The 69,497-nt window shown below is 44.0% G+C and overlaps 5 protein-coding genes and 1 non-coding gene across 10 annotated transcripts; 5 read left to right on the top strand and 1 right to left on the bottom strand.

Annotated features, from left to right (window-relative positions):
* Nucleotides 1-16,733: 16,733 nt before the first annotated feature.
* Nucleotides 16,734-28,023, bottom strand: glt8d2 (glycosyltransferase 8 domain containing 2). Its single transcript, XM_063460154.1, has 9 exons — nucleotides 27,982-28,023; nucleotides 26,315-26,407; nucleotides 25,973-26,174; nucleotides 25,750-25,867; nucleotides 25,585-25,669; nucleotides 25,075-25,187; nucleotides 24,770-24,936; nucleotides 17,318-17,430; nucleotides 16,734-17,237 (listed from the first exon to the last, which is right to left on the bottom strand). Exons 1-9 carry the CDS (start codon nucleotides 27,998-28,000, stop codon nucleotides 17,059-17,061), a joined length of 1,089 nt encoding a protein of 362 aa, XP_063316224.1. The 5' UTR covers nucleotides 28,001-28,023; the 3' UTR covers nucleotides 16,734-17,058.
* Nucleotides 28,024-30,920: 2,897 nt separating this feature from the next.
* Nucleotides 30,921-39,001, top strand: ankrd16 (ankyrin repeat domain 16). Its single transcript, XM_063500746.1, has 7 exons — nucleotides 30,921-31,406; nucleotides 34,272-34,492; nucleotides 34,568-34,610; nucleotides 34,969-35,077; nucleotides 35,191-35,352; nucleotides 37,350-37,428; nucleotides 38,780-39,001. The coding sequence occupies exons 1-7, from the start codon at nucleotides 31,069-31,071 to the stop codon at nucleotides 38,941-38,943; spliced, it is 1,116 nt and encodes a 371-aa protein (XP_063356816.1). The 5' UTR covers nucleotides 30,921-31,068; the 3' UTR covers nucleotides 38,944-39,001.
* Nucleotides 31,535-31,622, top strand: trnay-gua (transfer RNA tyrosine (anticodon GUA)). Its single transcript is given in 2 exon segments — nucleotides 31,535-31,571; nucleotides 31,587-31,622. It is a non-coding gene; the product is annotated as a tRNA-Tyr (tRNA).
* Nucleotides 39,002-40,073: 1,072 nt separating the features above from the next.
* On the top strand, nucleotides 40,074-51,816 carry gdi2 (GDP dissociation inhibitor 2). The gene is made up of 10 exons (XM_063500744.1): nucleotides 40,074-40,247; nucleotides 46,253-46,360; nucleotides 46,645-46,744; nucleotides 46,871-47,005; nucleotides 47,112-47,310; nucleotides 47,427-47,558; nucleotides 48,394-48,493; nucleotides 48,763-48,934; nucleotides 49,253-49,452; nucleotides 50,686-51,816. The coding sequence occupies exons 1-10, from the start codon at nucleotides 40,203-40,205 to the stop codon at nucleotides 50,836-50,838; spliced, it is 1,344 nt and encodes a 447-aa protein (XP_063356814.1). The 5' UTR covers nucleotides 40,074-40,202; the 3' UTR covers nucleotides 50,839-51,816.
* Nucleotides 51,817-52,333: 517 nt separating this feature from the next.
* asb13a.1 (ankyrin repeat and SOCS box containing 13a, tandem duplicate 1) lies at nucleotides 52,334-54,657 on the top strand. Of its 3 annotated transcripts, none has more exons than XM_063501009.1 (6): nucleotides 52,334-52,488; nucleotides 53,010-53,197; nucleotides 53,439-53,595; nucleotides 53,681-53,803; nucleotides 54,034-54,225; nucleotides 54,339-54,657. In XM_063501009.1, exons 1-6 carry the CDS (start codon nucleotides 52,446-52,448, stop codon nucleotides 54,494-54,496), a joined length of 861 nt encoding a protein of 286 aa, XP_063357079.1. In that variant the 5' UTR covers nucleotides 52,334-52,445; the 3' UTR covers nucleotides 54,497-54,657. The 3 variants fall into 3 exon arrangements, with proteins under 3 accessions (XP_063357079.1, XP_063357080.1, XP_063357078.1); XM_063501008.1 differs by having other exon boundaries at nucleotides 52,337-52,488; nucleotides 53,669-53,803; nucleotides 54,339-54,656; XM_063501010.1 differs by lacking the exon at nucleotides 53,681-53,803.
* Nucleotides 54,658-57,806: 3,149 nt separating this feature from the next.
* asb13a.2 (ankyrin repeat and SOCS box containing 13a, tandem duplicate 2) lies at nucleotides 57,807-65,954 on the top strand. 3 transcript variants are annotated; one of them, XM_063500517.1, is made up of 8 exons: nucleotides 57,807-57,959; nucleotides 58,098-58,209; nucleotides 60,395-60,420; nucleotides 60,508-60,695; nucleotides 60,804-60,960; nucleotides 61,038-61,172; nucleotides 61,715-61,906; nucleotides 62,169-65,954. In XM_063500517.1, exons 1-8 carry the CDS (start codon nucleotides 57,917-57,919, stop codon nucleotides 62,294-62,296), a joined length of 981 nt encoding a protein of 326 aa, XP_063356587.1. In that variant the 5' UTR covers nucleotides 57,807-57,916; the 3' UTR covers nucleotides 62,297-65,954. The 3 variants fall into 3 exon arrangements, with proteins under 3 accessions (XP_063356587.1, XP_063356589.1, XP_063356588.1); XM_063500518.1 differs by lacking the exon at nucleotides 57,807-57,959 and having other exon boundaries at nucleotides 57,973-59,744; nucleotides 59,825-60,420; XM_063500519.1 differs by lacking the exons at nucleotides 58,098-58,209; nucleotides 60,395-60,420 and having other exon boundaries at nucleotides 57,809-57,959.
* The last annotated feature ends 3,543 nt before the right edge of the window (nucleotides 65,955-69,497 follow it).

Genomic DNA, 69,497 nt, shown 5'->3' with positions numbered 1-69,497 from the left:
CTACAATGTGGGCAACTTGAGATAACCAGCCAATGATGGTGAGTAGACTGTATTATCTGATGAGGGACGAAGGCCAATGATGAAATCCAGTGCGATTTGGGACCATGGCCAACTAGGAGTTGAAAATGGTCTGAACAGCCCAGTGACTAGCAAGCTGGATAACTTATCCTGGGTCCATACTGGACAAGCAAGGTCATACTCACAAACGTCTTTGGCCAAAGACAGCAACCTGAACTGACGTTGTAGAAAAGATATTGTTCAGCTGATGCCGGGATGACACATGAACTTAGCCGTTTGGGCCCAGTGGATTATCCTAGAGCAGACATTTGTGGGTACATAGAGCCAATTAGGTGGTCCACTGGAACTGGTTCTGGATCTATATCTGGATATGGACCTGGACCTGGATCTGGTTCCCTCCTCTGAGTCTTCCGGACCAAGGTCTCAATTTTCCAAGTCAAAGAGGCAATAACACAGGACGGTGGTACCGTCTGGGGAGAAGAACTGTCTGGACAAAGAGTCGTGTTTAATGTTACGTGACCAAGGACAATAAGTGACAGAAAAGGGCCCACCTGGCCAAAAAGGCTCCATAGAGATTTTCTCCTCGCAGCCTGTCTCTTCGCTCATTGTCCAGAATTCTAGAGCAATCTGACATATTCCACTTACCATGTTTAAGGGAGAGCAGCCTGTGAGCTGCTGCATCTGGATTTGTTTTTAAACTCCTCAAAGGAAAGATTTGGGTTAGACTGCTTCTCCCCACCTTAATGCTCTTCTTTGATTGATTGATTGATTGATTGATTGATTGATTGATTGATTGATTGATTGATTGATCATACTTTATTCATCCCGAGGGAAATTGGGTTAAGGCTGCCAGCCGTGCCAGCGCCGTCTTACCCTCCAACCATACATACATTACACAAACATCACATGGGGAAGACAGGTCAGAGGGGTATAACATGGAAAAGTACAACATGAGGAAAGATAAGGAGAAAAAAATAACTCCCCCCAGACTGAGCTCCAACAGGGAGATCAGTTTGAGAACAGAAAAAAACACCTCTGCACATAGCACATGAAAAAACTCTAATACACCAAAGAAACACATGACAAGCAACAGGGGTGGGTAAAGGGTGAGAGACAGCCAGTGTAGACAGTACATCCGGGCCTGCAGCCTATGCGTTGGTCTCCTTGATCCACCGTCAGCATCGGAAGGAAACAAGTGTCGAAGGCGTTTGGAGGGGGGAGGAGTGTACATCTGCATGTGTATATATATGTCTGTGTGCGTGTGTGTGTGTGTCCAGAGTTCAGCTGAGACAGTGTCCTTCGCCCTGCCAGGCTAAGTAAACAGTCTTCCAGCCAACCCAGGTGGCCTTGCATGGAATGGGAGGAACAGTCTAAACACAGGCATTATCAGGGTGTTTTGTTCAGCTCCAGCCTTGAGACCGCAGCTGGCGCTGAAGGGGTCTCCGCATGAAGTGATGGTGGTTTTTACTTTACTGCGAACAACTCATAAGAATTTCAAAGCTGTTCTAACAGTCTGACACTGGTCTCTCAATCTCCCGTTGGAGAGCCGTGAGCTTCTCCATGATGTTATCAAACTTACGCTCCGTGATGTTGTCCTTCTTGTGCTCAAAGAGCAGATTCTGAGAACTCACGACCGCAGTGCGCTTCCCAAGATGTGATCAATTTGCGCTCAGAGGTGTTATTCCGAGCGAGCCCCTCCAGATGTAATCAGTTTGCACTCAGAGGTCTTGTTCTGAGTATTCACGGCAGCCGTGTGGTTCTCCAAGATCTTATCCGTGCTGCACTCAATGAGCCCATTTCGAGAAACTCACGCCTCGTCCCATCGTTTCAATCCCAGCGGGCAGCCTTGTGGGGGTTTGAACAGCCGGTTCCGCTTCCTTAATTCTTCGATAAGCCAGGGCCAAGCCAGCTCCGATCAGCAAGAACCCTGTTATCATGGTTCAGAATAGGTAGATATCTTCAGCACTCAGGCTCACCCGAGCCCAGACTTCTCGTTGAAGGGGTGTCAATTGCATTCAGAGACCAGTTGATCAAATCCATAATTCCTCTTTTAGGTTTTAGAGAACAGACTGTGAGAGAGTGTTCCAGGGAAAAGTAATACAAAAAACACGAGACTAGACAAGGACACAAGAGGCTAAGCAGGGAAGCTAAGGGAGAGGAGAGGAGGAGGAAAAAAAATTGCAAGTTTTCTGTTGACAGTCTGAATATGTCTGACTTTGCTGACCTAATGCCAACAAGCACTGTATTAGAAAACCTCCACTTTTCTCTAACTCACTCATAAAGAGAGTTGGCTTTCCAAAAGACCAGTTACTGGTGTACCAGCACAAACTATTCCAGTCTTTACACATCACACCTTTTATTTCGGCTAAATGCTGGGTGATTGCGCTCAATTCTCCTCAGACATGTGGCAACATGCCTCTTCCTCTTGCCTAGTGAGGGCGGGACTAACAGGACCCGAGCCCACTGAGTCCAGTTTCTTGGATGGATCGCTTTGTCTAAACACAGGTAGGATTCACACACAGGGCTCCAAGTCAAAGTACAGTTTCAAAAAAGACCAGAACTCCACTATGGCTTTGCACATTTTCCAGACAGTTTCCAGACTCTCTCAATCCAAACAAAGACTGCTCATGACAGGGAATTCTCCAGGCAAACCTGAGCACAAGGAAAACACAGGTAAGTATCTCTCTCTAAATGGAAACATTTACTCAAGGTGAGGAATACTAACTGTTGCCCAAAAGCAATCCAGTGAGGCCTGAAGATCTGCCACTCCCCGAAGAAGAGGCCACAACAAGGACGTCAGGAACAGGTGCATAATTACAGAAATATGGAGGCAGAAGGAGGGAAATCCCAGAGTCCTGCTTCTGCACCAAAACCAGAACACACACACAGACACGACAGAGCACAGAGAGCTAGACAACGACGAGTCAGCTGGTGAGGACAGACCGGTGTTCTGACAAAACGTCCTACTTTGGCAAAACGTCCTACCGTAAGTAGTTTATGCACATTTCTGCTGTCACAGAGTAATTCCAGCACAAATGTACCGGTAAGTAGGTATGAGGGTTTGCCACGTAACTTTGCCCATCAGAGTATGCTTGTAGCTCACATTCATAAAGCCAGGACGGTTTGCCACTTCATTTTACCCGTTAAAGTATGCTTGTAGGTAACATTCACAAAGGTAGCATGGTTTGGCACGTAATTTTACCCGTCAGAATATGTTTCTAGCTCTTATTAACAAAGGTAGGACGATTTGCCACTTAATTATAGCTGTTAAAGTATGCTTGTACGTCACATTTACAAAGGTAGGACGGTTTGGCACTTAATTTTACCCGTCAGAGTATGTTTGTAGCTTATATTCACAAAGGTAGGACGGTTCGCCACTGAATTCCGTGTTGTGCGCATGCGTAGAAACAATGGGTAGGATGGTTTGTCAGGTAGGATGGATTCCCAGAACACCGGGACACCCCTAATGATGAAATCACTCTCTCAGTGTGTCTCACATCATTGGCCAGTTATCAGCTGTTGTGCCACTTTGGCTCTGATTCATTTTGTCAAAGTCAAAGGAGACAGAGCCACCAAACAGCCACATCGCTATGTCAGGTCATAACTTTGAATAGGTCTGCACTATTACACAATGGCAGCAGTGAATTTCAGTTTCACACACATATCAAGAACTATTTTTTGGTTGTTGAAATGTGCAGCACTGGTCTGAGATAAGGGTCTGGCACTGAGCAGGCTTTAGAATTATCTCTGTGATAAAGGGGTAAGTGTGTTGAGCTCGGAAAAGAAAGGAATCAGTTCATAAACCTGAAGAAAGTGGTTCTGTAACATGTTTTGCATCATGGTTTTTAGCATGTTTTCATTAGACAGCTCCAGTTCAGATGTCCTTGGGATGCTGAGCACACACGTGATTAAAACAACTCCACAACAACCTGAACTTGAACTCGAATGCCCCGATGGCGTCAACAGCACACACCCCCACCTCTGACGTATTCGGTGCAAGCTCCCAACGTCCAGAAAAATCATTCAACAGACTGCAGGAGGTGTGAAGGGGAGGGATACTTCAAAGTTCCTGTCTTCTTTCCAGCACATACACCCAGCCTACAGACGCACACAAACAGTATCTGTGACCTCAACACGACATTGTTATATTGTTCAAACCTGTTTGACTTTGAAGGAAAACTTGAATAACGTCATTCCTGAAATTATAAACATAATAACAGTGAACATCCACTCCTACAGCTAATAAGCATGAAGTAGGAGTATCCCAAAATGCACAACCTACTGTAGTCATAGCATCAGCCACGCACAATTTAGCATCTTTGATTATTAGATTTAGTTCTCATGCCAGTCGTTTAGAAAGAGCAAACACTATCATAAGTCCTGGACTGGTAGTTAAGACCATAATCTCTGATGTCAGAGAGAAAGAATTTCTTAAACTCACAAAAACTAAGAAGCAGACGAGACTGACTCCCACTGTGTTTGCATAAGTCTGAAAGCTACTTTTCTTTAATCAAAAGCAAGAGAAATTCCTGGATTATCTCCCCTCTATTCCACAGTTATCTCTGATAAACTTCAGTTCAGTTTAATTTTATTTATATAGCACCAAATCACAACAACAGATGCCTCAAGGCGCTTTATATTGTAAGGTAGAACAATCATATGACCCCCTATGAGCAAGCACTTTGGCGACAGTGGGAAGGAAAAACTCCCTTTTAACAGGAAGAAACCTCCGGCAGAACCAGACTCGGGGAGGGGCGGGGCCATCTGCTGTGATTGGTTGGGGTGAGAGAAGGAAGACAGGATAAAGACGTGCTGTGGAAGAGAGACAGAGATTAATAACAGATATGATTCAGTGTAGAGAGGTCTATTAACACATAGTGAGTGAAGAAGAAACACCCAGTGCATCATGGGAGTCCCCCAGCAGTCTACACCTACTGCAGTGTAACTACCCAGCCCTAACTATATGCTTTAGCAAAAGGAAAGAGTCAATATGATGTGAGTGATTTCAGAATTTCCAATAAATCCGTTTTTAAAAATAAGGCTTATAGTTCGGCTCTCGAGTTCACTTCATCTTAATCATGAGCAGAAAAATGTAACAAACAAATATTTAAACTTTTAAAGTAATTTTAGACACCAATTCAAACACAAGTGAAAAAATCTCAGTCAGCTGTGAAATTATTAAACAACCTCCATCTGCAAACAAATGATTCACAATATAATCACAGGTGGGAACACCTGAGGAAAGGAATACTTAGCTATACAGTCGAAAATAAAAAGATCAATGTGACTGTCCGTCTGATCCTATTTTATGACTTGTATTGCATGACATCGTTGAGGTCATCTACACTGATTATTGGCAGTTTGGGGATGTTACTCTGTGGCTTAGTTGCACTACTAAAAGAGCTTCACAGACTTATTTCCAAAGGAAAACAGGAAGGTGATTCAGTTCATACTTTATTTGTTCTATGTAACACTTTATCGTACGGCCCATCTATATTATAAAAGTGACCAGCTCCGATTCAGGATCCACAAACAGCCACCGCGTGAGGCCAAATGTACAGCAGCTATTCACTGCCTGTTTCCTGTTCACAGTCTTTGGGCTAAGATCCAGTCTTCCTGCCCTGAACCTCAAACTAAATCTGGCTGCTTTCCTCAAACACAATAACAGAAAGTTTCTTTGGGTTCTGGAACGTTCTGTTTGACTGTTCCAGGGCTGACTTGCATCCCATTATCAGAAAGGATGAGATAGATATTTGCTGTGTCAGGACCAAGAGTTACATCCACTGCATACTTCTAGGCCCTCTTCACTTCATAGTTACTGCACAGCTCGTACATCTCATTTCTGAGCGTCTCCTGCAGCTTATCAACACTTCTCTTTCTGCCTCCATATAACGGCTCAACTTTGGCCTCGGTCCAGTTTTCGGTGGATGGAACAGACTTCAGGAATGGGAAACTTTGGAGGAACTGGAGTTTTCCCAGCTCTTAGATGAAGCTGTCAGTCTATTCCTCCTGCAGCTGTTTGCTTTTGCATAACATGAGCAGCAGTCTCTGAAATAAAAGTGCAGTTTAATGTAAAAAACAGGGACACGAGCGTCGCGGTGTAGTGTGCCGTAGTTGTTCAGAAGTTGTGTCTGCATTGGAATGGTGAACACATCCAGACAGATGGAGCACAGACACTGCAGACAGGAAGCTGTTCTTATATCTGTGAACAAAAGCGTATGTTATTACAATATCAGCAATAAACAAACAGACATTTAAAGTAGGAAAATGGAGAAATAAAAGCCTGGAAACTGCAACACATAGATGAGAAGAGACGTGGGCAGAAAAAGGATGCATTAGGCATCTTACACTGTCCTTGTGAGCGAACTCCCTGTTCTTTATTTCTCTTTGATTTCTGTTTCGGATACACTGACTTCACTGGCTTTGCTCACTGGCTGTACTCAAAGTCTCTTTGCACTCCTTTACAGAGGATCCTGTCACTGCTCAGAGGTGATCCAGCTCGTCTATTTTCACGCTGAAATTACAAAGTGAAGCCTGTACTGACCTGAAGCGTCCACGTCCGCTGCTTTTCTTATGCAGTCGGAAAGAGCTGCAGCGAGGACACAAAAATAAATGGACACACAAACCAGACAAAGCTTAACATTGAAGGAAAAGTTGGAAACTTACACATCAGTGGATTCTACACAGATCCTAAAAGTAGATAAAGAGAACCAGATTAAACAATGAAATAAAAATGTTTTAGTTACTCCTCTTTTTAGGGGGAAGTGACCACGTGTGTGAAGGCGGACAGCTCAAGGACAGAGAACATAACAGTGAATTTCTCAGCATGTCTTTATCCCGTCTTCCTTCTCTCCGGTCCCAGGAGATGGCCCCGGCCCTCCCTGAGCCTGGTTCTGCTGGAGGTTTATAAGATAAGATCACCTTTATTAGTCCCACACGTGGGAAATTTGTTTTGAGCAGAAAGTGACAGTGCAAAGTTACATAGCAAACATTAGAGAACACAACTGTACAGAATAGAATTGAATAAAATAAAATAATGTATACAATAGGATAAAAATAGAATACAAATGCTATATACAACTGAGTAAAAATACAACTTTGTCAGAGAGTATTGAACTTAGTGTTATTGCACATGTGTGGATGTGTGTGTTTGATCAGTTAAAGTCTTTGTTGTGGAGTCTGACAGCAGTGGGGAGGAAAGACCTGTGAAATCTCTCCGTCCCACACCGTGGGTGCCGCAGTCTCCCACTGAAGGAGCTGCTCAGTGCTGTCAGAGTCTCATGCATGGGGTGGGAGATGTTGTCCAACAGGGATGACAGCTTAGCCACCATTCTCCTGTCACTCACCACCTCCACTGGGTCCAGAGGGCATCCTAGAACAGAGCTGGCTCTGCGGATCAGCCTGTTCAGTCTCTTCCTGTCCCCAGCAGAGATGCTGCCACCCCAGCAGACCACACCATAAAAGATGGCTGAGGCCACCACAGAGTCATAGAAGGTCTTCAGGAGTGGGCCCTCCACTCCAAACGACCTGAGTCTCCGCAGCAGGTACAGCCTGCTCTGCCCTTTCCTGTAGAGGGCGTCTGAATTATGAGTCCAGTCCTTTTAAAAGGGAGTTTTTCCTTCCCACTGTCGCCAAAGTATCTACCTTACAATATAAAGCACCTTGAGGCGACTGATGTTGTGACTTGGTGCTGTATAAATAAAATAAACTGATTTAAATAGAATGAGGTGCTATGGTCAGGTGGGTGTTTGTTTTTTATTTTGTGTCATGTGTCTGTGATCTCTGACAAATCAAACGCTCTTACCAACAGTAAACTGCAGCAGTGACAGTCGCTGCTTCACATCAAGTACAGACTACCAGGAGCATCACGCCCTCTGGTGGCTGTAACCAGTAACGGGAGCTCATGTTGTGAAAGGCACAAATCTGAAAACTTCAGGCTGCCTTCTGTTGGCTCACACATGAAGTTTGTGGGGCTGAACAAGCCAAGCAGTGAGTGCAACATGAAACTGAAGAGTAATAATAATAATAGAAAGTGCTCATCCCAGAAACAAATCCACTGTGACTTCTACTTACATCTACTTCTTGCTGTAAACTTTGTCACAGTTTCAAACACCCATGAAGTGATTTTACCTTTTGCCATTGCCATCATATGAACTACCCAGTGTGCCTGACAAGAGTGGTTTTAACACATTGCAGGTTATATATTAGTATTAGAGATGGACCGATCCAATATTACGTATCGGTCTGATACTGGCCTAAATTACTGGATCGGATATCGGAGAGAAATAAAAAATGTAATCCGATCCATTAAATATCACAAAAGCACCTCAGAAAACTTGCGACACGGCGTAACTCAGCTCATAACCGTCAGGTGATAGAGCGGCTGTGGCGTGCGAGACCTGTCAGCGGTCTGGTTGAGCATTTGGAGCCTCGCTGCCAATCCGGCATTTCATCTCCGAGAAAGTTATCCCAGAGAGAAGTAAAGCAAGTGTTTAAGTTCATCTCTGAATGTTTGTAAAGCATTCCCGCGTTAAGCTTAACACAGTGGTTCTTAACCTGGGTTCGATCGAACCCTAGGGGTTCGGTGAGCCGGTCTCAGGGGTTCGGCAGAGCCTCCACCGCAGAGGTCACAGAGGTCCAGACACACCCGAATTATCGTGTAAATTTGTGATGACACGCCCCCTTCTGGCCATCACTGGCTGCAGACTGTCATGCTACACTGCTTGGCCAATCAGGGCTGCGGGGAATGTAGCGCGCGCAGTAGTCAACAGGTGAATGTAGTGGTAGTACTTCGTGTGATTTATTTTAACATTTTAATCCATACTAACTATGTCGGGCAAAAGAAGAAAGTGGTCGGACGAATATGTACAGTATGGATTCACATGTATCACGGAACGTGATGGGAGTGAGCGTCCTATCTGCATGATTTGCAACGCCAAGTTGAGCAACTGTAGTCTCGCACCGGCAAAACTAAAGGAACACTTCTTGAAGCTGCATGGAGACGGGGAATACAAGAACACAACACTTGCTGAGTTCAAGGTGAAGAGAGCCAGATTCGGTGAAAGGCCCACTCTGCCTGCTCTTGGATTTGTAGCCGTTAACAAACCGATCCTCACAGCATCGTACGAAGTTGCTTACCTGATCGCAAAGCAGGGCAAGCCACACACCATTGGTGAAACACTCGTGAAACCAGCTGCGTTAAAGATGGCAAATCTGATTCTCGGAACAGCGGCCGAAGGTAAATTATCCCAAATTCCTCTTTCAAATGACACCGTCAGCGACAGAATAGAAGACATGAGTAAAGACATCTTGGCTCAAGTAGTCGCTGATCTGATTTCAAGCCCGGCAAAATTCAGCCTTCAGCTCGATGAGAGCACAGACGTTGCTAATCTAAGCCAGCTTACTGTTTTTGTGGACTATGTGAAAGATGACATGATAAAAGAAGATTTTTTATTTTGTAAGCCTCTTACAACAACAACTAAGGCAGCCGATGTGAAGAAGCTTGTGGATGACTTCTTCAGAGACAACAATCTTTCATGGGACATGGTTTCTGCAGTTTGTACGGACGGAGCTCCAGTCATGCTAGGAAGAAACTCTGGCTTTGGTGCGCTAGTAAAAGCCGATGCACCACACATCATTGTGACTCATTGTATTTTGCACAGGCATGCATTGGCAACAAAAAACTTTCCTCCAACAATGGCAGAAGTATTAAAACTGTGGTGGAATGTGTGAACTATGTGCGAAATAGTGCTCTGAGGCACCGCATTTTCAGCGCATTTCAGCTAAGAAAGCCCTGGATTTTTTTATACCATTTGTTACAACATATCTTTGCGAGCAATCCTTTTCGACGATGCTGGACATAAAAACGAAGAAAAGGAACAGACTTTTCTGTGAAAATGACATGAGACTGGCACCTGCCAAGGTGAAGCCACGCATATCTGAACTGGTCTCTCAAAGGCAACAGCAGAAATCACACTGATTTGCAGGTATGTAATTTCTTGTAAGTTCATGCATTGTGTTGGTTTTGTTCTTTGAACAAGGTGATGTTCATGCACGGATCATTTTGTGCACCAGTAAAAAAACATATCTATGTCTTGAATTTGAAAAAAAAAATTTTTCACTAAAGAGGGGTTCGGTGAATGCGCATATGAAACTGGTGGGGTTCGGTGTCTCCAACAAGGTTAAGAACCACTGGCTTAACAGCTGATATATGGAGCGACTGCCTCTCTCTCTCTCCCTCTCCTGTGGCTGCTTCAGTCATGAAACTGCTTAATGATCAGCTGATCGGCTTTTCTGTCGCGAGTCCGTCTCTCTTGTTTGTTTATCGCAAACTTTGCACCAGAAAGAGGAAACCAGCAGCTGAACAACAGCAGCACGTTTAACCTTGATAAGCTGTTGTTAGAATTTATTTAATATTACTTCCTACACCAGGATCCTTTTCTATGTAGCTGACGGCTGGTAACTGTGCAGGGGCGGGTCTAGCAAAGTTTAGCCAGGGGGGCAGGAAGGGCATTAACAGGGAAAGGGGGCACAAAGACATACTTTTCTTTCTTATTCTCATTTAAAATGTCTCGCTTTTAATAAATAATTGAATCTGAATCTTACAACCAAAGTTTTAATCTGATGTAAAATGTATAGAAGTCCATTACTGTATATAGTAACTGTTAAGTCTAATATACCCTAGTAAGCTATAGTACTTTTGGGAAGATACAATCAGTGCAGTCTGCAATTCTGTTGAAGAAAAATGTTGAATCTATTTAATTATTGTAGAAAAATAATTTATTTCTGTGCATTTTTTTTTTTTTTTTTTTTTTACACGTGCATTAAATTAAAGTTGATTACGTCGATTAAGCATCACGAGGCGGAGGTTGGGGGGTGGTTCCCTTTTTTTTGCTGGGAGATGGCAACCCTATTCGTTTAATATTTCTGCTAAGTACTCTTTAAAACACCAGAATAGGAAGGATGGTGCAGGTTTAAGTTTATTAGCTTGATGAATGTTGCTGAACTATGAAACATTTTGGGTGCAGTATATTTTTTGAATACAGGTATAGCAGAATAGCTTTAGTGTTGTGTTTTTTTTAAAACTTGACTATGAACTTATACACAATGCAGCAAGATATTAAAAAACAGTTTTATTAATTAAAAATTACACTATATCGGATTCATATCGGTATCGGCAGATATCCAAATTTATAATATCGGTATCGGACATAAAAAAGTGGTATCGTGCCATCTCTAATATTTATATCTGCACTGAGCCACTTTTATAAAAGGCAAATTAAGAAAAGGAAACCTAAATGGTGATTAACTTAGTAGATGTTTGGTTCGATTGAAAATCTGACTGCGCAAGTTAAATGACTGCCATATTTCTGTCTGAGGAAGCATGAATGTAATGACTGTTCGCTCAGAAAGGTCAGCCTCACAGATGAGACAGAGAAAAGAGGCATGAACAGAGTCACTGGATTCATGTTTGGGAACGACGAATGTTCAGGAAGTGTGCCCGTTCAAGTTCACATGAAATGTGCACTGTCTGACCTGCTGGGGGCGCAAAAGAGACAACCGCAGCCTGTCGTCACAGAGCGGACACTGACTCTGCCACATGAGACGACGTTATATTTGAACCACTTTTCCACAGTCCTCAGGTCTCCTGGGTTCTCTTCGCCCATCACTGTCTGGAGCTGCATACTAAATGAAACGTTATACTAGTGCAGACCTTCCCAAAGTGTGGGGCCCGCCCCCTAGGGGGGGGCGCAAAGCCATTGCAGGGGGGGCGCGACATGAAAAGGAAAAAACAAAACAAAGAAAAACAAAACGCTTGGACACTGCTAGCACGGGGCGCCTCCACAAACGCAAATCAGGAGATGAAGCATCGCTGAATATGTTTCCAAACCAACTTCATTCTAAGCCAAAGACTAGAAAATATGGTGAAGCATATCTTCCCTTTGGCTTCACCTGCACAAGTGCCGAGGTAGGTCTCCCCCGCTGGGCTCTCCAAATCACGGACAAACAGGATCCCACATTCTTGATTTTTAGTTCACGAACACTTGTTGTAATGACTAACTACTCCTGACATTTTGGAGATGTTAGCTCTTTATACAGTAAAGTTACAGCGGGATACAAATAATATCAGGCTGATCCTGCCACAGTTTGTTCCCCCGGTTCAAATCACGGACAAACAACATCCAACAGTTGTTTATGTTTTTTAACCCATTTTGCAGAGGAATTGAAAAATGTATTGATAGCAATGTTGAATATTATTACACAGGAAAAAACAACTACACGTAAAATAATCACACCGTGACGCCTCTGCCTTTCTAAATGGAGGGACAGTAACTGCGTGTGTGTATGTAAGCGTGTAAAACCTGCAGACAGTCAGATTAACAGTATTTTGTCTCTATCTGCCATTCTGCAATTCATCTCATGTAAACAATAACGTGGCGCACAGCGTGACGTGAAAAAAGGCACATACCTTTGACGTTGCGTGATTAAAAAAATCTCAGTTTCCGGTGATTCGAAACGCCGTTTACGTGTGGACGAAACAGCTGTGTTTTCAAAAATACCCGTGTAGGTGCGGACGCAGCATAAAAGAGTTAGTAGTTTATTTTATTACTGCCTGTAATTTATTGCAGATTACTTGTATTTGCTTAATTGTTTACTAAATGTTTGAGGTGTGAAATAAACCGCAATGGAGCAAAATATGGGTGTGTGTGGTTGGAGGATGTGTTTGTGCGGGGGGGGGGCAACATTTTTCCTATAAACAAAGGGGGGCCCAGCAAAAAAAGTTTGGGAACCACTGTGCTAGTGTATCAGTAATATATCCTTTGTAGAAAAACTATACAGTTATGTATTGTTAGCTTAAGGATAGCAATGACAGATATATGAAGCAGTATGAAAAACATATCAATAAAGATAAGAAACAATCTGAAATGTTAGGTTGCCGGGAACGTCGGGGAGCCCAGCGACGAGGAGACCCGCTCGGTGGAGCAACAGGTGGCGTCCTTCCTTCAAAGCAAAGGGATAGAGATGGACCTGGAGCATGTAGAAGCATGTCACCCACTGCCCAGGAGGAGCGACAGACCACCGGCCGTCATTATGAGATTCGTCAATCAGAAGAACAAGGTCGCACTGCTGAAACAAGGACGCAAACTGAAAGGCACGGACGTTTTCATTAATGAGCATCTGACACGAAAAAACGCAGACATCGCGAGGAAGGCAAGGCAACTGAAGAAGAACGGTAAAATACAACATACATGGGTAACAAACTGCAAGATTTCATCAAGCTAAACGGGACACCAGAAGAGGCAAAAGTACTGACAGTGAGGAACATGGAGGATCTGGACAAGTACAACTGACACCAATGTATCGAGGTAATATATAACTCTAATGACAATCAAAATGATAAATACACCAACATCTCTAATTACACCAGGAAATGACATGGACACGTTGAAATCAATTCTCCAACAGAAAGTAATTGATCTAGATTGTGAATATAAGGAGCATAATATAATAGACCCAGAAATAGATTCTGAAATTAATTTTCTCTCTTCTTTTGTTAAAAATTGTAATTATTTCACACAGGAACAATATGAAAAAAAAATCAACCTAGACGGGAAGCTCTCATTAATTCACTTTAACAGCAGAAGTATGTACTCTAATTTTGATTTCATTAAGGACTACTTGCAACAATTTTCTCGCCCCTTTAGTGTTATAGCCATCACTGAAACTTGGTTCAATGTCGATAAAGGAATAGATTTCGGTTTGAATGGATATGATTTAAAATACATGAATAAATTAAATAAGGCGGGCGGAGGGGTTGCTATATATGTTCATAACTCTATAAGATATAATGTTGTAACAACTATGTCTATGGCTATTGATGGAATTTTGGAATCTTTGACTATTGAGATCATGAATGAAAAAAAGAGAAATGTTATAATAAGTTGCATATATCGGACACCCAGTTCAAGTATTGACATTTTTAATGAATGGATAGAAAAAATGTTTGCTTCAGTGAACCAAAACTTACTATTCATCTGTGGTGATTTTAATATTGATTTGTTGAACCCAACAAGGTTAAAAGCCATTGATGACTTTACTGACACGATGTACAGCTTATCACTATATCCAACAATAACAAAGCCAAGCAGAATAACATCACATAGCGCCACTATTATTGACAACATTTTTACTAATGTCATGGATTTCCAAATTAATAGTGGCCTGCTTGTCTGTGACATAACTGACCACTTACCAGTTTTTACTTTGTGTGACTGTGATTAAAAAAAAATAGATACCAAGATTACGATAGCAAAGCGAACAATAAATGAAGAAGCAATTCATGCCTTCAATTTCGATTTAGCACAACAAGATTGGAGTTCGGTGTATGAAGAGTCAGATGTGGACAAGGCTTATGAAAATTTCCTAGATATTTTCACTATGTTGTACAATAAACATTGTCCTGTAAACGAACACAAGACAAAGGAAAAAAAAGATAAAAAGTCCTTGGCTCACAAAAGGAATTATCAATGCTTGCAAAAAGAAAAACAATCTGTATAAACAGTTCATCAAAGTAAAAACAAAAGAAGTGGAACAAAGATATAAAACATATAGAAATAAATTGATTGATATTATAAGAACGAGTAAACAACTTTATTATAGAAGAAGATTATATGAAAATAAAAACAATATAAAAGGAACTTGGGATGTGTTAAATAACTTAATTAAACAAGGATCTTCTGGAACATCATATCCTGTATATTTCATTGATGCAAATGGTGAAAATCACAACATGAGTAACATTGTTGATGGGTTCAATAAATTTTTTATAAATGTTGGCCCTGAACTAGCAGCGGACATCCCGTGTCAAAAAAATGAGAATATCAGTAATATAAAATCAAATCCTTTTTCACTGTTCCTCTCAGCTACAAATGAGCAAGAAGTAATAAATATCACATTAAAATGTAAAAGTAAGTCTTCAATGGATTATCATGACATAAATATGTCTGTAGTTAAACAGGTTATTCTGAATATTGCTAGTCCCTTAACATATGTCTGTAATTTATCATTTCAGTCCGGTTGTTTTCCAAAAAAAATGATAATTGCAAAAGTAATACCACTATACAAAAGTAATGACAAACACAGTTTTACCAATTATAGGCCTATTTCTCTACTGCCTCAATTCTCAAAAATTTTAGAAAAACTTTTTAATTCAAGATTAGAAAAATTCCTTGAAAAACATCAAATAATAAATGTTGGTCAGTATGGTTTCAGAACGCAAAGAACCACTTCAATGGCGATAATTGAGGCAGTAGAAGAAATTACTAATGCACTGGATAAAAATAAATATGCAGTTGGTATTTTTGTTGATCTCAAAAAGGCCTTCGACACAATCAACACACCTATTACATGTGGTGTTCCCCAAGGGTCAGTGTTGGGACCAAAACTTTTCAATGTTTACATAAATGATATTTTTGATGTTTCTCAAGTACTTAAACTCATACTGTTCGCAGATGATACCAACATATTTTTCAGCAGCGATGATTATACTGATCTTGTAATGACCGTAAACAGGGAGTTAAAATTAATAAAAAAATGGATGGATATAAATAAATTATCATTAAATATAAATAAAACTAAAGCAATGTTTTTTGGTAATTTAAAATATAATATAGAATTACCAATTATCATTGAAGGTGTACCAATTGATAATGTGAGTGAAAACAAATTTTTGGGAGTCGTAATTGATAACAAAATTTCATGGAAACCCCACGTCAGACACATAAAAACCAAAATTTCCAGAAGCCTCGCAGTTTTGAACAAAGTGAAACCATACCTTGATAAAGATGCACTTCGTACTCTGTACTGTACCCTGGTTCTTCCATATTTTACATATTGTGTGGAAGTGTGGGGAAACACATATAAAAATACAACCTATCCATTAGTCACAGTACAGAAACGAGCACTGCGTATTATTCACAAGGCTGGTTATCTAGATCGTACTCACAAACTCTTTCTTCAGGCAAAGTTACTTAAATTCCAGGATCTGGTTAATTACAATACATCCATAATCTTATACAAAGCCTTTAATAAACTTCTACCTGCAAATTTACAATCTATATTTGAAATTCGAGAAAGGGCTTATAATGTGAGAGGCTTCGGAGAATTCAAATTACCCAGAACTCGAACAACCCGTAAAGGTTTTTGTGTGTCTGTATGTGGTGTGAAAATCTGGAACAGTCTGAGTTTACAACTGAAACAATGCAAAAATATTCATAGATTTAAATTCCTCTACAAACAGTTGGTCTGGTCACAGTATAATCAATGATGGTTTTAGTGCACTCTGAAATGTCTGTTCTCTTACCATTGCTGGTATGGATTCCAAGGGGGAAAAAAAAAAAAGTGTGTATGTATGTATATATATGTACATGTGTGTGTAGATACATATGTATGTATGTATATGTATGTGTGTTTGTTACTTGTAATTATTATTGCCTGTTACCTGTGGTAACACAATTTATAATTAATATATTCTGTATTCAGTTATGAAGGTTCTATTTGTTTTGCTTGGTTTTGTTTGTTTGGTTTGCAACGATGGGCGTAGCTGCGGGAAGCTTATTGTTTTTTGTTGATGAATGAATATAGGGGTGGGATTTAATAGGTTTTCTTCATCCCACTCCTTTTCAGGTACATTTTGTTTGTTTGTTTTTGTGCACTTTTTGTTCAATATATGTATTTGTTGTGCCTGAAATGAACAAATTAAAAAAAAATAAATACAGTTTTTATAATGCGACACGTTTCACAAACACACAACACGCCTGTGTTCAGTCTCTTATGTTCTCTTTGAAGTCACTGCTGAAAGTAATGAGTAATATTTGTACCTGCGAGTGTTACCAGTAACAGACACTCTTTAGATTGGTCACAGTTTGGTGTCTCGCTGGTTTTCAGTGTTACATTCATGGATTTATTCTTTCGCCCTGTCACTGTAAGCGTGTGTCACGTGACCCTCTGACCGGCTCCTTGGCGCCGCAGTCACAGACCTCAGCTGTCGTCGTCAGGACGTTCCAAAGAGAACCTTCCAGAGGGGTCTGGGATGAACCACTTCTCCCAGCGATCTAAATGCACAGCAGGGTAGTTCCAGGGTTTGAACGGGCCGTTCCAGTGGAGGAGGTGCGCCTCCTGGAGGAAGTTCTCTGGGTAATGGACATCCGGACTCCAGCCTGGACACACAGCGAAGCTTTTTGGAAACTGAGCTGACGGTGGCACTAATATTCCAGCTGTGTGTGAAGAGCAATCTTACCCAGGTGCCTGACGTGCCACAGAGGGTCCAGTATTGTGTATTTGTCATGAAACACGATTAGCATGGGTGGGGTTGCCACGCCCCCTGCCATGGCACTGCTGTATATGTTTTGTCTGTTGGTGAGAAGGGTTTAAAAATCAGATGCTTCAAGTGGCCAGTGAAAACAAAACAAAGAGATTTTTTTTGTTATACACCAGTGAGCGAGCATCAGTTACCTCTGCAAGGCTCCAAACAAAACAGTTTACGTCACATAACCCATCTGCTAATGGGATCAATACGCTCGTGGGGGGAAAAGTACTTTTTAGTGCTTAAACCTAATCAATGAAAAAGAACAAGTGACTGAAGACAAACAATAAACGAACAAATGAAAACCACATAAACAAAGATAAAAAGATAAAACTCTAAATGATAATTACAGTTTCCTGACAAAGCCTGGCTCTTCAGGAGACGACTCTTTTAGTGTTGCTTTGGCCGGTGTGTCACAGCACGCATGCAAAAGGACACTGTGCATAATTCAGACATGCCAACCACATCCGAAAGAACTCTGTAATTGGGATGAAGTAGGAAAGAATTTTGGGAGCTGAGTAAAGTTCAGTTCCACTCAGCGTGGCCACAAGCTGCATGCTCGTTCATGCAAACGAATAGTTATGTCTATAACTTCTGTTCCCTGAAGGAGAGGAACGAGGTACAACACATAAGTATGGGATATCATGCCCTCGCGTGTCCTGCCTGAAGAAACCTTTTTTTTAAAGAGCCCATGAGGTTGCCATCCCCCTGCTGGAATGAGCTCTCACCCCCTGGGGCAAAGCAAGACCTCTGGTGCTGTACGCCAGTGAGATAGCTTCTATAATCCAGTGGGACTTTCTCTGTTTAGACATAGTTCTACCTCTATTTGGATTAGTGAAGCAGACAAACAGCTGGTCACATAAACGCACATAATGAGTGCGCTCAATGTAGGTGCGTAGCACACGCACTGGACAAAGAGAATGCATCCTCCTCTGCTCCTCAGGTGCAAAAGGAGGGGAGCAAAAGCTCAGCAACTCAAACTCCATTGAGCTATAAGATGCAGGCATGATCTTGGGAAAATAGGCAGCATTTGGACGCAATACAACCTTGTGGCCATCAGGAGAGAACTGTGTGCAGGAGGGATGCACAGACAGCGCATGAAGGTCACCCACTCGCTTTGCCAAAGCCAAAGCGAGAAGTAATGCAGTCTTATATGAAAGAAATTTCATATCCACAGACTCAATGGGTTCAAACGGGGGGCTACAAAGGGCCTCCAGCACCAAAGACAAGTCCCAAGCAGGGACACTGGACTTAAGCACGGGTCTCAGCCGGCGAACCCCTTTCAGAAAATGTATGGCGAGGGGATGTGCACCTGGTGTCACCCCGTCAAAGCCAATATGACAAGCAGATATAGCTGCTAAATAAACCTTAACTGTCGAAATGAAAGGCCCTTATCCAGCAGCTCCTGCAGGAATGTCAAAACACTGAAATGGGAGAGTGTGGCGGTCCTGGCACCATTGCTCAAAGGCTCGCCATTTGTAAGCGTACAAGCCTCTAGTAGATGAGGCCCTAGCGCTCTGAATTGTCGCTATCACACTAGGTGGCAAACCCTTAGCAATCAAGTTTAACCTCTCAGCAGGTAAGCATGAAGGCGGCACAGATCCAGGCGTGGATGAACCACTTCTCCTCCTGCCTGAGAGAGGAGGTCCCTGCGGAGAGGAAGCTGCCAAGGACTCGCTGCTAGCAGGCTGATTATCTCTGCATACCACGACCTTGTGGGCCACCAAGGGGTCACTAGAATCAGAGAGAGGGACTACCGACGCACTCTCTCTAGAACTGGAGATATCATTTCCACTGGGGGAAATGCATACAGGAGCACGTCTGGTCATTGGTGCACTTGCCCAAGGGTGCATCGTGGTCGATTATGGAGAAGAACAGGGGGCAGTGAGTATTTAACCTGGACGCAAAAAAATCTATTTGCGCCTTGCCAAATAGATCCCAAATCTGAGCCACTATTGAAGGGTGTAACCTCCATTCTCTCACCAGAGGACCCCCCCTGGAGAGAAGGTCCGGCCCCAGCTTCAGGTGGCCCAGGATATGGGTGGCTCTTAGAGTCAGAAAATGAACACTGCACCATAACAGCAGAGAGCGAGACAGCTTCAACAGGGGAAGAGAGCGTGTTCCTCCCTGCCTGTTTATGTAAGACACCACTGTTGAATTATCTGTCCTGACTAAGACATGCTGGCCCTCCAGGACTGGACGGTAATGCTTTAGAGCTAAAAACACTGCTAACAGCTCTAAGTGGTTGATGTGCAGCTGGCGCTGGGCTGCGGACCCGATCCATCTCACTGATGCACCCTCGCACAGCACTCCCCACCCTCTTAGGGAAGCATCTGTGGACACCACCTTGCGAAACAACACGGAGAGCTAGCAGCCTCCTTAACGCGGTTACTGGCAGCCTCCTCCGGAGGTGACGCGATGCACACAAACGGTGAGAGAGAGTCCAGCGTTGAAACGCTCTCATTTTTAACAGTCCAAGCGGCACTACGGCGATCATAGATGCCATCATGCCCAACAAACGTAATATGGTCTGGAAACGCAGTCTGCGTCCCAGCTGAAACTGAGCGAGGCAGCGAAGAAACGCGGCCACTCTGTGATCCGACAAACTTGCGCGGCTGGAAAGCGAGCATATTTCCAAACCGAGGAAAGAAATCTGCTGACTCGGGATTAGCGAGCTCTTTTGAAAGTTCACAGAGAACCCCAGTGTTTGAATGTGTGACAGAACCAGCGACAGCTGTGTCTCCGCCTGCTCTCTGGAGCAAGCTACGAGAGCCCAGTCGTGCAGGTAGGCTAAGATGCGGATGCCTCTCTCTCTGAGGGGCGCTAGCGCTGCTTCGGCACATTTTGCAAAGGTGCGAGGAGCGAGCGACAGCCCGAACGGCAGCACTAGGTATTCGTAGGCTACGCCCTCGAATGCAAACCTCAGAAACTGCCTGTGTTTCGGGTGTATAGCCAGTGTGTTAGGCCGATTGTTGCAAACCAATCTCCCGGGCCGACTGCATTCAAGAGCTGTCTGAGTGTTAGCATCTTGAACCTGTACGTACGTAGATACGTGTTCAAGACTCGCAGGTCGAGGATGGGACGAAGCCCTCCCCCTTTTTTCAGAACAACAAAATAACGGCTGTACCAACCTTTGTCTGTCTCCGAAGCGGGGACCACTCGTATTGCTCTTTTCTGCAATAGCGCCTTTATTTCCTCTCTGAGTATCATGGCCGCCTCGGTGTTGACAGTCGTGTTTACGACTCCTTGGAAACGAGGCGGCCTGACCCGGAACTGCAACTGGTAACCCATGGCAACAGTTTGCAGCACCCACGGAGAGGGGGCGCAAGCGCGCCACTGAGGGAAGTGAGCAGCCAGCCGGCTGACCTGCAGCACCGTCGGCAGGGCGTTGTCGCCCCCCAGTGTGTCTGCAGGGAACTGCATCACCTGCCTGACCTGCCTCATTCTGCCCGCAGGCTGAGCATTTGTGATTGTTTGAGAATAAACAACACTCTTTATTGATTGTAACATGGGAACATGTACATTCACACAGTTTGTTGAAGGCACCTTTTCTGGGGCACAACAATGAAAAACAGCGGGAACACTCGATGTGGTCACCTGAACATTTAACACACCTGAACAGGGAGTTACCTGAGGCATTTTGTGTGCAGGGGTTTTGTGCTTGGGAGACAGTGTTAGGAAAGTGCAGCGCCTTCTGGGGCTGACAACCTGAACAGAACTTAAGCGGCACCTCTTGTGCAGCAACAGAGGGGTAAAAGCAGCGTCTCCCTGCTGCTGGACCCCTTCTCCACTCGAAACCACAGCTAGGAGGGCTGAGGCTTCTTCCTCCTGGGCGTCGGGTCCCGCCGGGGGCCCGAGGGTGGGCCTTTGCTCCAGGCCGACTGGCGTGGAGCTCGGGCCGGAGGATGTGCTCCCACTGGCGGCACACCCACTGCAGCAGCCCACCGGTCTCTTGCCAGTCGGCAGAGGAGCGGCGGGCCTGTGAGAGCTAGCTGCGGGCTTGGGCTGACGTCTGGGGATGATGTCGCGCAGAGCTTCCGTCTGCTTCTTCCTCAGATTGAATCTAGCCTGAATGGCTTCAAGTGAATGTCCGAATAACCCAGCCGCAGACACTGGTGCATCCAGATACACAGCTCTGTCCCTATCCGGGACGTCAGAGAGGGTCAGCCACAGGTGCCTCTGCGCCACTACTGTCAAAGCCATCCCTCTGCCCAGGGAGAGCGATGCACAGCGAGACGCACGGAGGATGTAATCTGTGGTGACTCTGACCTCGTTAAGAAGAGGTGCCAGCGGGCTGTCATCAGGAACCAGCGATCCGAGCTCCGCCAGGCACATCTCCTGGTACGTCTGGAGCATGGTGACGGAGCTCATGGCGCGAGCAGTGCCAGCCTGAGCCCGATAAATCTTCTCCAGCTGCGAAGCAGAGAATCTGCAGTGCTTGGACGGCAGAGTTGCGGGGCCGCCGACACCATGGTTATGGGACGGGGCCAGATAAGCAGCCAGAGACGGCTCCATAGGGGGTGGGTTAGCTAAGCCAGCCCCCTCGGCGCCGTCCAACTCCATGTACTGTCCATAGCCGGGCACAGTGATGCGGGTAGACAGAGGTTTGTCCCATGATGCTGTTAGCTCGCAGACAAAGTCTGGGAACATGGGAAGGCAGTTTTTGGCCATTGCGGGCTCCGGTGGGAGGAAAAAACCCGCGAACCGCGACGGCTTCTGAGCTGGCGGAGGAGAGGGCCAGTCCACCTGCAGCTTCTCAGCAGCACGGCGAAACAGGGAGAAAAGAGAGGTGTCATCGAGGCCGACTGGTGCAGCAGCGGCGGCACATTGGGCCGACAATGAGCTCTCCTGCTCATCCTCCGACAAACCATGGATGTCCAGGCCGATGTCCAGCACATCATCGTTTTCCTGGGGAGCGCTGACGGGCTTCAGCCTGGGTCACCATGCCGATGACAAGCATGGTTCCGGCTCGTCATCGGCTAACCCGTTAACATATTCCATGTGGTCAGCCCAGCTAATTGCGGGGACATCGATTGGATAATCCTCGTCTTCGGACTCGGACGAAGCCGGGGCTCCAGACTCGGAAAGGAGAGGGTCATGCCGTGGGACAGCGGAGCGTCCCAGCACTTTTTCCACAAACGTCACCCGTCTTTCCAGGGTCGAGCTCCGGAGCTGGCGACAAAACGCACAGGCTTCGGGCTCCGTCAGTGCTCTCCTAGCGTGGACGAACCCCAGGCAGACAGGGCAGGCATCGTGCTGGTCGCTGTCGTGCAAAGAGAAACCGCATCCCTGAGGACAAGGGCGAACAGAAGATTTCTGCTTTGCTCGCTTCGGTTTGGAGTCCATTCCAAAACGCAAAGCAAAACGCTGCACAGGAAAACTTGAAATTAGCGCTCCGTGGGCAGCCTACACACCAACTGCACGGTGGAGACTAACACTAGGGCTGCCACGATTAGTCGACTAGTTACGATTACTTCGACTATTAAAATCGTCGATGACTAATTTAATAGTCGACGCATCGTTTGAAGCTTTGTAAGATCCCAAAAGACACAGGAATAAGTAGTAGGATTTAAGGGTGTAATAACGGACTGAAACAGAAGATGGCAGCACTGCATGTACAAGGACCGTAGTGTCCGGTATCGTAGCTGTGTCCAAATTCAGGAACCGCATCCTTCTGTGCCCGCATTTGTAGGCCGATTACGTTACAGCGACACAACGAAGACTGTCCAAATTCGAAGACTCCGACAAATGCGTCCTTCATTTCCCCAGATTTGAAGGATGGGTCGGGTGTGTACTTCGTGGCCCAAACTATCCCAGAATTCATAGCGCGGCCCTGTTCAGTTTCCAACAATGGCGGCAGCTAGTTAGTTTTAATATTACTCTCATTATTCTTTCTGGGCCACAAAATAAACGTTTAACATATTTTCAGGCGAGAATGTAGCTGTGTAAACCTCAAATATCTGCTCAGTTTATCAAGACACCACATATTTTCAAAAGCGCTCCGACGTTTTCGGAGACGTCTGTTACCCACCAGCTCGATAGCTAGCCGGGGTTCAAGGCTCACTAGAGCCGGTGAGAACACCGGACTCCCGGCAAATCGTTTTCAAACCCACCGCCGTCTTTCGCTACTCAGGTTAAACATGATATATGAGTCACTCAGATAACTTAAACATGTTATTGTTTGGCTTTTTTCAGTGTTTTATTTGTTCCTGAGTAAATCGGTTTGGCTGAGATTAAAGTTATAGTTTTTACACAGCTGAATAAACGTCAAGCAGACAACTGATTATCAGAAGTGTGAGATGCTGGAGAATATACTCCGGTGTCCTGTTATATTTTAGATAGCAAGGAGCAGACGGCTGAGTTTATTAAACTTCACCGAAACAATCTGCAGATTTCATTAATAAACTGTCATCTTGTCTTTATTTTTAGTTAGCACCTTAAACACTTAAAGCTGTAAGCTAATAGTTATATAAGAGCAGATGCTGCTGGTGCAATAAGCTGTACATTTTACGACCAATGGATGCATGATCTGATTAGTCGACTAATCGCAAAAATAATCGGTGACTAGTTGACTATCAAAATAATCGTTTGTGGCAGCCCTAGCTAACACCAACAGGGGCAGCCCAACTCAGCAGAGGTGTTCTCAGCGAGGTGAAGAGCGTAAGAACTGAGGGACGACTGTGATGACAGCGGCTATATGTGCAGGCGGGGCCGTGCGCGTGTCATCACACGTCATCTGCCTTAAAGGCGTGAATAAAGGTTTCTTCAGCCAGGACACGCGAGGGCGTGATATCCCGTACTTATGTGTTGTACCGAGTGAATTGACTGAAAGGGAACGCTCCACAGACTCTCAGAAGCTCTGTGTACTTATCTCACCCCAAACCACAGCACTGCTGCAACATACAGAGGCTAGTTAGCTAACTGTAGTTACGAGTGGTTCAATGGCTTTTTACAGTATATCTGTGGGACATCGCTCGCCATCACAGCTGCTTCACTCTAAATGCCAGACACTGACCATCATATGCAAAAGTGTAGGAACATCTGCAATAAAAAGTTTAAATCCACAAACACACTTTTAATAAGCTGACAGATGTAACTACAGGTAAGTCATGTAGGGAGTAACGTGTGGCTCTTCAGGGTCAACTTCATAAAGTTTTATTGGTTGAAACCTGACACAAAGCCTTTATAACTTACAACTATGATCCTTACAGGTTTGCTGTGCATTGTCGACGTATAGACAGTACCGTATAGAGACCTAAAATATGTAGCATTTGACCTTTGACCTCTCTTTCAAGGTAAAATAAGATCAAACTTTCATAAACCAAATCTACTGCATTTGTTCATATTGGTAACATTTAGGAAATAACACTAGTTTAAGGAGTATACCTGAAATTCTCCTCCATCCACTTCTCCAGCTCTTTGGTGACCTTCTGCTTCTTCCACTCGTTCATATCTGCCACAAAGACTCCAGGGTTGAAAGAGCAGTCGCTGGGGTTGATGCCCAGGTCTTTCACTTCCTGTTTCCTGTAGTCCAGGAAGCCCATGTAGGTTGTCTAGGGGACGAGCTCAGAGGAGAGAATACCAAATAATAATGACTGAATCCCTCCCACATGTCAAATAAAACCTCTTTAATATGAGATTTACACGAGGCATAAAAGTCTAAAATCATAACAGAAGCCGTAAAAATCCACCTGCATCCCGATGCTGCGCACCATCTCGTGTGTGGAGGGAAGGTCGCAGTCTGTGGCGAACGCAGCCGCGTGTCCTGGCTTCAGTTTGATATTAAACAGATCCCTGATGTCACCTGAAACACAACCAGACTGCAGTGCTGTATTTGTCCCCATCCTGTTACTCGTCACACTTTCATGTTTCAGATCCTAAAACTCATTTTAATAATTAACAAACAGAACCCGAGTAAAGGCAAATAATGATGTATTTATTTAGCAATCTTCTGGGTTTAGTTAGTTTTCTAGGAGCCAATAAAGCACTCCTTTGACTTCACTGGGTGTCATATCAGGGTCTACCTCTGAATTCAGCCGTTTAATAACTCTGTAACTCAGAGGACTGTGTGACGCTCCTTGTTAGCACAGTTGTGTCTAATGTAGAAGGTTACACATGTGTGTAAAGATCATTTAAACACTTATTTAATCATTCAGTTTAATATGGAATCATTTTATTAGACTGATTGTAGACATGCGTACCCTGCACGATGATGTCATCATCTAAGTATATAACCCTCTTGTGGAGGATGTCGAGCAGAGGGAGGTAAAACCGCACAAAGTTGAGCTGCAAAAACAAAGTTTTTTATTTCTTTGAGACAGAAACTCTGTGCTTGGTTTGGCCGATGGCACGGATGCAGCACTCACGGGATGTAAGAGATCAGGTCGAGATGAATCTGGCTTCACTTTTCCAACAAGGACCATCGGGTTAAATTCCACTATCTTGTAGCGGATGCCTTTGAGTTTTGTCTTCTCTATGTACCTCCTGACACGTGAAACAAAAGCAAGATTAGGTGAGAAATACTCACTTTGGGCAACAATACTGGGAGAAAACCACTGATCTCCATATTTTTGTAGTTCAAAGATACACCTCGTGAGTTTGACAGCATCACGAAGAGTAACAACGTAGAAGAAAACACTGGCGTCTGTGTTGCTGATGATGCTGTTGATGGTTGCCATGGAGGCACCCATGCGCTCCTCTGATGCACAGATGACGACGGGCACGACATCATGCGCTTCTGCAGCGTGGTCCGGAGAAACTTGTCCTGCATTCTTGGGGCTTTTCCTGTTCTCTGTCAGGAATCAGGAGTTTCGACTGGTTTATGCTCAATTTCAGTGGGATCATTTTCACTTAAGGAAAGTAACATATTTCACATTTGGAACATTAGTGAGTATTTCTCAGATTAAGTAGTGAAGACCAATGCTGACGCACCTGAGAGTCTTGGCCGAGCGGAGGCTCTGAGCAGTGTACTGCGCAGGAGGAGGCACACCATCAGCACCAGCAGCACCAGCAGGATCCGATTGACTGAAACAGGATCACTCAGTGTTTGAGTGCAAAACTAAAGAAGTTTGTCTCAAAGCAGATTGATGCCATAAAACAACAAAAGCTGTCTACGTTTAGATAGAACATCGTAAACCACAGGCTTGTGCCTGACCTCATCTGTCAGCTTGTCCATCATCACTATGTCTCATGCACATCCTGCACCATCCTCACATGTCCTCCTTTGACACGCTATCACATGCTCTCTCTACATAAGCAGAGACAGAAACTCCCTCTGACCCTCTCTATACCTCTCCATCAACTGATATCCTCATGTTGGTGTTGTCCAGGATCAACATTGGATCTGACCAATCGCACAGTTATGACATCATAGCTGTCCACTCAGGGAAACATTTTTTAAAAAGTGGGTGTTAAGGTCAGGGTCAGGATGTGATTGTGGTTAGGGCTGTGTGATGGTGTTTCCATCACTACAGTGTGATTGGTCACTTGCAATGTCGATCCAGGACCAACATTAGTTTGTTGATCCAGGAACATCAGCACGACGACATCAGGTTGAGCCTCCACCAACACAGTCAAAGCAAAGTACAAGTAAGAATAATAAAAAATAAAAACCTAAACTGTGAGCTCACAAAGCCCGAGGTGCTATGAGGCTCTTTACTTTGCGGCCAATGGCTGAGCCAGAAGTGTTAACAACAGTCTGATGTTCATTAGCTCAGGTTGGCTTAAAGAGACTGAAAGCTTTAAACCAAAGAAAGAAAAAAGACTTCACAGAGACACCGGCTGCAACAATAGGCAGGTAACTGCTACCTTTATGCTAGCAATAGTAAAGTGATTCTCAGTCGCACAGCAAAGAAAGAGAATAAATCATCTCATAAATGATTAAGTGATTATCAGCTGTTACTATAAAAAGCTGTGTAAAACATGTCCATTTTCAAAATGCTTTGTGTATTTCTCAGAGTTTCCTCCAGCTGTGAGACACACCAGAGAGGAAGGAGGGTCTGCAAACACTTACAAAGCTTACTTTGGTTTTTGTGCAGCCGTACTGTAGCTAATGCTAACTGGAGTCTGCACAGCATCCTAACTCTTTACCTAGAATTGTCCACGGATTATTGAAAGCACTTAAGGATTGCTCTCACAGTATGAGAGAATCCAGTTACCAGTTGATTTAAACGTTAAAGATTTGGCTAGTAGAAGGTGGATTTCCTGAAGGCGAGTAAAGTGGAAAATGTGCCTTTTCTGTAGAAAGAAAACAGCGTGAAAAAAACTGGAGTTACTGAAATATGCACACATGCAACTTTTACTTTTTAACAACTGCATGCAGTTCAGGAATAACTCGTCACAGCCCGCTGCCATCTGACTATCCCATTCCATAGATATTTGGTGCATGTGCATGGCTGCTTCCTCTTCCTGGGGAAAAATGAAGGGACCTTTACTGGCAACAGCTGCCCAGTGGATGCACAGTGGACGTGAATGCAAAGCACATGCAGACAACACAATCTGCTAACGTTACTTCTCAGCTACAAGAACATGTCAGCTAATACTGTTGGACAACATGAATCAGTCTTTATCCATTTGCATCACACTTTAGTTACACTTACTTTTTCTCAGGAGAGCCATGTTTTATATTTGCTTCCAGGGACATCTGCACACACACCAAAACAGAGAAAGAGAGAGCTATGAAGCCGCCTCTGAGAAGCAAAAGATGAAATATTTTGTAATTTGGCCGGTCCCTCAGGGAGGGGAGCCCTGAAACCTGCCAACACAGCTTTTATTTCTAAAGATGACAGCTCGCATATGTTTGGAGTGCAGAGAGTGTTACTGTCGAATAACCTGATGACTGCTGTTTAGAAGCAGCATCTTCTACAGCTGTGAATACAGCTTTAACCCTACGAACACAAAGCAGAGAGACCGTCTGTGCAGGAACAATCAGTCCTTACTTGTTCCTCTTTCAGCTGCTCGCTTTAGGGGTCACCGCAGCGCAGCATCCGATTCCATCTCGCCCTCCCTCTAAACATCACTCCCACTCCTGCCTGACCTCATCAGTCTTTGGCTGCTTTTTAGTCATTTTGAGTACAGTCCTTGTACCTGACCATACTGGGAGGGATATTTCTTTTGTTTGACCAGTCACTCAACACTTACTATAAAAGTGTAAAAAAGGCATCCTGTCATAAAACATGCAGCTTTTCCCATTTCTTTAGTTGAATCTACAAAAAAATGCAGTATTTTACATAAACAAGCTGATTCCCAAAGAGCTGACATATCCTGTGTACACGTGGACGAGAAATGAATGGCAGGCCTAAAAAACTATTTGAAGCAAATGAAAAGAATGGGTAAAATCCAGCAAACGCCTGACCTGAGGGCTGGATCTGGGGCTTCGGCCGATCCATCTACCATTTGTCTAAGTCTCAATAGAAACGGCCTCAATTCAAATTGCTGTCCGTATGTATGGAAGAGGTTAGGGGAGGGGTACAGCAGTGAGTGTCCAGAGGCATGTGTAAAACACGGGGGAGGCTCTGTCACGGTGTGGTGTCGGGGATCGTATCAAACTGGTGGGATTAGGAATGATAACAGTGGAATCGTAACACTAGCAGGAAGGAAGCTCGTATCTCTGAAGAGCGTGACGTCATTCCTAAGCCAATAGGTTTGTTTCTAAGCTCGAACAAAAGCTACAGTGAAAAGTAACACAAAAAGAACTTTACATGAAAGCAGACACAGATTCAGTGAGACAATGGCTGACACGTGGCTGAGTCCAAAGTATTTCCTTCCTTTCTGGTGCCGGCTCCATCGGGGCATCTGTTTGCCTACCAGCCTTTCAAACCCTTATACAAATACAACAAATGCTCACACAGTGAAGGGAGGGGGTGAAATCTCCCCTTTCATGAGACAAATAAGGGATTCTTATTAACACCCCATTAATTATGCTTTAAGTTTAAAATGTAAAATCTGCCCTGAGAGGATGGCAGCTTGATTAGCTCATAATGACGCCTACTCTGCAGCCTTTCACCAGATCTGCTGTCAGCTGAAATACAACAGGACTTGCAGTTTGTGTCCTGCATTTGTTTCTGGTTTATTTGCTGCTCTTCAGAGAATTCAGAAACATCTGGAACTGCTTAGCTTTAGCTGGAAAGAGCAGAGCTGCCCAACACTGCTGGGCTGCATTTGAACAACTCATCATTTACAGAAGTTACACTTTAGTATTCTTGTATGTAATATGTCCTCTTAATGCATCTCAGTGCAGTTTCACATTGTCAGTGTCAGTTTATACCAGTGCCACAAAATAGTTTAACAAGTGAGTGATATTATATTTAGAAAACCACTTTTTCATCATCAGCACAAGGTCCTCACGGTGTGTGAATGTGTGAGTGTGATGGTGCAGAAACCATCACTCTGAAAACAGTTCACTTTTCCATTTGTGAGAAGGTCTGTAACATTCTCAGTATGGGGGAGGGGGGGCGTGTTTGTCCTCTGTCCAAAAAGACCCATTAATGCAGAGAAGTAACAGATCCCACTGAAACAGACGCTTTCACCGAGCACTGAGAGCTGAAGATGGAAATCTTTAAGCAGAGCACGTTAGTGTAAAATGACAAAAAGTTCTATTGTTTAATAAAACCCTTACACATTACAACATCATGCAACCATAACAGACATAAAACTATCTGTAGAACAAAAAAGAAGAAAAAAAGCTCTTTTAGATGGCGAAGCATGAAGGTGTGTCAGTGCTGCTTTGATACGAGAGCCATCATTTGTTTTAAAGTGCAGTACAAAGTCAAATGTCTGAAACACACTCACCAGCAAGAACAGCGTGGAGGCTACAGCTAGTCCCATTCGTGGAGCTGATGGTCCGTGTTGTAAAACCTCTGAGGACTGAGACTCACCCGCTTTTCTCTCCCCCCACCTTTTCCTCCAGATGTGACTCGTCTTGTTGGTCTTCTTCTTGTTAGCCAGATGCTGGATTATCTCGTTTAAAAGACCAGTGATGGCAATATCTGATCCACTTTTGGTATTTTGTGAGAGAGAAAAAGAAAGTCTGTGATAATTACCCTCATGAGATGTGTTAACATTATGCCAGTAAGCATTTATTAACCTAAATTTTCTTTATTATTTAACTACATTAAAGACAATTTTGGTTGTTTAGACTCTAAACGACCAAAATTGTCTTTAATGTAAAGAGCAAAGTGATTTGCAACGTGAACTCTCTAAAGTTCAGAGAGCCAAATCACGTTGCTACAACAACTACATCTCCCACAATTCACATGGCCACGCCCTCCTATAAGGGCAACGAAGTTTAGCCATGATGTTCTTTCTTTCCTAATCCAAGTAACGGCATTCTAACCTTGTTTTGACTGTTATATAAAAGGTTTCTCATCAAATTGTATCAATGTGTGCACACTGTATAATTCAGGTCATTTTAATCTAAAATTGCAAAAAAAAAAAATCTATTAGTGCTCATAATAATATTTAGAATTTTGATCAAGATATAAGTACGTAAAAAACCAAACGCTTGCGTGCTTATGTCGGTTTCAGAGGTACAGGGTTAGGTCATGGTTGGCCACGTGATTTTAAGCAGCTCAACCAGGAATCGCGCTGGTAAACAGGCCAGCGCGTGTTCTTCAACACTTCAGAGTAACTCTTCTCATTTTGGCCCGTAGGCCAGTTTCTGCTCCAGCATTTAACTTCCACGCAGCATGGATGAAAACACTTTGAAGCTGCTAGTGAAGCTCACTCAGGACGGACAGTTAGCCGCGCTGGAGAAACACATAACATTAGGCGGCTCGACTGCGGCGCAAACTGTCAGTAGCAAACATTTCGGCAAGTCGGGAGACACCTTGCTGCACTACGCCGCAAGGCATGGACACTTGGACATTGTAAAGTACCTGATAAAGAGGGTTGGCTTGGATGTAGAGGTGTACAACAACGACTACAAGAGGCCGCTGCACGAAGCTGCCTCCATGAGCCACAAGGACTGTGTTAGCTACCTGCTCCAAGAAGGCGCCAAAGTGGACAGTCTGAAGAAGGCTGACTGGTGAGAAAGAACCTGTTCACGTGTTACTACATTACTGTAACCCTACTGTAAAAGGAAGGAGGAAGAAGTCAGCGCCATCTTTCCCGGGTTCACTTTAAACCTGGCCTCGCTGTGGGAGGGGTTATCGCCCTTCGATAGCTCAGTTGGTAGAGCGGAGGACTGTAGAGGCTCATCGCTGACATCCTTAGGTCGCTGGTTCAAATCCGGCTCGAAGGAGTGACATTTTTTTTAACTCGACAGAACAGTATAACTATAAACAAATGGCGTAATATTAGCTAAATATACCTAAAGGAGCTACTTTACTTTTCTTTAATATACTTCAATAAATTTGTGTTTCTAGTTGGAAATCGAAGGGGCTTATTGGTAAAGATAGCCGACAATACAATAAGTTATTAAGATAAGATAAGATAACCTTTATTAGTCCCACACGTGGGAAATTTGTTTTGTCACAGCAGGAAGTGGACAGTGCAAAAGTTATGAAGCAAAAATTAGAATAAAATAAAATAAGAATAAATACAGTACACAACTGTACAGAATAGAATAAAATAGAATACTATATACACTAGAATAAAATAGAATAAAATATACAATAAGATAAAAATAGAATACAAATGCTATATACAACTGAGTAAAAATACAACGATGCCAGAAAAGATTATTGCACTTAGTGTTATTGCACATGTGTGGATGTGTGTGTTTGATCAGTTAAAGTCTTTGTTGTGGAGTCTGACAGCAGTGGGGAGGAAAGACCTGCGAAATCTCTCCGTCCCACACCGTGGGTGCCGCAGTCTCCCACTGAAGGAGCTGCTCAGTGCTGTCACAGTCTCATGCATGGGGTGGGAGATGTTGTCCAACAGGGATGACAGCTTAGCCACCATTCTCCTGTCACTCACCACCTCCACTGGGTCCAGAGGGCATCCTAGAACAGAGCTGGCCCTTCGGATCAGCCTGTTCAGTCTCTTCCTGTCCCCAGCAGAGATGCTGCCACCCCAGCAGACCACACCGTAAAAGATGGCTGAGGCCACCACAGAGTCATAGAAGGTCTTCAGGAGTGGGCCCTCCACTCCAAACGACCTGAGTCTCCGCAGCAGGTACAGTCTGCTCTGCCCTTTCCTGTAGAGGGCGTCTGAGTTATGAGTCCAGTCCAGTTTGCTGTTCAGATGAACACCAAGGTACCTGTAGCTGTCCACAGCCTCAATGTCCATACCTTGGATGTTCAGTGGTTGCAGTGGAGGATGTTTGTGCCTGCGGAAGTCTACCACCAGCTCCTTGGTTTTACTGGCATTGATCTGGAGGTAGTTCAGCTGGCACCAGTCCACAAAGTCCTGAGTCAGTCCTCTGTACTCCTTGTCGTCCCCATCAGTGATGAGGCCGACTATAGCAGAGTCATCAGAGAACTTCTGCAGGAAGCACTGGGTGGAGTTGTGGGAGAAGTCTGCAGTGTAGATGGTGAAGAGGAACGGAGCCAGAACCGTTCCCTGTGGGGCCCCCGTACTGCAGACGACCCTGTCCGACACACAGCCCTGAGTCCTCACATACTGTGGTCGGTCGGTGAGGTAGTCCAAAATCCAGGTAGTGAGGTGATGGTCCACTCCAGAGTTCTCCAGCTTGTCCTTCAGAACCGAGGGAAGAATAGTGTTGAAAGCACTGGAGAAATCAAAGAACATGATTCTCACAGTGCTTCCAGCGGTCTCCAGGTGAGCGAGGGAGCGATGTAGGAGGTGAATGACGGCATCATCCGCTCCAATGCCAGGCTGGTAGGCAAACTGAAGTGGGTCCAGTGATGAGCTCACAAGGCGCCGAAGCTGAGCCAGGACCAGCCGCTCCAGGGTCTTCATCAGGTGGGATGTCAGAGCCACCGGCCTGTAGCTGTTGAGGTCCTTGGGGCGTGAAGTCTTTGGCACTGGTACAACACAGGCGGTTTTCCAGAGCTGTGGGACTCTTCCCAGCCTCAGGCTCAGGTTGAAGAGGTGCTCCATCACACCACACAGTTGATCCGCGCAGGACCTGACGACCCTCGAGCTGATGCCATCTGGACCTGCTGCCTTCTTGGCTTTAATCCTCCTCAGTTCCCTCCTAACCTGGGTGGTTGAGAGAGACAGTCTGGAGCCTTGTGTTGATTGTGTATTGGATGCTGTTGTTGGGGGTGGGGAGGAGTGAGCAGGGTGAATAGAGGAGGTGTGAAGTATCTGAGGTGTCAGAGGTGGAACAGCAGCAGTGGGGGTGGGTGAGTCTGCAGCTGATGTTGGAGACTGCCTCATGGCTGAATCAAATCTGTTGAAGAAATGATTCAGTTCATTTGCCCACCTCACATCCCTCCCAGGCAGAGAGTTCTGATGTTTGTGGCCCGAGATGGTTCTGAGGCCTCTCCAGACTTCACCAACGTTGTTTACAAATTATTACAAATTAAATGTACATTATTTCAAATTCAGACTTTACTTGAGATTTGACACGTGAAAGTCACGATACAGTCCAACCCTGTTAAACACTGACTGTTCTACAGTGGTGCTCAGACTGTATCTGTGAGCTCCGTTTGGAGTGTATTCAGTAGGGTCGTTTAAAATCAACATGAAAGAAATTGTAATATTATTTTTTTCATAAGCTACTTTTAAAATGTGAAAATATTACACGTTGTATAATATGTTCCATGATTGTAGCGCAGGAAACAAATAAAAACAGGTCAGTAGGACAGTATCAGCACATTTGTTATCTTTCCAACTTCACTCCATATTTCCCCTGGTTATCCACGCCCCCTAGTGGCTCTATTAGTAAGTACGTGACAGATATTCCACATAGAATGTATGAATATATCCACCAATTGCAGTAAGTTTGTTTGTCAGAGGAGATTTGTGTCTCTGCTCTCAGGACTCCGCTGATGATGGCGTGCACTCGGAGGAACCTGGACGTGATCCAGGAGCTGCTTTGCCACGATGCCGACCCCGCACTGAGAAACAAGGACGGCTGGAACTCCTTCCACATCGCCTGCAGAGAGGGAGACCCTGTGGTCATACAGCACCTGCTCCTTGTTGCACCAGACGTCTGGAGGACGGAGAGCAGGACACGCAGGACGCCACTACACACCGCAGGTGTCTGTACTTACAGTATGTGGAGATGTGACGTGAGGGGAAATTATATAACTTACACTTTCTCTGTTCATCCAGCAATGCATGGATGTGAGGAGGTGGTTAAGATCTTGCTGGACAGGTATGTTGAAATTTTACATGGAGACTAATTCTGCTGCATATTTAACGCCAAATCCAGTCAACTCTGGATGTTGTCTGACTTTAGTTGTCAGCAGTTCTTACATATATAGCCCATGGAACTCAAAATGCCCTAAAATGACAAATTCACAGTATAAAAATGTATTTAAATGTGATGCAGAAGTCAAAGGATAGATAGATGTTATAAAATTTAAGTTGTTTTTTATGACACTGAAACTTTCTGCACTCTTAAATTTATGCAACTTCTTTTGGCACAAATGCAGCTCCACCTGCTGATGCTGATTCGCAGCTCACAGATAACTTTGTCTGACTGATCCTCACATTTACTGGTGTTTTTCCAGATGTGGCTACACGCCTGACAGCACTGACAGCTGTGGAGTCACGCCTTTCATGGACGCCATCAGGAATGGACATATCTCTGTGGCCAGGCTTCTTTTAGACGAGCACCAGGTGGAGCAAAGCATTCCCCTGCAGTAATGTTTCTGCACTGACGTAGTTATATGTAGTGTCTCCACCTGACCTGTGTGTGTGTGTGTGTGTGTGTGTGTGTGTGTGTGCCACAGGCATCTGCAGCAGCTGCTGACATACTCGGGGCTCAGCCAGTGCACCAGGTAGCCGTCACTGGCCAGGATGAGGCTCTGCGGTTTCTGGTGAAGGACTTGAATGTAGAGGTGAACCAGAGGGCGACCAGCATCCAGCTCACCGCCCTGCATTACGCTGCCAAGGTCAGAGCAGGGATTTCCCTCTGGTCTGCTTTAGCAGTCTGGTGGGAAGTTTCGGAATGGTTGGGAAAGATAAATAAATAAACGGGCAGCGTAGGAATGTAAGGAAAGGGACCAAGATGGGATGACTTGAGAAGTTTGCAGATATTTTGCTGTGTTGTTGTGTGGAGTGGTTAATATTTACTAGAAAAGTTGAGGATATCAGTATCACTGTAAAAGGAGAGCACTGACATAGATATCGACAGTGGAGGTAAATAGTGGACTGACAGCGTCTCTTCACTACACTCAAACAGTGGCTTGTTTGTCCTACAGTAGCCATCATGTCTGGAATTATGCACGTGGATTTGGAGGGATAAGAAAATAAAACACGTCTGTAGAGTTGATATATCACACCAGTTTGTTTTGTTATTTGAACTAAGGTGAGGTTCCTATAGCACAGTGGTTCCCAAACTTTTTTTGCTAGGCCCCCCTTTGTTTTACAAGAAAAATGTTGCCCCCCCCCCCTCGCACAAACACATCCTCCAACCACACACACCCATATTTTGCTCCATTGCGGTTTATTTCACACCTCAAACATTTAGTAAACAATTAAGCAAATACAAGTAATCTGCAATAAATTACAGACAGTAATAAAATAAACTACTAACTCTTTTACGCTGCGTCCGCACCTACACGGGTATTTTTGAAAACGCAGCTGTTTCGTCCACACGTAAACGGCGTTTCGAATCACCGGAAACTGAGATTTTTTAAAACTTCTTTTTTGCGTTTCCGTGTGGACGAGGAATACAGAGTTCGACACGCAACGTCAAAGGTATGCGCCTTTTTTCACGTCACGCTGTGCGCCACGTTATTGTTTACATGAGATGAATTGCAGAATGGCAGATAGAGACAAAATACTGTTAATCTGACTGTCTGCAGGTTTTACAGGCTTACACACACACGCAGTTACTGTCCCTCTATTTAGAAAGGCAGAGGCGTCACGGTGTGATTATTTTACATGTAGTTGTTTTTTTCCTGTGTAATAATATTCAACATTGCTATCAATACATTTTTCAATTCCTGTGCAAAATGGGTTAAAAAACATAAACAGCTGTGGGATACTGTTTGTCCGTGATTTGAACAAATGGTGGCAGGATCAGCCTGATATTATTTGTATCTCACTGTAACTTTACTGTATAAAGAGCTAACATCTCCAAAATGTCAGGAGTAGTTAGTCATTACAACAAGTGTTTGTGAACTAAAAATCAAGAATGTGGGATACTGTTTGTCCGTGATTTGAACAGCCCAGCGCTGCTCCCGACGCAGCGAAACCAATTCTGCAGGGGAGACCTACCTTGTCACTTGTGCAGGTGAAACCAAAGGGCAGATATGCTTCACCATATTTTCTAGTCTTTGGCTTAAAATGAAGTTGATTTGGAAACGTATTCAGCGATGCTTCATCTCCTGCTTTGCGTTTGTGTGGGCACCCCGTCAAAAACCTGTCCAATATGCTAGCAGTGTCCAAGTGTTTGCTTTTCATACCGCCCCCCCCTGCAATGGCTCTTCGGGCCCCACACTTTGGGAACCTCTGCTATAGCAGTTGCCAGAGGCAGTGACCATTCCTGAAGATGAGTGGAAATTAACACTGCTTTATTTAAAACAATCAGGTAGCTTTCAGGAACGTCTGGATCTAGTTCATAAAAGCATCCACCTCATTCTCACCTCTCTGTACACCTGATGCCAGGCTGGTGCTTATAGCTTCATTTTTTTTTTTAGCTGTCACTCATTTACAACAAGGACATATGCACTGTACATGTGATTGTTGTATATCTGTGCTCTTCATTAGAAGAATTACTGGAAGCTGTTGTCGTCTGTGATTGTAGCCATGAAGAGTGAATGAACAGTTTTCTCAGACTCACATACCAAACATAACAAGAGAATAAAACCAAAAGCCTCGAGGCAAAGCACGGGCTACAGATCCTTCTCCGAGTCACACTGACACTGACATGCATCTCTTTCAGGAGGGTCACACGTCCACTATAAACACACTGGTGGAGCTGGGAGCGGATCCTCATGCCCGGGACAAAAAGGGAAGGACCGGTAGGATGACCTTCTCAGTGCCTTTATGTAAAGTTATTTTCTCTGACCATGCACCTTAATCAGAGATAATTATTATCTGTGATTATTTAACAAACAATGACATCCATAAAGTGTCCAGTGTGCCGTGTGTTCTGCAGCTGAAATACTCTGTTTCTGTTCAGCCACTTGAAAACATAATACAGATCATGTGACGAGGGGAAATAACAGATGATCTTTCTGGCTTCACGTACACCAACAGTCAGGATACTTGGTACACAGTGATGGACGTCAGCTGGTTATGTGAACGCTGCGTTTATCAGTCTGGTGATGAGTGAAGTTTTCATGGAGGAGGTGATGTTTGCAGCATATGACAAACAGAGACAGGTCCACAGGCAGCAGAGCAACTGATTTTAAATGAAAATAATAGAAACATATGAAGAGTTTAAACACATAATACAAGCTGAAAGCAGCAGTGTGAGTGTGTGAGCTTTGACATGTTGCACCACTTTATTAATAAAGTTTCGCCTGTTTGATGTCATGAGGAATAAAGGCAGCAGATCAGAGTCGCAGCTCTGTCATTAAGACAGAAATGAATGTTTAGATTAATGTTTTGTTTTTTTGAGTAATTTTATTTCACGATTCTTATCGATGCTCATCAGGGAAGACTTTAAGAAACCTTAGGCCTTCCTACTGTCCGTGCATGGAGTTCTGTGGGAGCTTCCAGGAATGATGGTGCTATATTCCAGAGAACTGATTGGTCAGTAGGCGGTAATCTCGTACCTACTGATTTCTTATCTCGTACACATCTTGCACTGGAGCAGGTTATAGGGATGAAGCATCATTTTCCACGCCATGCACCGCTGCAGCAAGTGAAACATGAAAAATCCACCATTTTTAGTTTACAGGCTTCTGCCCATTAACTTTTGGTTGGACTCTTTGAAATAACAAGAAAGCTGCATAGTTAATATTGGGTGAAAGTCTGTGACGGCTTTACTTCTGTTTTTGTCACTAACATCAAACAAAGAAAGATCTGTTCCTGTGTTTTGCATACACCTGTGCACGTCCCTCGTTTGCATTCATTCAGTCTGAAAAATGAACCTGCAGAGACTGCAGCTCATCAGCGCAGTGCTCTATAGTGACCTGTAACATCTTCAGTGTTACAGAAACAGCACCAAGCTTCTGAAATGGGAGAGTCATCTGTTGGCTCTCATAAAACTCATTTACAGGAAATATCATCGGCACAGTGAATGAAACAGATTTGGAAATAGGAACAGAGTTAGTTTGTCTTTTCATTGTCATATGGCGATAATGTCACCACCAAAACTCAGTTATTACGGGAAGCAGTTTTTTACTGCTGTTTCTCTTCTCTCAGCTCTTCACATGGCGTGCATTGGGCAGCACGCAGACGCAGCCAGGACGCTCCTGCAGCTCGGCCTCAAAGATTCTGAGGATGCGTCCGGCACAACCGCCAGGCAGCTGGCCAGGAAACCCGACGTAGTGCAAGTGTTTGAACGTGACCTGGCACACAGACCCTAATCAATCCTTGAAACACTGAGTTCTTAATTTATTGAAATAAAGAAAAGCTGAAGCCTAATAGTGTGATTCAAGTCATTTTGCACAGATTGTGTGGATTACAATAAAAACTGTCACCCTTGTGTTTGCTAAAAGACGCAGGTTTAGACATGATTGGTCATGCTAACAGTAATCTCACTTTATCTGATAAACTCTGCATCCTGCCAGGACAGTTCCTGGGAACGCTGACACAACACAAAAATGCAGCTTTCATTGTCGGCCACTACATTTGATACTGTTTGACAATCTGCTTGGCTGCCTGTTGTTTCTACTTAAAAATGTTCGTCTTGGTGACTCTATATGAGCTCAAAGCAGTCCACACACCGATGTAGGACTTGGGACTTTTCTGTTTGTCAGTGGGTTTGCCAAACAGGTGTGTCAGGCATATATGTTGTTGCAGCAGTTGAGCATGTTGCCCGCGCTATGCTCAACAGGCAAAGTTGCAATTCACTAAAAAGTTCTGTAAATTTTTGCGCCTGTAATGGAAACTATCACAAAGAAAATGAAGCCACAGCGTTTGTTTGCTGTAGTTTTTTTGTTCAGTTTCACACAAGCGAATGAAATGACACAGTACGTGTGTCAAATGTCTGTAATAATTGGCAATCAATTGCTATAATTGACAAGTAAGGCATAAAACCAATGGATGCACTCCTGCTAGAACCCTATGATTACAAGACAAAACACCGGCTCAAATAACAGCTACTATTAACTACTGGTGTAGAAACATGGGAAACGGGACGATAATAAAGCCTAACTCAATGGACCAGAAGTACATATTTTATCCTTATTGTACTTTATGCTTAATGAGTGAGTCACATTTAAATATATTTGGCCGTATTGCATTAGAACAGTTAATGATCTTGTTCTTTAGCTATGGATATGTCACACTACCTTCCGGCACTGGTAAAGTTTCCCACATCAACACAGTGTTTGGCCCATATCTACTTTGTCGGGATCTGGTCACCCTACCTGATCGCTGCCGGCTGTAATGCACAGGTGCAACACTGTGCTCTTTGAAGCAGTACGTCCACACCATTGGCCCACACAGGTACCCGGTACGACGCTTCTTCACGACTCTTCCTGCAGTGACTGACAGGCTGAGAAGCCCCGCCCCGAAGGCGCCTGACGCTGAGCCGCAGCCCCTTTTCACTTGTAGCCCCGCAGATCTCCATTTTCTTCTTTCCTCATATTCCGGAGCGGAAGAGCAAAGACTTTTGGAAAAAATGGATGAAGAATACGACGTTATCGTTCTGGGCACCGGGCTTACGGTGAGAGAGAAAAACATACAACGCGTGGGCGTGATTTGCAACCTGTTAACATCGCGGTTAACGCTGGAGAAGACGGGGCCTAATCAGCAGGGTTAATGCTAAGTAGCTAGCTTAGCCGCTAACCGAGCGTGAGCGTTTACGTGTTAAGCAATGGAAACTAAATGAAGGCGCTAACCCCAACTACTAGCTCCATGCTATCGGCAGCTGCTTTCAGTGTCTGAAAAAGATTAACGATAGCAGCTGTTAACTCGCTCGAGATAAGTTGAAACGCTAAAACTGTTTTGTATCCTTGATAGGTATTGTAGTACCGCTTGAGTTTAATTAGCGCAGTTCATTGTCTGGATATGCAGAAACTGAGCGCCAATTAAGGCAGCTTTTCTCAGTCAAGATAAGATTAGATTACGGATGAGTAGTCTGTTAACGTTAGCTGACCTACATTAAGCTATTTTATTAGCCTGCTAACGACGGAGTACAGTCCTGTTGTAGCGGTGTCATCGAATTTATTCTTGGGGTCGAAACTGTTCCCACCGCCGCTCGCCTGCTGGAAGCAGTTCTATGGCAGTGTAGCTATGTTGAGCTCGTTGAAGTGTCCTTTCAGCGCTGTTCTGTGCGGCAGTACAACTAAACTGCTACAAACTGAACAGCACTATGAAGAAATCTCAGCAGGTTCTCGTGTTTAATAAAACGAGAAGCTATTTGGCATAGAGGCGCATTGGGACACGTTAATGTAACCGCGGTCGCAAACTTCACCAGCAGGTTGAAGTTATATATCCTGTCCGACTTTCAGTTCACTTTTACACCCGCCGCCCCCCAAAAACTAACGTATCGAGTGGAGTGTGTGGGATTGGGGATGTGTAGGCTTTGTTTCAACGGACTCTCTTTGCTGGTCGTACTTTTAAATAAAACGATTCCCTCGGACAGACTTCCTGACTTTGTTGTTTAAACATGTCGGAAAACCAGTGGTTAGTTTGGGGCTTAATCACAAGCCAACGTGCTGCTTGTACCATTGTCGTCACCACCTTGTTGAGTCGCTGTACAGTGACGTGTTTTTGACAGCAAGCATTGAGTTGCTTCAGCCCAGGACTTCATGCTGGGCAGCAGAGCAGGCGCACAGAGGGTTAACTTTGGCGGACTAATTCTGGGTGTGGTTCCAACAAGGCTGAGGAACTGAAAGTACACTGCGAGAAGTCTGTGAGCCAGTTTAGTTAGAGCTGGTGGCCAACCACTCAGAACCACTGCAGACTTAAAGACTGAGGTGGCATAGTGTAGTTTCACACGGAAGTAGTTCAGTCTGCAAATAAATGACTTCACTTCTGTATTCTGCCACCTTCTCCTTTTCTGCTACAACACAGACAAAGGCGTTGCTATGTTTACTAACTGAGCAGGTTATGCAGGAATCTGTGCAAGCCTCGCCACCAGGAAACTTCATCTGCCCCAGAGGCAGGAAACAATTAGAAAGGGATAGTTGTGTTGTACATGACAACAATTAGTCTTAAAACATTTGTAAGTGCACGGTAACAGCTGTCACTGTGAAGTGTACTCTGTGCTCTAGGTCTTAAATGGAAATTGTTAGGCAGGCCTTCTTGGATTTTGGGAGGTTTGTTATGCGGGGGGCAGGGGGATGGGGTTCGCCATCTGTCCACTACTGACCACACATTAGAAGAGTGGCTTGGCACAAGATGCCAAACTCTAAGTGTGGCCCGGTTCTCATTATGAGGCTGGTAGTTGGAGTAAGCAGCTTTTAGACTCCAGCCAGGAGATGTGAGTAGGACAGCATTTAGTTATTGAGAAGTATAAAGAGATTGTTGTGACAGCTCTACAAGTTGATTGGCCCAGTTAAGCCAGTGACAGTGTTTCTATCAATGGATGAATTGATGCTCACCAGTTTGTGGGTTTTCTTACAGTTTATAGTTTGACATTAAAACCCTTCATCAAACCAGCAGTCCTGATAGTTTAAACATAACAGTGTGTTATCATCTGAGATGGTGATAAAGGATGGAGAATCTAGACTACAGATGACTAAAAGGCGTTTTGTTGAAAAGACTGAGGCATAATAATAATGATAATAATAATAAATGTTTTTTAAAAGCACTCAAGGACACTTAACAATGGAGTAAAACACATAATAGAACAATGACAACCAAGAACAGCACAAACAAAAAGCACAAGATAAAATAAACAATTAGTTTACAGTGAATATGCAGATTTGAACAGATGGGCATAAAAAGTTGGGCATGTTTTGCCTTCGATTCACTCGAGCCGTCCCTGGCTGCTCTGTGGGTCAGTGGGTGGGGCTCAGGCATCTCCTCCACACAAAGCAAACCATGTGTTACCTGAGGCTAAAATGTGTGCGTGTGTTTTTATTTATCTTCCCAATGAGTGAATAACTAAAGAAGAACAAATACAAGTGACTTGGTAGCAAAGATGCTCTTCACATCTCAGGTGTAGTAACATTTTAGGTGGGCGCTGAAGACGAAATGGGAAATCCCATTAACTGCACAGTAACCTCATACAATAGGAGGAAGTCTGTTACAAACTCAGTGACACTATTCATTCTTTTCAGTTACGTGACCAGTGCAGAGCCCAGAGGACAAAACCAAGAGTTAAAACTAGGGGTGGGCGATATATCGAGTGTACTCGATGTAACTGTCATGTATAAATTGGCAATATTAATCCCCCCGTGGCCCACTGCACTGAGCATGTGTGTTTATATACCACCAGATAGGGAAAAATATGGCGGGAGCTTCAGACGAGCGAGGGAATGAGACTCGCTGCCGTTTGGATTTCACGAGGAGGATGCAGAACACAGTGCGGTCATTTGCAGAACATGCCGCAAAACTATTGCTGCTAAAGGTAGCAGTACCACGAAATTATTCCACCAGCTTAAAAGTCATCTGCTGCAAAATGAAGACAGTTTTAATCTTGAGGCATGTCAGCGTCTCCCCACACACCAAAGAACACGTTAAATAAACCAGCTGTGACACCTGTGACTGCTCTTAGTCAGTCGTTTTTATAGTCACTATCTAGACTTTTGTTTCTGTAATTTGAGGTCAGCAAAGTGTTTTTATTCCCATTGTCAGGTAAACCATTTCTCCATTTTAAATAACCCACTATTAACTATCTGAGTTGATGTGTAGGAGGGATCTGCAGTGTTTGCAGAAGTGCTTTACTTTTTTGAAAGATTGATACTTAAAAAAAGTGCAGTAAAAGTACTCAGTCACAATAATGACTACAGGTAACTTTAGTGCAGAGGCATGATGCAACACAAGACTCCACTTATGAAAAGTAGCTTAGAAGTTAAAATAAGAGAATTTGAAGCACTGCTGATAATCTTACTGAGTCAAGTAATACAGAAGAAGTTATGGTATTGATACAAGATACTCAGGCTGAAATGTTCGGGCTAAGACCCTCAAGAAGATGAAATTCAGGCTAGGAAAGGAGGAGGAATTCTCTTCTCCTGCGAGGAGTACACCGCTGTAGACGAGACAAAATTACTGAATACAAAACCAGGAAACTGACTCAACAAAAAAGGAAGCAACAAAGGGACTTACTGAAAGGCACCAGTTAGTTTGTGGCTAAACAAACGTAAAGCAGAGATGACTTGATGGGTGAAAAGCCTTAAATATAATCCAGATTCAAGGCTCTCTGCTAAAAGTCTGATGTAAAAAGCAAAGGTGAAGTATGAAGTGGGTTGTGGTTGAAAAGCTGAGTGTCACAAACTGCTGACCTTACACGTCCTCTAACAGGCCAGTGTTTTGTTAGGTTGTAGGTGTCAGTGGTGTGTGTAGATGTTTGAGAATTTGAAGATGCGTTACACTCTGCATGTGCTGCTGTAAAATGCTGTCGTAAAGGAGAGATCCTGTGGATGTGGCACATTCTCATTTTATAAGCCCATCACATGTTTGCATGTAGACCTTTAATCTGCCCATGACAGTGCTGAAGTCAACCGCACAGTGCAGTTTATTACTGTAGAGTATAGCATTATTTTTGTCTTAATCTGCATTTCTAGGTAATCAGATTGGTTTTAAATTCTGTAGTAAAAATGTCTGAAACAAATCTTCAAACTGTTGTCTTGTTTTATCAGCTGGCAGGCTCAGTAACGGTCACATGACATGAAGAAAAGCACATGACATAAATCAGTCATATATATCCACAACTGATACCAACTTTGTACATTTGTAGGTCTTCAGTTAACTTCTTTACATTATTAGTAAATTAAAAGTCAGGTTATATTTGAGACATGTGACTATGATGTTTGAGAAAGCCATCCAGATGGAGTCTTTGTTGCCCCCGACTACCCCGTCCCTTCTCATATTTGTGGGTTTCATGTGTTAAATATTGAACTGGGACTTTGTCACTGCTTGTGTTGTTTTGTGTTGGTGTAATGTTTTGCCTGACGGTACAGTGAACTGGCACGATTTTCCCCTCTGTCAGCATGAATCCTGCCGCTGACAGTCCTCCGGGCCTCTCTCAAAGTCGCAGTTTTTATAGGCAGCAGCAGGTTGGCTTCAGTCACGTCTCCTCAGAGGCGTGGCTGTGCCACATTACAGCAACTCTGGCCCACATATTTTATTTTATTTATTTGGTGTGTCTGCATGAAGCATTGAGCAGTCGTCACGATCCAGTTTCACTGGAGCAAATGAGACTTTCTTTGGACAAACGTGGACAGTGTTGTAGAAATGATGCAGAGATGAGTGAATGAGTTAGTAGCAGGGCGTTTATAGTTTTGCATATTTTCAATTTTCATTTTGTTTATCCAGTTTTTGTATCATTTTTTTAAATTAAAGCGCAACATTGTTTCCATTTTTTTTTCTTTATGAAGAAAATATAGAAAGAAGAAGAAAATTCTTTATATTAGTTCAGTTTATTTGTATTTTTAACTGTTTTTTTTAACAGCTAGTTTTTGTGCAATGGATATTTTCATGAGAAAGGTGGTTTACCAGTAAGCTGTAGTATTGTGTGTACTGGCACAGGTGCTGTACGAGTTGACAGTAAGCGTTAGGTGGCATCAGTCAGTGCTGCCTTAGTTTGATTGTTATGTAAGAAACATACTCCTGAGCCTAACCTTTCATTCAGTAGAACAACTTGTTTTAGAGTAAAATCCACAGTCACATGATGCTCACACTGTTGGCTAACTTCTACAAGCCCTCAGCTCTAATCTTATTGAGTTTGGGTGGGAATTCCACTTCTTATCATGTCCAACCCTCTGAAGCCCAGTGGAAGCAGCACTCATCCTCTCAGCTCTGCACAAACATGTCAGACATGCGTGCTATACTGTTTGGTCAAAGTCGGTAGTGTGGCAAATTGAAAGTCATGGAAACAGTAACATGTGGGATATTGTAAAGTACAAATGGCCGAGTCACGTAGTGAGTAACCGTAACAGAAACACTGCTTTTGTTTTTTGTTTTTTAAATAAAAAAAAGCTGCAGTTTAAGCCGACGAGTGTGATGGTAGACGACCTGACCTACTGAGTCACTTCACACATTACAGACTGTTGCTAAAAGTATTGAGACCGACAGGAAGTGATGGGAGGCAAAACTGACATGCAGAAGGTTAGCTGCAGAATCAGGGAGGTTACACTTGCACGGTATGTGTTACCATCAGGATGAAGGCATAAATCTAATGTTGTCTGACAAAAGTTCATTTCCTTGATATGCAGAATTGGCTGCAGTTTTAAAAAAACAGAGATTTGTTGGTGTAACTGTATAGCTCTTAGTGTTTCTGCATGTGTGTAAACATAACAGCACATGCTGGACTGCAGTAATTGAGTTCTGAACCACCAATGAAGTAATGTTTCACTGCAACCATTGGTTAACCCTCTGCATGCAGTTGAGCTGACCCTGGTAAATACAGCTATTCCTCTTGAGTAAATCATTTTTATTATTAGTGTTTTTTGTCATTATTATATTATTATATCCTGTAACTCGTGTGTGAGGAAAGCAAGATGAAGAACTCTGCGGTTGATTTGAGTCTAACTCAACTTCTGTACTTGCCTCTCCCAACAGGAATGTATTTTATCAGGCATTATGTCAGTGAATGGGAAAAAGGTTCTGCACATGGATCGCAACTCCTACTACGGAGGTGATAGCGCCTCCATCACACCTCTTGAAGACGTAAGTTGACCTCTTACATCTCTGATTTATCTTTTGGATTGAGTTGGTTGTTTCACCACAGTGATGTGGAGTTAGGATGAACATTTGGATTTTAAGGCTGATAACGGCTTCTTTTAACATAGATACATTTTGTTCTTAAACACCACACTTTCCTCTTCTATCCAACAGAGGTGGTGATGATGATAGAATTAGCATATTTCATTTTGTGAAAGTAGGAAATTAAGATGCCTCTGTGAAAGTGGAAGCTGTTGCCTGTGGGTCAGATGTTATGTGTCTCACTACAGCTCTACAAGCGCTTCAACCTTCCCGGAAGCCCTCCTGACTCAATGGGAAAAGGCCGGGATTGGAACGTGGACCTTGTCCCTAAATTCCTCATGGCCAATGGTATAGTTTCCCTGATCTTTGGTAGACAAGAAACGATACAGTATAATAACTGGGCAACGATTAAAAGGACCCTTAGAAGTGATAACGATGAACGTTTCCATGAATGAAAGTATTCCTTTGTTGCAGGTCAGCTGGTCCGCATGCTGCTGATCACACAGGTGACTCGCTACCTGGATTTCAAAGTGATTGAAGGCAGTTTTGTGTACAAGAAGCCCAAAATCCATAAAGTTCCCTCTACGGAGACTGAGGCCCTGGCATCCAGTAAGTCTAGTTAAATACTGAACAGTTTGGTGGAAGGTTGTTTTGTTTTTGCAACCCTGCTCTAGTTATGGATTTCCTCCTTTTCTAAACTCGTTCTCACTCAAAGGTCTGATGGGGCTGTTTGAGAAGCGGCGCTTCAGAAAGTTCCTGGTCTTTGTTGCCAACTTTGATGAGAGTGACCCAAAGACTATGGAGGGTGTCGACCCAAAGAAGACAACGATGAGGGAAATATACAAGAAGTTTGACCTGGGCCAGGAAGTCATGGACTTCACCGGTCACTCCCTTGCCCTCTACCGTACAGATGAGTTAGTAGCCTTCTTTTGTCTTAACAGTGTCTCTAATTGGACATGATTATGATGGCCTCTGCTGTGAAACGGTGCAGCTTGTAGCATTTAGATTGTTCTAATTGTTCTGCCCTTAGTTACCTGGATCAACCCTGCATGGAAGCAATCAACAGGATAAAGCTTTACAGTGAGTCTCTGGCCCGATATGGCAAGAGCCCATATCTGTACCCACTGTACGGCCTGGGAGAACTGCCACAAGGCTTTGCCAGGTAGGGACACTTTCCATTGTTAGACACGTGTGATGAATATTTTGTTTGTACCAAAAATAATCATCGTAAAGATGTTAACTGTGGTTTAGGGTTCGTAGTCTGATTGTCCCCTATCTACCCTAACAAAGTTGTCACACTGTTTTTAGGTTTTGGTTTCATTTACCTTCCTACAATGAGTTTTGAAAATTTAATAAGCTACAGTATAAGTTGCTCCCTTATTCACAGGGGGGGTTGGCACAGCAGGTGGCACCACGTTTTTAATTTGGCAGTTTGGCAGACCATTAGATCCTAGTTCACCAGTCCTAGATTTAAACAGAGCACTTGTTTTTACTCTAACTTTTCTCATCTTTATGGTGAGGTCATTGTAATATACGCAGCCTTTTCCTTTGTCTTTGCAGTAGTTATTGTATGCACACTGCCCGGTCACATACTTTTGTAACTCATCCAATGTGACGACACTCAGTCAAGTCCTTCATTCAGAGCACGTGTGCAAACCAAACTCTGTGAGGAGACCAAATGAGAAAAGTAGAGTTAAAGCTGAGATGCTGGTTTACATGTGAGCTTTAGTTAAGGGGGAAACTCAAACTAAACATTTTCATTGTTATTTTATTTTTTAAATAAGCATTTTTACTTGAAGACAACTCTTTATATTTTTTCAATACTTTTTTTGAATGCACGACTGTTAGGCTGCTTCAGAATATATTGCGATGACTAATAATCCACATGGAACTTGATATGTTGGGCTTTTTGTTTGAGGACGTTTTCTTTAACTGGACGTTGTTACATTTTGAGGTTGGGTGTGGTTTTGACTCTTGAATTGTGACTCAATTTCCAGGCTTAGCGCCATCTACGGTGGGACGTACATGCTGAACAAGCCAATAGAAGAGATTGTGATGGAGAATGGGAAGGTGGTGGGAGTCAAGTCTGAGGGGGAGGTGAGTAACGCAGGTACCAGTAGTGCTGAAGGCACTGCCAGACTGGTTCCTCCTTTTATTATGTTCACCTATCCTTAAGAGTAGAAAAGCGCTGTATTAGAACCAGCATCTGCAAAGACTGTGATGTGTTGCTCTGATGGAGAAATCGCAGTGACAGTTATGGTGGCCAGTTGAACTATGTAATGACGTTTTACAATCTTAATGTCCCTGCAGTTGCTCTTTGGTGTTGTTCACTACTTTAACTTTTTGAACATGTTTGCAAATCACAGATTGCAAGGTGCAAGCAGCTGATCTGCGACCCCAGCTACATTATGGATCGTGTCACCAAAGTGGGTCAGGTGATCAGAGCCATCTGCATCCTGAGTCATCCTATAGCCAACACTGGCGACGTGAACTCGTGCCAGATCATCATCCCCCAGAATCAGGTCAACAGGAAACACGGTGAGCAGTCAGCCTCATGTTTAGGCCTTTAAGATCAAATTTTCAGTTGTCAACAAGACGTCAGCTGTATAGTGTACTTGTATAGTCAGACCTTAACGTCCTAACTTGCGTAGTAAGTGAAAATCCTTTCATCCCCACACCCCAACCTTCCACACCAAGCATCCACCCGATGTGTAGTTACGTTCTCGAGGTGCACGTCAGGTTTTAGTTAAGGCTCAGATCTGATGCAGGGTTTAAAATGTCTAACATCAAAAAGTTGAGCACTGGCACTAAATGACAACACTGAATGTGACACTAACTTGAGTTTTTCTTTTGCAGACATCTATGTTTGTATGATCTCCTTTGCACACAATGTGGCTGCGCAGGGTAAATACATCGCCATCGTTAGCACCACAGTGGAGACGGGTGAGCCAGAGAAGGAGATCAAGCCAGCCCTGGACTTACTGGAGCCCATCGAGCAGAAGTTTGTCAGCATTAGCGACCAGTATGCACCCACTGACATTGGCACTGAAAGTCAGGTATGAAGATGAAATATTGTTTATACTGTTACACAGTTTGTGTTCTTGACAGTGACATCTTCAGCGTGACACGGTGACCTACCAGAAAGTTAGCCCTGCCAGAAACACTTCTGTTGAGTTTGTTTTTGCCTTTTGCCTTTTTCCACCGTGTTTTGTGTGCTTTCACAGCATTTTTCTATGTGCTGGTGTTTTCTTCAGTTTCATTGCACTTGACCTCCGACCGTACACTTCCCAGTATTGCTACTATTACCAAATACCCACAGAGGAAAAACATGTCATTTCAGGATTTTTCATGCTTGTGTCCGTATCCCTCATCTTCATCTGTATTTCCCATCAAGTATATCAATCTCTGAATTTGTGGAGATCTGTTTTTTTGTTGTGAGTGTTTTAATCTCTCAGTGCTAACACAGTGGGAGTTAATGTCACAGTTAAACCAGACTAGAAGTATTAAAAAAAATGGTTTTCCAGCACTGAAGTCAGATCCAGACTGGGCTGAAGTCTGTTTGTCAGGCAGGTTTCCAGCTTTGATCTGAATGGCATATTTAACATGGCTAAAGTCAGCGATGTAGTTAATGAAGCACACAGCGTTGGTGTCTTATAGATGGATTTAGTGGCTAACACACGTGCTGTCTTACAGGCCGTATTTATCACATGATAAAGGCAGACTTGGTTTAATCTCTGTGCAGTTGAGCTGATTTGTCAGAGTGCACGTCTTCAACAACTGCATGTTATCCTTCTGTCGTTAGCTTTAGGTTGTAAATCTGCCTACAAGGCTAAAAATCAGTCAGCAGATATTGTTATTAAATGTCCTGGACATGACTGCAAAGTTCTGACATATATCTGTGTGCACTGCAGTTTCTGTGCTTTAATGCTAGGTTTTTACACGAGGTACACAAAATGTGCTCGATCAGCTCCGCCCACACAGGTTTACAAAGCCATTGAAGGCTCCTCTGTGACCACAGAAATAAAAGGAGGATACTTTTTGTATACTTTTGTAACTAATGATTTGTAGTGTGCGTAGTTGACATGAAAGAACAGACTGCCTGCGTGCTCTTACTGCCACCTGGTGAACAGTTACAGTTGAACATCTCGGGCGCTTTGATTGGACTTTCTTTTAGTTCTTGGAGACTTTGTTCTGTTGTTGCTTCTACTTTGTTTGGATGATTGTTTTGGTTATTTCACTATGTTTGCTCTGTGACATTAAGGAACACTTGGACTTTTGTTTCCCTCTAGATCTTCATCTCTCGGTCCTACGATGCAACAACTCACTTTGAGACCACCTGTGATGACATCAAGGACATCTACAAGAGGATGACAGGCTCAGAGTTTGACTTTGCTGAGATGGAGCGCAAGAAGAAAGACACCTTTGGTGACGATGATTCGTAGAGGCAGCCAGTCCTGCAACACTCTGATAATCAAAGACAACGGAAATCTTATAAAAAATAGAAAACTTACACAAAAAAGTAAAGACCAGTGGGCTGACTGATTACTCGAGTACACAGTTTGCCCACTGAAGAAGTTGATGATGCATAGAGAGAGGCGGTATAGTTTTGTTGGATAGGGTTCAGGGAGGGAGCTATGCTTCTTCACATCATTCAGGTGGGTGTTGCACTAAACACTGGTTATATCTAATAGACAGTTAATACCCTACATTTTTCTAATTCATCATGCTAAGACGATGCATAGTCCAAAGATGCCAAATGAAACGATTCATAATCAATAGTATCTGGAAAAGATGTACACTATATACCCGGCTGATATTTTGTATATGCAGGTATTCTTTTCGTGTCAGGTTCTGTGAGTTGTGGCTTGGCATCGTGTGTCTGTATTCAGTTGTGGTGTGTTGAGCTGAGTGTTCCTCACAGGATGTGGTGATTCCTGCACTTTCAGGCCGGTAACAGCAGAGAGCCGTGCGAGGCAGCACCTCAGCATCCACATCATATGGTCCGGTTTTGTAAAAGTGCTTTAGTGGTGTATGGGCTAGGCTCTCTTTTCTTTGTTTTATCCCGATTGTGCAACCAGACAGCATACTGTAAGTTATGTCACAGGCACGACTGTAGCTCAACATAAACCTCCTGAACCGGTTTTCAACACTTTGAGTTACTATAATGCATCTGAGAAAAATGTATTAGTTCCTGTATTACCCAAAATAATCAAAGACCCGAGCATTAACAGCAGATTGATGACACATGTAATTGCTTAAGAAGGACCAAATGTGTACTGCAGCAGTATTGAACTGATGGGAGCCTTGTGATATCTGGTTTTGAACAACTGTTGTTAAAAAAGGAAGGAAAAAATTATCTTGGGGCTCAAATGATTTCTGTACTGCAAAGTAAAAAAAGAAAAACTTTGTCAAAAGCCAAAGCTGTGTGAGATTTATTTATTTATTTTAGTAGTTTCAAGTATGCAGCAGGGTTTGTAATGTCTGCTTCTACACATCCTTATCCTGACAACATTTGGTAGTGCATCATAATGGATGAAAGCTGAAACTTGTAATACTGGGTCATCAGGTAAAAACACTGCCTTCATCAATTCCATGGATCTAACGCACAAACACATGCTGATGATTAGTGCCGAGCTAAAACACGAGCTTCTTGGACACAGCAAGTCTGTTTTCTTATGAAAGGCATCTGTGGGACAAACATGGTGAAGAAGAAAAGCTGAAGCTCAGAGCTACAGATGTCAAAGCACCACTGTAGCCTCGAATCACCCACCGCACAGTCGTCATACCTTGTTTGCATCACTGTAAACGAGCCTTTAATACCTTGAAGGTAGGTAGTCTATGATTATTGACTCGCTTTAAGGAAAAAAAAAGATTGTTCCAAGTGACCAAACTAGGAAATGGATTTCGACACTTCCGCGTTCGCTTTATGAGCTCTGCAGAATCCTCATCTCGTCTTCAGATCGCGACTACAATTCCCATAATGCCGCGGTGGCTTTCCGTTCGACGCTTTCAGTGTTTGCTAATGTTTCGAGTGTGGTAACCGGTAATTATGGAGGTGACAGCAGCCCGCCGCTCGTTTCTGTGCGACATCGGTAAGCATGAAGCATCGTCAGCAGTTAATGATTTACACCTCAGCTCACATCCAAGGGAACGGCTGACGTCTGATTATAAAACCGTGTGTTCGCTGCCAAAAGCGGGTTTTAACCGGGAAATGTAGGCGGAGAATAACAGAGTCCCGTCAGTGCGGTGTCCAGAAAGTTCAGCCGCTACACAGACCAAGTCATCTGGTAGCTAACTGGCTTATAGCTAACGTGCTCGGAGTGTCTCTGTAAATGAAGAGAAAATGCGACATTTACATACTACACTATAACTAATGGACGTATGTCCTAAACATGATGAATGAGGGGAAAAAGATTTTTACAGTTACTTCTGTAATCAGTCTAAATATTGCCCTTGTTCATATATTTGTAATGGACACTTTGCCATGACATTGATGGATATTGACAGACGTATTCCACCCAGTACTGCTTTACTGGGTTTACACATAATGGAACTGGTTAATGGAAGCTGTTTCAGCTGTCTCTTTGCTGTTGTGCTAATGTGTGTGTGTGAGGCTTCTGGGCAGACCGCACTGCTCTGCACGAAGCAGCATCCCACGGCAGGACTTTGCAGTTGAAGCAGCTGATAGAAAACGGAGCGTCTGTCAACATGGTGACTGTGGATAACATCACTCCTCTACATGAAGCCTGCATCCAGGCTCATCCACACTGTGCTCGCCTGCTGCTGGAGGCAGGAGCCCAGGTGAGGCACAGCTTCACTCTACAAGCCGGACTGGTGTAGAGTCGGAGTCGCGCACCTTAACACAGCGGGTACAAAGTGATGCTATCTGGTGCAGAATCCCACTGCTGGGCAGCAAGAGTCACTCCCTCTGTCACAGCCTCACAAACGATAACTACTGTTTGTTGTTCAGGTCTTAACATGGCCCTACAATTTTGTAGATTACCTAAAGAACAGCTAGATAATGTTCTTCTGTTTGTTCCAGGTGGATGTACGCACCATCCATGGTAGCACGCCTCTTTGTAATGCTTGTGCTGCTGGCAGCCTGGAATGTGCCAAGCTGTTGTTGGACTACGGAGCCAAGGTGAACCCGTCCCTCACAGCTCTCACTGCCTCACCGCTCCATGAGGCCTGCATACAAGGTAAACCTTCAGCAGGAACAACACTCATGCTATCACATGTCTCCCTATGAACAACACTTCACATTCCTCTCAGGTAATCCCCAAGTTGTGAGACTGCTGATAGCCAGCGGTGCCAAGCTGGAGGCATTTGACGTCCACTTTGGTCCTCCCCTTCACATAGCATGTGCTAAAGAACATCTGAATTGTGTCAAGGAGCTGCTAACTGCAGGTGTGTTAAAGGTGCAATGTATGGTTGTTTTATTTTGAAAGTTCAGTTGGTGATAGCCAGTTTCCTACAGAGAGTGCTGCAGCCAATCAAAGCTGTCAGAGGGCGAGAGGCGGGGTTCATTCTGGATCACAGGGCTGAGACAGGCAGCTGTTCACTCATACTAACAGCTATACCGTTTAACCTGTGCATGTCTTTGGACTAAGACCTTTAAATGATTGTGAATTTTGCAGGTGCTAATGTGAATTCAGTGAAGTTCCATGAAATAGCGTTGCATCACGCAGCTCGGGTCGGTATGGTGGAAATGATTGAGCTGCTGGTGGAGTTTGGAGCCAATGTGTACGCCAGCGACAGCCTGGGAAGAAAGCCTATAGACTACACAACACCTGCATCTCCCTCGTACACCTGCCTCAGGTTTTATGAAAGTAAGTTTCTGCGTTGTGTCTGAGTTACAGCAAAAAAGTTCAAGTTCTTACGTTCTTGCTCTTTTTTTGCTTTTGAGGCCTGATCGTCTTATTAAAACATTTGTTGTTGACAGGTAATCCTTTGAGCCTGCAGCAGCTTTGCAGGATTGCTGTGAGGAGGATGCTGGGTACCAGAGCATCAGAGGTCCTGAGTCAGCTGAATATATCCCACCGCATCAACAGCTACCTCCAGTACTGTGATCATCCCATATCCCTACAGACTTACACATGAACATTTAGTATACAAGGTTTAAAATGTCCCCCTGAAAAATGTTTGCCATTCAGATGAAACACATGTAACCAGGATGAAAATCTCTGTACGGAGTCAGTTCAACACTGTATGTCAAATTAAACCAATTCATTGCTGAATGAGAACAAGTATATTCTATATAAAGCTCTGTTTCAGCACTCTGACAATTTCCAACACATTTATAACACATAAGGCACTTTCCTTTATCGGCTCAGCTGTGATGAACAGGGGGACTGTCAGCTCTCTATTCCACATTACGCGACACTGGCCAGACTACCAAAATTACTCCAAGAGCACATCAGTGTCTCAGGTCAAGTTATTCTACCCTGCTGGGATAATAAGCTGGCCAAAGGAGGAGATAGAAGTCAGTGACTTCAAGACGAGGAAGCTCCTGACCATGCATGGAGGGTGTATGTTGGCTGTACGCTAAGCAGAAGGAAGGAGGCCGGGGACTGGTGAGCGTCAGCACCACAGTCCAGGATGAGACAACGAACATCCACAGATACATCAGGAAGATGCCTATAACCAACTGCATGCTCAGTGAATACCTCAGGCACCAGAAACCTGAGGAAGAGGAGGAACCATCATGGAAGCACAGGCCCCTGCATCTCCAGATAGAGGAAGTGGCTGACATCCAGAAATCCTACCTACCAGAGGCTGGATACAGCTCGACTGAAGACAGCACAGAGGCACTAATCATGGCAGCACAGGAACAAGCTCTGAGCACAAGATCCATAGAAGCTGGGGTCTATCACACCAGGCAAGACCCCAGGCTGTGTAAAGACGATCGATGAACGGCTGTCCTGTTTGGGTGTTGGTCACCAGGAGATACTACATGAAAGGAGATGAAACAGTTGTTTTGTGTAGGACAGGGGTCGACAACCCTGGGCACGTGTGCCACAGTTGGCACGCGAAGGGTTAACTGATGGCACAACCATAGCTGGACTGGCCATCGATGGTGATTTCTCGTTTTTATGGGCCGATGATTTTATTTTATTTTTATTTTTTTTAGTAACGGTATAAACAATGAAAGGTGGTGGATTGGCCAGATGTTGGCAGATGTGTAAAAATAACTCAGTTGTTTGGTGGTGGCTGTGGCGGAGCTTCCACAGAGGCCAGCAGGTGGATGAGGGAAAGGTGAGGCAGGAGGAGGAGAGACCCGAGGCGGCCGCCGGTCCGAGCGTCAGGTGAGAAGTTATGACCTGCAGTCTATCTGGGTCAGATATAAACCAAGTTTAGTTTATTTTCATTGTGCTGACTTTTTACAGTCAGTTACAATAACTCGTACTGCGTGCTAGCTAGCATGAAAGAGTTTCTATACAGCTGGGTGGGTGCTATGATGTTACTGATAGTGAACTTTATTTTATTCATAAGGTTAGTTAGTAGAGTTTCCAACCGTCCTGTAAAAAACGGGATCGTCTCGTATTCAGAGAAAATATTACGCGTTTTGTATTGAGCTGAAAAGGAACACAGTTTGTCCCGAACTTCAGCTACAATGAAAAAGACACAAAGCTGGATTTATTCTGTCGTTACGCTGCAGCTGTTTCTTCTTCTCTCATTCAATCATGAAACTGATCAGTGATCAGCTGATCGTCTCTCTTGTTTGTTTATCGCCCACTTTGCGCCAGAAAGAGGAAACCAGCGGATGACGCGCTAAACAACAGCAGCACGTTTAAGCTTGATCAGCTGTTGTTAGAATTTATTTAATATTACTTTCTAGTATCAGCTGATGTTTGCTGGAGCCACAGCTGTAAAGCTGCTGGTCATGATGTCGGTTTGGATATGTGGTGAGAGGGAAACATGAAGGTGAAACCAGGAGATGTCCTTACTGAACCATCAGAGCTGAACAGGTGATGGAGAAACAGGTTTACCTTTTAGGTGACATGAATGAGTTGAAGGGAAGTTATGAACTGTTTCTGAGAGACAAATAACACCAGGATCCTTTTCTAAGTAGCTGACAGCTGGTAACTGTGCAGGGGCGGCTCTAGCAAAGTGTTGCCAGGGGGCCAGGTAGGGCATTAACAGGGAAAGGGGGGCACAAAGAAATACTTTTCTTTCTTATTCTCATTTAAAATGCTTTTATTAAATAATTATCTGAATCTTACAACCAAAGTTTTCATCTGATGTAAAATGTATAGAAATCATACATATATCAACAAGACTGTACATCACTGTCACAACAGTGTTTGTTTTCATTCAAAGGCTTTATGGCTTTAATACCTGGTGGGCCGGTCTCTAGTCAAAATGCCCGGGCCGATTTTTTTGTCCCAGTCCAGCCCGGGCACGACACGCAGTGAATTAATCTGAGAAGGTGCATTAAATAATAAACGGCCGGGCCAGCGGTGCACATCGCAGATTAACTCGCATACACACATTAGTTGTGTCTCTTCTTAATGACGGTATCTTAGCTAACAACCCCAACTACCAGATTCAACTTGTAATTGGCTAAAAATCACTTATCCTACTGGTGAGAGGGACGTTGCTAGCTGTCAGTTTTTTCAGGCGATGTTGAAATTTCCACATTCCGACACTTCAAATGCTTCAGGAGCTGTCCACTCAGCGCAGCAACTGTTAATATAGAGCGTTATTAAATTTATTGCTAATGCAATTATATGGCACATTGACTTCTGAGGAAATTTTAGATGGCACTCGTCATCAAAAAGGTTGCCTACCCCTGGTGTAGGATAAACAGGTTAGTTAGGTGCACTGTGATGGATTTAGAGTAAAGAACAGTGTGTGACTGCTGCACAGTGGTGCTCGTGATCAGAATTAGATTACATCAAGTGTAGCTGATGACACTTAGATTAATTCACTGAATTCATGCCAACTTTATACCATCTAGTATGAAAACAGCATAAACAGTGTACTGTCAGTGTCGGGAATGGAAATCAGCCAAGCAAGCTTGTCAAATATTGGGTTACATGCTGTTGAATTCAGTTATGTAAATCAAAGAGCAGCAGCAGTTACACAGGTCAGCTGATCAAAGCCTGTTCAGCTCTCAACAGAAAATACTGTGAGTGGGAAATCTTCCTGTACTTTCTCCACCTCTACCTGCAGGGCAGCTACTCTGTGGTTCCAACACGAGCTGTTGCGTGAAACGGCTGTTAAATACACCAGATTATAGCTTTGATCGTGACCAGGCGTTTTGTTCAGGACAGGTTATTTACACCCCCCTAGAATATTATTTAACCCGAGTTAGAATAAATATTAGTTGCACTCTCCAGGCGTGAAACAGTTTTATTTGGGGTAAAAACTACAAAGTCCAACATGCCCGCGGAGGTCGGGTTTTGTCACGTGACTCCTGCCGCATGTAGTGCGCGAGGACGCGACTGTTTACAAACAACCGTAAGTCCCTGCGTTTCATGTCAGTCTGGCTTGTTCTGCGGGGGAAGTAGTCGGAGGATGGACACTGAAAAGTCTCGGCCCTATTTCTTTGGCGACATCGGTGAGTATGAGAGGAGACAATAAGACGATCGTTTAATCGAGGCCAAGTTTGACGTCAGCTTGGCAGGACTGGCAGCCGGCTACCGTAATCCTTGTTCTGTAGCTAGCAGGTAATAACAGCTGTCATGTTATTACGCAGAGAGAATTTATTCACCTGGAAAACGTGACGATGAGATGAGAGACACCTTCACTGCTGCCCACATGGGCCTGTGTGGGCCTGCACGCGCACACACATCGAGCAGTGGCACGCGGTAAAAAATGAAAACAATCTTCCTTATTGAACTCACGCACTGAGCCGTGAACCATAAACTACTGATCAAAGACCATTGATCACTGATCAGTGGTCGGTGATCAGTCTTGACAATTAGCATATTGTAGGTCAGTGGTGCTAGTCTGAGTCATCGTGTAAATGCGCTGTTTATAAGGTTGGGGAAGCCTGCAGTCAGCTGGGACTGAAGAAGTCACTGGATGATGACGAAACCTTTCTCGCTACGTCCAGATGAATTGAATCAACCTTTTTTCCTTACCTGGATGATTAAGCATGCATCGAGACATACATTTGACTTTGTTTCTGTAGAGGATGTGATATTAAGGATGCAAAATGAACTATGCAAAGATGCAAGAAGCTTTATGACAGCGCGGTCTGAGATGAACATCCTTTGGCATGTTTTAATTTATGTCCACTTTTAGATTTGACTAGGCAGCTTATAAGAAATGGATTGATTATGGATTGAGGGAGGAAGTCCATGCAACCCCACAAAGAGCAAATAAACCTGGTACAAAGGGTCCCAGGAAACTCAAACCTGGCCTTTTTGCAGTGTGATGACCGTTCTAATCACTGTACCACTCTATCACCACACAGGCCCCCTTTAATGGGTGGTTGGACTTGGCCCCAGGTGTGGATGCAAGCTAAGTAAAAACAGAGGAAAAAGTTAGTGCGGCTCTTACACACACACTGACCATCACACATTGGTCACCGAGTGGTAGTAAAGCTTGAAAAGTACTAATTCCATATATGTTTATTTGTATGTCTGTGTATATGTCAATGTCCACTTTATTTATAGAGCACTTTAGAGCAAAAACACCAAAATACACCAGGACACCAACATAAAGGGAACTGCAGTAATATGGGCAAGTTGATATAATAACGTGGCTCAATCTTTCAAAATCCTTAGGAAGAAAATAAGGCTTTACCTTAGCAAGAAGTCATAGCTGAATAAAGCTTATAAAGCTTATTTGCTTTGTGAATTTAAAGGAGCTGTCAAAGAATATGCCAAGATACCTGACAGAGGAGTGATTGAACGACAGAAAGCGCTCAAGAATGGTTTTGGAAAGATCTGATCTCCTAAATACCATAACCTCCATTTTGCTATTGTTAAGGTGGAGGAAGTTTGAGTTCATCCAGACTTTTATATCAGCAAGACAGTCCGATAACAGTTTCACAGAGTTGTCTTCATGCACGCTCAGTCATCCAGGTAAGTAAGTCCCAAACAGCTGATTCTGTTCAACCTTTTGGGATCCAACGTTTCGTCACGTGGATGAGTGATGAAACGTTTCTCCCACTGAAAACACTACGTCCAAGACTTGTTTTTTTTTTTTTTATGAATGTCATCAGCAAAGCAGTGGAAAGAGATATTATATTTAAAATAAAAATAGACCCTAGAGCCAACATATATAAGGAAAATAAGAGTGGCCCTAGGATGGATCCTTGAGGAACTCCACAAGTAAGAAGTGCTGCAGCTGAGGAATAAGCATCTATCTGGACTGAGAAGCTCCTGTTCATAAAGTAAGACTTAAACCACTGTTCCCAGTTCCCTTAATGGCCACAATGCTCGAGCCTTCATAACAGGATACTGCTATCTACAGTGTCGGCTTGGATCTACAAGCATCAGAAAAACAGGGGTTCCCAAAGATGCGCGGTGAGATCTAAAGTACACGGCGTGAATGCTGATTGGGCCGAAGAAGGCCGAGAGAAAGATGATTGGACTAGAATAGTGATGTCACAAACAGCTTGAGAGTGTGGGAAAGTGGAAGTGATGTGAAGTTTAGATTTAGCCGGCAACATCTGGGAGCAGACAGATGTGAGCTTCCTTATTGAACCTACACGTACGCTTCATTTAAAACTGACAAAGACACAGGCTCACACTGGTTTAGAGCAGCAGCACGATGGATATGAAGACACTCCCAGTAGGGATCAGTACTACAAATACTTCTGAAAACCTCAAATCTGATATTTTTCCAATAGAAACTGTTGAAATCTTTCACAAAGTATTTTGGAAGCTGTGGAGGTGAATGAGTGGGGAGGTTTTTAAATGACTGTTAGAAGAGATTTAGCAGCTTTTACAGCATGTTGATATTTATGCAAACAGTCCTTCAAGATTCCTAAGGACTCATGAGGTTTGTCTTTTTTCCATCGTCTCTGCATTCGGCCCCGAGTCCGCGAGTGTACAGGTGTTCCACAGGTAACATGCAAGCTGAGAAACCCCAGCAGAACAACTACTATAAATGAGATGAGGTTTCAGTTCATGATTGAACGTGCTCCTCTGCAGGCTGCTGGGCGGAGCGAACAGAGGTGCACAAGGCAGCGTCGCTCGGCCAGGCCTCCCAACTGGAGGAGCTCATTCAGGGCGGAGCCTCGGTCAACATGGTGGCCGTGGATTCCATCACACCGCTGCACGAGGCGTGCCTCCACGGACAGGCCAAGTGTGTGCAGCTGCTGCTTGAGGCTGGAGCTCAGGTGAGTCACAGACACAGTATGCTAGTCTGTCAAACTGTAGATCACATTTCTTGAAAACAAGTAGAAATCGCTTGATGGAAAACACTCTGTTCCCCATGATGCTGTCAGGTGGATGCAAGGAATGTGGATGGAAGTACCCCGCTGTGTGATGCCTGTTCAGCTGGTAGTTTGGAGTGTGTGAGACTTTTGCTGCAGTACGGTGCCAAGGCGAACCCTGCCCTCACCTCCCGCACAGCCTCACCCCTGCACGAGGCCTGCATGGGAGGTGAGAGTCTCACGTGTTGTGCTTTTGTCTGTGTTTTTGGAAAATAAAAGTTTCTTTTATATATGTTTGTATTTCAGGAAACTCTGAGTGTGTGAAGCTGCTGATTTCCATGGGAGCTTGTCTCGAGGCGTATGACCTTTACTACGGCACCCCGCTGCACGTGGCCTGTGCCAATGAGCACACGGCCTGTGTTAAAGAGCTGCTCAATGCAGGTGAGGGTCTGCACAGTAGAATGAATCAAACACAGAGTACAACATAATATAAGCTACCTAACAGTCAGCGTGCTAACTGTAGACCAGTGTATAAGGAGCAGATGAGAACACATTTTTAGCCCCTTTATGGAATTTCTATTTTGTGCGTTTCACCCCTGAGCCGTAAAAGGATGATGGGTACTGTTGTTGGTCACGCTGGGAGTGTGGACGCTCAGCTTTGGGAACATGAGAACGAGGCAACAGAGGATTTTCAAACTGATGCCACAGGTGTCTGAGGGGTGGCACGGCCGGCTGCCAGGACTGTTTAACAGAGAGAGGTTTCCAACATGCTGTTTGTAAAAACACGTTCTTCAGACATTATTGGCACACAATAACAGAAATGCTTCAGAAAGAACAAAAAGCACCACCGTCAGTATTGTTTGCCCCCCTGAGAAACTGAGCTTTGTGTTGAGGCGCAGCACAAACCGCTGCGGTGCAACGATGTGTGTTAAATAACCACACCCACGTCTTCCTTCAGGCTTCAATGTTTCTGTTCTGCGTAGGCGCTAAAGTGAACGCCGCCAGGCTGCACGAGACGCCGCTGCACCACGCTGCTAAAAGCATGCAGGTGGAGACGATCGAGATGCTGGTGGAGTTTGGAGCCAACATCTACGCTCGAGATCAACACGAGAGGAGACCCGTGGACTACACCACGCCGGGCTCTCCCTCTGCAGCCTGCCTACAGTCTTATGAGAGTAAGTTTAATGAGTGTGCAGCACCAGCAGGAGGCACGAGAGGATCGTTTTCACTTCCACGAAGCGTCAGAAAGACGACACCTGACATGTACCATAATATTCTGATGCACAGCTGCTCAGCTGTCTTTCACTTCTCCAGCTTTACTCTGACAGTGAACCAGTATTCTAGAGGCTAACACGTCATTTTGTTCATGTGAGAAATGTCATATTATCATTTGCATGTGTTATGAACAGAGATTTGACATGTTTTCCCCGTGTTCAGCCTCTCCTCTGAGTCTGCAGCAGCTCGGCAGGTTGGCAGTGAGGAGGAAGCTCGGCACCAGGGCTCGAAATGTCATAGGCCAGCTCGAGATCCCTAAACTCATCATCAGCTACCTCTGCTATCAGTGAGCGCCACCTGGAGGAGGAGCCTGAGCAGTGCTCAAAGGACTGGAAACTGCAGAGCACCGTGTTAAATATGAGAACAGCTGGCACAGCTCTGGAGCTGCTGCCTGAGATTCATTTAGTTTAAGAACCCTGCCATGCAAACACTGCAGCAGCTATTGCAGTCAGCGTTTTCAGGCTTGGACCCTTGTCAGTCTGTGTGATCCCATTAGTGCTGCTGTAAGATGAGATGTTTTTAACTTTTTAAAGAAAGCAGAGTAACACTGATTTTCACTTGGCTTGCTCTCTAACACACACACACACACACACACACACACACACTGAACACACACACACACACACACACACACACACACACACACTGAACACATGTTCTTTGTTTCTGTCTCGTTTGCAAAGCTAGTTTAAAGGCTAACATGTGTGTTGAACGTGGACAAAATATGTGGATGTTGACTCTGATGTTGTGACATCACTACCTGTTAACAGGAAGTGTTTAATCAGAACTTGACTCTCTGTGCTGTAAATGCCTTTAATGCTGTTGAAAACACACGATACACATTTAATGTTTCGTTTCTATGCTGGTCGATAGTTTGTGAGTCTGAGAGGAAGCACAAAGCATGAAAACACTGCTGCACTGCACATCTTTGGGTATGACCTCGAGTCGGGAGGAAACGAGAGTGATGTTAGTCCTGCAGCTACTCTGAGGACGAGCGCAGGGGAAAGTGGACAAAGGCAACTTTAAAATAAGCTCAGCTCTTCACTCTCTGCGTGTGATGCGTTTAGTCGACTTAATGAACTGGCAGTGATAGCAGGGACAGCGAGTGGAAACGCAACAGCAACTTTCATATCTGCTCATGTTAACATAACCAGCATGCACTGACAGACTCGTCTCCTCTACAGTAGGTTCTGTTATTAGAGACGGCGGCTCTCACACCTTTGCTTCTCTTTGAACTCTGTTTGACTTTGTTAGTTAGATGATGTGTGGGTGACTTGTTTGCCAGCGACTAATCCAAGTCCTTAACAGCTTCATAAACAGTCTGTCTACCACCAGAGCAGAGTGTGCTTCTAATCCTGGCCATGACTGTGTAAGGCTGTTTATTTTTAACTGGAAACGAAGCTCAGGAAGACGAGGACGAGATGTTGCTTTTGGAAGCAGAGGCATCGTCAGCAGCTAATGGTTTCTGGATCAAACGCTGGATTTGCTGGGACAGCGCAGCACAGACTCAAAGTATGAAATGATGAAGTGGGGCATGGCGTGCAAATGAAAGAAAGCTTCTTATAAGAGGAATACCAAGCAAGTCTGCTGTCAGAGCTGCAGTCTGAAACTCTGCAGATGCTCCCTGTTGGTGCAGTTCTGATCCTGGTCACTTATTTATAGCCTTGTGGCATTTATTCCATTAAATCTGCTTCATAGGCGATGCACTGAGCCCTGTCAGGTCTTAATATTTTTAACAGGAGGCACAGGAAGCTGTTATGAATTCCTTAAAGTCCTTTATATTGTTTCTTTTTCCCCTGTCTTCTATTTTTGGCAGTTAATAACTGTGATTTATCCTTGGAAAGGGAGTCAGGCCACAGGCCTCTTTATCAGTGTTACTGGATTATGTGTCTGTAAATACCTGCAGCACGTTCTTTATATAACAAAACCAGCATCTGACCTGTTTTAAAGCATCTCCCATTTTTATTCATTTTAATGTATTTTTCCCAAATTGACCCACATTTGTCTTAATAATCAGCCAAACATCTCAGGAAACGTTTAACAACACTTCTGGGTCGCTTTGCTTGAGATGCATCTAATAGCAGAGTGCAGGTATTAAACAGTGCAGAGACGTGTGACATGATGAAGCAGTCATTTTTAACACCACTGCTGATCTCAGAAAGACATCACGTTCACAAATCACAACTTTTACTGACTTGTGCTCAGGTTACACAGAGAGTAGACGCTCATCTGTGAACTCAAACTGCTGCAGAAGTGCTTTAAAGCTGGATTCTGTTGAATGACCACTGGGTGGCGATGAGTGTCGTCTCACACTCTTTGCTCTCTGATCTTAGGCTACGTCCACACTAATGCATTGTTTTCTCTCCGTTTTGGCACCCGTCCACACTGAGACGGCGTTTTCGCTCAAGGAAAACGCAGCATTTTGAAAACGGTGCTTTGCGTCGCAGTGTGAACAGCGAAAACGGAGACTTTCGAAAACAATGATGCATTTTAACTCTGTGAAAACGACTGAAAACACGAGTGTGGACGCAGCCTTAGTACAAACTTTGATGTGTGGGCTCAGGGACGTCTCTCAGTTTCACAGGCAGGTACACTCCTCTCTGTCACATTCACCAGCAAAAGGCGTCTTCGTGACTGGGTAACAATGGTGGCTCCATCCTTTAGTTTCTATACTTGCAACTATTCCATTTGAAAAAAATAACAGCAGCAGTAAGCCTGAGTCACACAGGTCGCTCTGCAAACTCCCGTTTACCAGGGAAAATGTGGATCCCACACCCAGCTGCCGAGTAGTTGCTAGTGTGAAATTGGCTGCAAAGATAGTTAGTTAGTTAGCAAATGTTGGTATTTTCCATCCAAACTACAAGGAAGTTCTTGGTGGAGCCTCCATCACAAGCCCAACAACCACCCGTGAGCTGGTTGGAGAAGTCCCATCTTTTATTGAGGAGAAAATAACCAGACGGTTTCATACTGAGGACACTTTAGTTTATGTTGTGTGTAAGGAGCAACTCGACCATACACATTGGCTCCTGTAAAGCCCCCTTTCACTAACATTAAGAATTTATTAGACACAAGATGAGCAAAATTATTGTAGTGATACATTTCCATGTTATAGCCTGAAAGTGAACCACGAGAATTCTCCTCCTTTCTTCCTCTCACATCTGATGATGTGAAGCATAAACTCTGTGCACGTGCGGCCTGCTGACATCACCCTTCAGTGTTTTAACTTCTCCTCGCTGCTATCTTCAGCTGCCAGCGGGCACAGTTACCTTGCGTAGCTTTAAAGAGCACGGGGCGTCTGTCAGCGCTCATGGAGATCAGCACCTGCTGTGTTGACTGTTGGTCTGACAGATCTTCAGCAAGAATTCAGAACCAATATTTCATAGTTCATGCCTTCATCCAAATCTCTCAGTTCACTCCCTCGTTTGGCTCTCACCCCAAACGTGAGCGGGCTTCACGATGCTGGCCTGTTGTCATAAATACGCCAAGCTGTTAAAAGTTAATCAAAATCTAGATTCCTAGAAACTTACCTTCCATGTCAGGCTGTTATTCATTTGAAAGAAATGTAGCCGGGATCATTATAATGTTAGCCTGTAAATGGTTTGGAAGCACAGCTCTCATGGAGCGCTGCCTTCAAGAACAAATCAAATCCTCTGCTTAAGGCTGAAAATAACTACTATGAAATGTATTTGGTTTCAAAGCATTGGGCTGAAAAACACGAGGGCAGCGTCCAGTTATTGAAGATAAGAAGTGGCTCTCAGTCCATAACAGAGCTTTGAAATCAAAGCTTCCTATAGACAGTATTTCTTTTCTTCTGATTGAACAGATGCAGTTCTCTCTCATGTTTGGGACACTGATTAAAAGCCTGATCAATAACACACAATGTGTCCTCAGTATCGATGTTGTTAAACTGCTCTGCATATGATGAATAAACTTAATAAAGTGCACTAACGATGTGTTTGCCGACCTTTTTTCCCGCATGAATTCTGAGAAACATTTAGGAGTGTTTGTCCCGACAACAGGACCTGCATGCTGGCCCGGGCCATCATGGAGGCATCGGTCTGTGTCAGATCACAACAACAGGTGCTGAACTTGTTCACGGGCCAACTTATTCTAGAAAACACCATTTCTGACCAGCATATGACTGTTGACAGCACTGTAGCATGGCTTTTTATTTCTCCCGTGTCGTTCCATCATTGAAGACTCTTAAAGATGGTCGATGGACCGATTCTTATATCGTGCTGTATACAGCATTCACACTCCCATGGATGCATCAGAGAGCAACTTGGTGTTAGGATCTTGCCCAAGGATGCTTGGCAGGGATCGAACCACCAACCTTCCAATTAGTAGGTGACCTGCTCTGCAGCCGCCCCACAGTAACCAATAACTGAGTCCAGTGGTCCCAAACAACCAAACATGATGCACTAAAGCACAACAAGGTGTTTATAGATGAAACAAATCTGTAAAACAGTTGATTTTCTACAGAGCACTCATCATGATCAAATACACACGACAGGTAAATCACATATAATAAAGCACACTGGCTGCTTCTCCCTGAGCCTGGTTAAAAGGGAGTTTTTCCTTCCCACTGTCGCCAAGTACTTGCTCACAGGTGGCTGTTTGATTATTGGGGATTCCTCTATTATTCTAGAGTCTTTACAGTATGAAACTATCCCAGCTACCACAGGACTGACACACAGAGACACACAACCATTTGGATTCAAACCAACAAACCTAACCCTGCGTGTCCTAAGACTGTGGGAGGAAGCCAGAGTACCAGACGAAGGGGAACATGCAGACTCCACAGAAAGGCAGGTGGAGGATCCAAACACAGCACCTTCCTGCTGTGAAGCAACAGTGCTAACCACCACACCACCCCAACCTGGAGATATATTTATATATATATATAACTTGATTGGTTCAGGGTTGTGTGTGACGTGCACAAATATAAAGCTCAAACTCACGTTTACATGAAGCCGTGTGGGTCAGAGGAAAGCTCATGGTTATCTAATGTGTTGAATTCAAGCAGCTGCCATTCACAGCTGCTAACCATGTTATTAACTCAGTTTCCTGTCCTTAGCTGCCACAGTAGCACCTCCTGTGGTCTCAGCTGTATTCAGAGTATGATGTGTGCTCTTCTGGCTGTAAGTAGTTTACAGTACGTGAGTTACTGCTGCCTTCCTGTCAGCTCAAAGCAGTCTGGCCATCCTCTAACCTCTGGCATCAGAGAGCTGCTACTTCCTGGATATCTCCTCTGTTCAAACCATTCTCTGTAAACCCCAATAACTTTGGGGTGGAAAGATCCCAGTAGATCACCAGTTACTGAATTTCTCAGACCGGTCCATGTACCAACGATAACCACGCCATGTTCAAAGCCACCTTAATCACTCTCTCCTAGTTTGAACTTTAGCATTTCTTCATGTTAAGTCAGTATATCCTAATGCTGCCATGTGATTGGCTTATCAGATATTTGTGTTATGGAAAAACCTAGCAGGTGTATCTATGGCAGCAGCAGGTGAGCGCATGTGACTGGAGCGATGCACAAAATGTGGACGCTCAGGAGGAAGAGGACAGGACGCATTTCCTGTTTAAAGTCAAGGAAAATAAGATGCTTTGTAACTTTCACACTTTATATTTCACTTAGATTTCATTGACTGTAATCTTCTGATAAATCTAAACGTGCTGTCAGAATCAGCGCTGTTTATAAGCACTGGTTGCTGCCAACGTGATTTTAGCTCATGCAGCAGTCCGCTCAGTTACCCTCACTTGCCGCTAGGTCGCGCCATGGACAAAGAAATCCTTTGTCATGCAAACAGATACTGTATATGTTGGTGAGCGTGAAACAGGCTGTGTCAGCATGTGTTCAGACCCCGAGGGAAAAGGGAAGATGAGCTTCTGTAGCTGTGGCCTCTCTCCAGCTTGTGGCTAAATAATTTGGCCCAGCTGATTTCCTCACATCCCTCCCTCTGCCTCCTGAGGACCAGATCTGTCATTAGGCCATAAACAGATGGGGGATAGCATCTTGGCGGTAAAAGAGGAGCAGGGGAAAATAAAATGGAGCCAAGCAGATTGGGAGAGTAGATTGTGGATTGGAGCGTCTAAGCAGACAGGAACTGGGAGGTTTTTGTTTGAGAGTCAGAGATAAACACAGAGCTGGATGCTGTGATGGTCCAGTGCTTCGCTCCTTCAACAGACACTGCAGCCTGGAAATCACCACCCCCTCAAATGAGCAGCAGATGTGATCACTGCGCTGAAGGCTAGCGTAACATTTGCAGGCCAGCATGCATGTGCACAAAAAGTTCATATCCAGATGTTCATTAAAGTGGGTGATGTCTAGAAAGAGCTGGGCAACTGGAAGCTTGAGTTCAGGACTTGGAGTGACCGATGGGGGATATGATGAATCCAGCTGTAGAGCAGGATGTCACAGGTTTGGATCTCCAGACAAAGCCGGGCTAACTGTTTCAACACTCTGAGCTGGGCTGCAGGGTCGGGGGTCAGATGAGGCATTTTGTTACCGAGCAGGGCTGCACTGTTGGATATTTGACCCCCATGTACTTGACATTCCCTTAGAATGAGAGCAGAATCACTGGTGGGAAATACGAACTTATCCCCGAGCTTCCTCTGGACGTTTCTGTATCAAACATGCAGCGTGCCTGAATGTGCAGCTTGTTTCTCTTCTTTTGTTACACCGTCCGTGGCCTCACGCTCACTTTTCTTTCTCCCGTATTGATGCTTTGTGCCTGGGCTGAGGTGGACGACTGTGCTGCGGGATCAGAGTTTTTGGTTTTTTTGCAGAAAGGCCATGTCGGTGACGGAGCAGCTGTTGGAGTTCTTTCATGGATTCATGTCAGAATAAAAGCTTCATAGAAAGAAAGAAAATAATACTCTTATTGTGTGGTGTAACATTGTTGTTGTTGTTGTTACAGATTCACACATAAATACATTTAAAAGAAGAGGCAACAACGGTCTTACTGGCAGCTGTTGCCTTGTCCTGCAGTGCTTTTATACTGAAGGTGCAACGTCCACCTTTTAAAAGATTTATAGCTGTTTCACAGGAACGTCATTATCATGGCTGAGAGTCCAATGATTAACAGACTCATACACGTGCATATATAACGATGGTGCTTTCACAACTACAATAATGAACAGTGTGTTCATAAAAAATGAGCATATATATGCACTGTAGTCTAAAACCATGTGTTCTCTGTGTTGGACTGAACACGGCTGTTTCTATAATGTGACATACATGATGTGACTCATGTTTCCATTGTACAGGCACACAGCATGCTGGGACAGTCGGTGTGACTGCAGTACACACACTCCATCATTAACACGTGTTGCTCAGAGAGCCCAGACTCTAGTTTCTCCTCAGTCACACGAAGCTGAAACACTGCAGCTACTTACATGATTCAAGTCCTGTTTGCGTGTTGAGGCCCACTCTGATGCAGCAGTGTCCCTGACAGAGCCAGCCCCAGTCTCTGCACGGAGGGATGG

The sequence above is a fragment of the Pelmatolapia mariae genome, linkage group LG17 (assembly GCF_036321145.2).
Source record: "Pelmatolapia mariae isolate MD_Pm_ZW linkage group LG17, Pm_UMD_F_2, whole genome shotgun sequence".
Classification (NCBI taxonomy): domain Eukaryota; kingdom Metazoa; phylum Chordata; class Actinopteri; order Cichliformes; family Cichlidae; genus Pelmatolapia; species Pelmatolapia mariae.
This window is presented reverse-complemented; position numbering and strand designations above follow the sequence as displayed.

What these genes read in the sequence shown, in the direction of transcription:
- glt8d2 (XM_063460154.1), bottom strand. An exon ending in GATGCTGTCAAACTCACGAG is followed by an intron (nt 25,868 to 25,972) that starts GTGTATCTTTGA and finishes TTCACGTGTCAG; the next exon opens with GAGGTACATAGAGAAGACAA. An exon ending in TGATGACATCATCGTGCAGG is followed by an intron (nt 25,188 to 25,584) that starts GTACGCATGTCT and finishes GTTGTGTTTCAG; the next exon opens with GTGACATCAGGGATCTGTTT.
- asb13a.1 (XM_063501008.1), top strand. Translation starts at nt 52,446, where the DNA reads ATGGAGGTGACAGCAGCCCGCCGCTCGTTTCTGTGCGACATCG. An exon ending in CAAGGAGCTGCTAACTGCAG is followed by an intron (nt 53,804 to 54,033) that starts GTGTGTTAAAGG and finishes TGAATTTTGCAG; the next exon opens with GTGCTAATGTGAATTCAGTG. An exon ending in CTGCCTCAGGTTTTATGAAA is followed by an intron (nt 54,226 to 54,338) that starts GTAAGTTTCTGC and finishes TGTTGTTGACAG; the next exon opens with GTAATCCTTTGAGCCTGCAG.
- asb13a.2 (XM_063500517.1), top strand. Translation starts at nt 57,917, where the DNA reads ATGGACACTGAAAAGTCTCGGCCCTATTTCTTTGGCGACATCG. An exon ending in TGCTTGAGGCTGGAGCTCAG is followed by an intron (nt 60,696 to 60,803) that starts GTGAGTCACAGA and finishes TGATGCTGTCAG; the next exon opens with GTGGATGCAAGGAATGTGGA. An exon ending in GCACGAGGCCTGCATGGGAG is followed by an intron (nt 60,961 to 61,037) that starts GTGAGAGTCTCA and finishes TTTGTATTTCAG; the next exon opens with GAAACTCTGAGTGTGTGAAG.
- ankrd16 (XM_063500746.1), top strand. Translation starts at nt 31,069, where the DNA reads ATGGATGAAAACACTTTGAAGCTGCTAGTGAAGCTCACTCAGGACGGA. An exon ending in GTTAAGATCTTGCTGGACAG is followed by an intron (nt 34,611 to 34,968) that starts GTATGTTGAAAT and finishes GTGTTTTTCCAG; the next exon opens with ATGTGGCTACACGCCTGACA. An exon ending in TTCTTTTAGACGAGCACCAG is followed by an intron (nt 35,078 to 35,190) that starts GTGGAGCAAAGC and finishes TGTGTGCCACAG; the next exon opens with GCATCTGCAGCAGCTGCTGA.
- gdi2 (XM_063500744.1), top strand. Translation starts at nt 40,203, where the DNA reads ATGGATGAAGAATACGACGTTATCGTTCTGGGCACCGGGCTTACG. An exon ending in CCATCACACCTCTTGAAGAC is followed by an intron (nt 46,361 to 46,644) that starts GTAAGTTGACCT and finishes GTCTCACTACAG; the next exon opens with CTCTACAAGCGCTTCAACCT. An exon ending in CTGCCACAAGGCTTTGCCAG is followed by an intron (nt 47,559 to 48,393) that starts GTAGGGACACTT and finishes CTCAATTTCCAG; the next exon opens with GCTTAGCGCCATCTACGGTG.